The sequence below is a fragment of the Euleptes europaea genome, chromosome 16, assembly GCF_029931775.1.
Source record: "Euleptes europaea isolate rEulEur1 chromosome 16, rEulEur1.hap1, whole genome shotgun sequence".
NCBI lineage: Eukaryota > Metazoa > Chordata > Lepidosauria > Squamata > Sphaerodactylidae > Euleptes > Euleptes europaea.
In genome coordinates, this window is record NC_079327.1 from 11,734,254 (window position 1) to 11,795,201 (window position 60,948).

General features: G+C 45.8%; 1 protein-coding gene across 1 annotated transcript; it reads right to left on the bottom strand.

Moving 5' to 3' along the window:
* Positions 1–25,316: 25,316 nt before the first annotated feature.
* Positions 25,317–46,629, bottom strand: RAP2A (RAP2A, member of RAS oncogene family). Its single transcript, XM_056862129.1, is given in 3 exon segments — positions 25,317–26,152; positions 45,960–46,416; positions 46,419–46,629. Coding segments are annotated over 3 exon segments (906 nt in total). The 3' UTR covers positions 25,317–25,914.
* Between the last annotated feature and the right edge of the window lie 14,319 nt (positions 46,630–60,948).

A 60,948-nucleotide genomic window follows, 5' to 3' on the forward strand; every position in this document is an offset into this window, starting at 1 on the left:
ATGCTTGGATTCACAACACATGCATTTGAACAGCACTGAAATAATCAGCGAAGTAGCATATAGGCTAATAGTCCCAGCTGGTGACATTTGCAGGGCTGGTTCGGCAATCAAGGCACACAATTGCCAGCCCCGTTAGGGGCAACCTACGAGGTCCCAATGCAGAACAGAGGGCAACAGGTGGCAGCTAATGGTGTCATCCAATGGAGGCGAAGTTTATGACCGTTTATGAGTTAAAATAACACGAGAAGCTTGGAACTCAGGACTCCTGCTTGGAAGAATAAGCGGCTCCACATAGGAGACTTTAGATTGTGAATGGGATGTGCCTGCGTGTGCAGCTGCCAGGAGGACAGAGGGAAAAGTGAATATAGAAACAGAGGAGAAGAAGCTTAAGTATCAGTTCAGCCTAGGGTTGCAAACCTCCAGGTACTAGCTGGAGATCTCCTGCTATTACAACTGATCTCCAGCCGATAGAGATCAGTTCCCCTGGAGAAAATGGCAATTGGCCTCTATGGCATTGAAGTCCCTCCCCTCCCCAAGCCCTGCCTTCCTCAGGCTCCGCCCCAAAAACCTCCCGCTGGTGACGAAGTGGGACCTGGCAACCCTCATTCGGCCCCATCTGACCATCAACAGCAGATTGGCATGGTTTGTAGAGTGATACCGAAACCTGCGTGGGTTAGCCACTAGGATGAATAGTCCAGCCTCGGGGCTTTACAATAGTGACCTCCAATGCTCTGGGGGTGGTCTTCCTAAGAATGCCAGGAAGACATCTATCCTCAGGTAGTTCAAGACAGAATTGTTCATTAGGATCACCAGCATGACAGGTCCCTTTCTCTTGTTCTCTTGAAGTGAGCGACTCTGCATGCCTGGACACTGGGGGTTGCTACATCACTCTACCATTTTTGCATGGTAATTAGCAGCGCTTTCCAGGCTGAATTGCCCCGCATATTTGTTTAAAAAAATTTGCATGCCGAACCGTCATTCCGGAAGTGACTGCGAAGCCGGCGCATACCTGCTTCGCATTACTAAAGAGCCCATTTAAAGCAATCTTTGGTGTTTGCCTCGAAGAATCTCCCTCAAGGAATCATGCAAAATAACAGAGGCGCGTTAGCTATGCACATGCTAATGGCTATGCAAACAGGAACAAAGGAGCAGATGAGTGGGGGGAGTGGAACTTCTCCTTGTTCGTTGGGACCATTAAAAGGCATTTTTAAAGTCGCATTTTAAAAAAGAGCTTTGAGCGAGCATCAAAATTGACCATGTGAAAATGGCCTAAGTGTGTATAAGTGTTATCTCCTTGAATGGGATGATGAAGAACAAGAGTTGGTTTTTATACACTGACTTGCTCTACCACTTAAGGAAGAATCATCAAACCAGCTTACAATCTCCTTCCCCCCACCCACAACAAACACCCTGTGAGGTAGGTGGGGCTGAGAGAGCTGTGACTAGCCCAAGGTCACCCAGATAGCCTTATGTGCAGGAGTGGGGAAACCAACCTGGTTCACCAGATTAGAGTCCGCTGCTCACGTGGAGGAGTGGGGAATCAAACCCGGTTCTCCAGATCAGAGTCCACTGCTTACCACCGCTCTTAACCATCACACCATGCTGGTTCCTTGCAACAGAAGCCCAGTTTGAATGGAGACCTCAGCTCTGGAGTGGAAAAGGAGAGGAGATGGTAGGCAGCTGCCTCTAGGGGGTATTACACTGAAATTCTTTCACAGTTAACATCTTTGTGAGTATGTGAGTGTGTGTTTAAAATAATAAAAACCTTTTGCAAAGTTGTGAATAGCTACATCAGTTCATTTCAGATATTGGCTGACTTCAGAATAACACCCATATTTCAAAATCATACATAAATTACAGCACCGAAGCCCTTTATTTTTAGGTTATTTAATCGACCTGGATGGTTCCAGAGATATTTTTATCAGGCCAGCTTGCGCTACGTTACGTCCTAGAGCTGGTTGCCATGGAATACCAATGACTTCTCTTAACCGAAAATAAACCTCCAGTAACAGTGTATTAATCAGGAGAGAAATACAACTGAAGCAGGCAACAGGCTTCTCTGCTGTATCTTTAATCCGGTCCTCAGAAGAAGGTAAGCCCATTTCAACATGAGTGCATCGGTGTAATACACCAGTTCTCCCATGCATGTCACAATTATAGCCCTAGGAATCTCCAGTCTGAGAACTCTAAGGCCATTTATTCATGGTCAGTTTTGATGCTCGCTCAAAGCTCTTTTTTTAGATGCGACTTTAAAAATGCCTATTCACGTTCCCGGAGCAAAAGGAGAAATTCCACCCCCACCACTTGTCTGCTCCTTTGTTCCTGTTTGCATAGTCATTAGCATGTGTATAGCTAACGCGCCACTGTTGTTTTGCATGGTTCCTTGAGGAGAATTCTTTCCCGCAAATGCCAAAGATCGTGTTAAGTGGGCTCTTTAGTAATGCGAAGCAGGGATGCGCTGGCTTCACATGTAAAATTCAAAAAAATATACAGAGCAATTCAGCCTGGAATGCACTACTAATTACCATGAATAAATGGCTTAACCCGACTTATTGAAGACTGGAGTCCACAGTATTGTTATGGGGGAGATGAAGGGTGACCGAGTTTTTCTCAGTACTGTGGTCCCTGCTGCATTTCATAGTATATTGCATGGATTGAGAAAGTTACAGTAATACGCCCAAACTGGATGGTGATGCAGCAGAATTAGGAAGTAAACCATACACATACCAGATAGAGATGCCAAAGCTGGATCACATGGCATATTTTTGCCAGGCTAGGAGGCTAGGAGGGTTGGCGGTGAGAAAATATAATTTGGAGAGGGGCTGTGGCTCAGTAGTAGAGCATCTGCTTGGCATGCAGAAGGTCTCAGGTTCAATCCCCGGCATCTCCAGTAAGGGACTAGGCAAGTAGGTGTTGTGAAAGACCCTCTGCCTGAGACCCTGGAGAGCTGCTGCCGGTCTGAGCAGACAATACTGACTTTGATGGACCGAGGGTCTGATTCAGTATAAGGCAGCTTCATGTGTTCAACTTTATGGGGAGAGTCCGTGGCTCAGTGGTAGAGCATCTGCTTGGCATGCAGAAGGTCCTAGGTTCAATCCCCGGCATCTCCAGTTAAAAGAGACTAGGCAAGAAGGTGATGTGAAAGACCTCTGCCTGAGACCCTGGAGAGCGGCAGCCGGTCTGAGTAGACAATACTGACTTTGATGGACCAAGGGTCTGATTCAGTATAAGGCAGCTTCATGTGTTCATATATCAGTGGTTTTTATGTCACTTCCAGGAAAAACCTGGAAGGGATGTAGGGTAGCTGTAGGAATGACCAGAAATTCTATGGTGAAAACAGTGTTTCTGGCGATTCCTAGAACTACTCACCATCACATCTGGGTTTTCTTTGCAAGTGACATAAAAACACAGCTGATGTTGGGATTTCCCCCCCTCCTGGGCAACTAAGGCAGCCAGTGGGAGGCCGACAGCCTGACATGTTTTTCTTGCAGTTTGAAGCATGCATCACTTGCTACTGTATTTTACAGCATGTCATTTGTACACTTTGGGCTGGTATGTGAACCCTCCTTCAAATAAACCTGCTTTTTGTAAAACGTTACCACGTTACTCTGGTGAACTCCTGGTGGTGGAAAATGCCGTCAAGTCTCAGCTGACTTATGGCGACCCAGTAGGGTTGTCGAGGCAAGAGACATTGGGAGGTGGTTTGCCATTGCCTGCCTCCAATCGGGCTGAGAGAGTTCTAAGAGAACTGTGACTGGCCCAAGGTCACCCAGCAGGCTTCATGTGGAGAAGAGGGGAATCGAAACTGGTTCTCCCGATGAGAGTCCGCCGCTCTTAACCACTACACCACACTGGCTCCCCCCCTCCAAATATTGGGCTCTAATGATTCTATAGAGAAAAGAGCATATATATAACACTATGCCCAATCTGCCTCCCCCACCCAATATCCTGTAAAAGATGGCATTTTTGGCAACCTTCAGGAGTTCCCTTTCGAGAAGATTTTTGTTGTCCTTCTTTTCTCATTCTTGACACTGCAAAGTCAATGACACCGTGCACGGAGGTGACTTTCCGACAGAAACATAGCTCCCTTGACAAATTACTATGCCATTCAAAACAGGTCTGGGAATTTTAATTCCATTTCTGGGCACAAACGAAATGCAAGTAACACCTGCTGGACCCCAAACGCACTGTCTTTGCCTAGCAAGAAACTGTCTGAGTGACCCTGTGCTCTGTAGAGTAAGGATTGTCGACCCAAGCAGCAACCAGCTTTCCAAGAACCAGGCAAGTACCGCAGGGGGTGGTCTCTCTCTCTTGCTCTCTCTTGGTCTCTCCCTCTCCCACGATCCTTCTTGTTCCTAGGGAAGGGATGCCAAAGATAGCCTTCTCCTCCTCCTCCTCCTCACAGGTGTTTGAATGGCTGGCATGGCATATGCTGGGCCCAGAAACCCCACTGGGAAGCTGCAGCAAGCTTTGAAATCAGTTGCACTAAACAGCTAATTGGCTGGGTCTTTCAAGATTACCCGAGAAGAGATATGGGAATTAATTGGCAGGAAACTATTACTGGCTTGACATTAATCGTGGCCTGAACTGAGGTAGCACTGCAGGATCGATGTTTTGTTTTCGGGTTTTTGTTTTTGAATTTTCACGAGTCCTTGCGGAAGAGGGAGCTTAACCCTGTCCTCATAAACCTTTTGTCTAGGTTGATTCCTCACCCCAAAGCTTTGACTTCTCAATGGGGGGAAATTAGGGTTGCCAACATCCAGGCATTCACTTTGTGTATCCCTTGTGGAACTGTTACATTTGCAATGACTTCTGTTTATTCCAACTATATCCTCTATAGATTTTAAGTCATATGGACTATTACATTTGCCAATGGATATAGTTATAAGATTTATCCCTAAGGGGAAGAAATGAATTTTTGAACCTTGTATACCTTTTGAACTGCATGAATTGAATGGAACTGATGAAGAATGAAACGATCGTCTTCCTTTCATAATAGTCTTTTACACATCTGCTGAGGTCTTGTGACCAACTATTGGAATCTTCTTGGATCTATGTACCCTTATGGACTATTGAAAAAAAACACATTTATACATACCTTTGTGGACTATTGAAATACCATTGTATATAGTTGTATATATGTTTGTCCCTTTCCACTATTGTATGCATTGATTACACTTTGATGTTTCACTCATTTGTGTTGTAGTAACTATAGCCTAAGATTCCAACATCCAGGTAGTAGCTGGAGATCTCCTGCTATTACAACTGATCTCCAGCCGATAGAGATCAGTTCCCCTGGAGAAAATGGCCGCTTTGGCAATTGGACTCTATGGCATTGAAGTCCCTCCCCTCCCCAAACCATGCCCTTCTCAGTCTCCACCCCAAAAACATCCCACCAGAGGCAAAGAGGGACCTGGCAACCCTATCTGCAGAAAATGGCCACTCTGGAAACTGGACCCTATGGTATTGTACCCCATTGAAGTCCCTCCCCTCCCCAAACACCGCCATTCTCAGGCTCTGCCCCAAAAACCTCCCGCTGGTAGCAAAGAGGGACCTGGCAACCCTAGTCACAAAATATACCATTGGCTAATATTTTTGTTTGTAGAGTTGCCAAGAATGTTGGGATTACAGCAAATAATAGCCTGTCCAGTTATCTACCATGTGACACCCGTGGAATTATTTGTCCTTAATTACAGCACTCCTACATTTGTCTTTGCTGAATTTCACTTTAACTCTTTCTAGCTTATTACAGTTTTTCAACATAGCAAATCCTTTGTATTGTTCACAGTCCCTCTAGTTTTTATATCATCCATAAAGTTGCTAAGCATATTTCGCCCGCTATAAACAGGCTACTTTAGGAGAGAAGGAAACTAGGTTAATCGGCTGTGGTTTCTTAATGTGAAATGTTCACTTTCTCACCCCCCCCCCTTCCTTCATTAACAATTTGAGCAACTCAGATGAAGGCCTCATAACAGAGCCGGCTTTTGTAGCTCTAATGACACAGATCATATTGTTCTTGAGGGCTTGAAACACCCAGCTATTAAAGCTTGAATACATTGGGCTTGGCAAATCTTTTCACAACCAAAGCAGATGTTTCTACTCTCTTCTGCGCCTATTTGCTTGGCTTGAATGATATACAGATAACTCTGATGAAGATGACTGAATCCAGCTAAAGGGTGTTTGGACTCGAGAGCATTAAATTTCACCTTTAACTACACAGCAATAAATTGGCTGAGCGGCTAAGGCTGAACTCTCAGTAAAGTGGGCCAGAAATCAAACTTCATTTCTCAACAGCACGTTTGAAACTGACATCCAAAACCCTATATATTAAGAGCTTCAATCAGACACCCGGTGTGTATAAACTGGGACAAAACAGCACAGGGTCCAGGAGAAGATTGTTCTCTTCTTTGGTCGCTTATGTATGGGAGTTTTACCTGAGGTTTGTTGCTCACTGGACCCACTTCCCTGTTGGGAGTCTATGCACCAGCAGCCTCCAAGCTCAAACCAAGTCCCCACCCCTTTAAATGCTGCTTTGTGACTGGCTTACTTTGTAGAGCAGGGGTGGGGAATGTCAGGCCCGGGGGCCATAAAAGGCCCATGAAATCATTTGGTCTGGCCCTTCATTGGTCCCGGCAGATCTCTAGCTCAGAAGGATCTAAAACTGGCGATCCACCCCCTCCTGCAGACAGGAATAGCCTCTATTCAAGGCGGATGTGAGTTTGTTTTGCCGAGAAAAGGAACCTTTTCCCCCCTTGCAGAAGAGTCGTTAGCTATGGAGCTGCTAGGACTGCCCAATTAACTGTGTTAATCCTTTCCCACCCAGTCCGTGGAGAAACGCATTCCCTCTGGATGGCTACGCCCGGCTGGTGCAACAGACCACCCTGTGCCACCAGTTGGGCGAGTGCGCCACTGGTTGGATGCCTGCCTGCTTGCCAGCACCTGGGGGGGGGGCAGCTGGGGCAGCTGCCTGCTTGGGGCTCGGTCGGCTAATATTTAAGTTGATAATTTTGTATGGCCCGCAAATGATGTTATAAATATCCAAATGGCCCTTTGCGGAAAAAAGGTTCCCCACCCCTGTTGTAGAGCTTACTGTGAGAGAAAATCCCCCCTCCATAAAACCTAATTGCTGCACAAAAAAGGATTTTAAGAACAAAAAACAAAAAACGGAGCAATCTGAAAGGGGGGGGGGAAGAAATCCAAGCCTCTGTTTTAAAAAGCCTTTCTTCTGCTCAGAAAGAGCTCAGAGGAAGCAGGAAGCAGTTGAATCCCCGCCTCTTTAGACGCTGCTTTGTAATTGGCTGTGAGAGAAACCAAGCTTGCATGTCCCACGCTTTGCCTTATGCATGGGGATTTCACCCGGGAAGAGCTCAGGGGAGAGGGAAGAATTGAGTTAACAAAGGAACAGGAAATCCCGGGATTTGTGAGGACTGGCAGCGAGGTCATCTCTAATAGACGAAAAACTCATGCATAACTCCAAGGAACAACCAAGACAGACTGGGGGTGAACATGAGTGAAAGTACCCATGCATAAAAGAACATTGTTGCCTTTTAAAGCAGGTGTGGGTAGGGCTACCAGGTCCCCCAGCCACCGGTGGGGGATGTGAGGTAGGGTTGCCAGATCCAGAATGGGAAATTCCTGGAGATTTGGGGGTGGAGCCTGGAGAGGACAAGGACCTCAGTGGGCTACAATGCCAGAGTCAACCATCCAAAGCATCAATTTTCTCCAGAGGAACTGACCTCTGTAGATGTGCTGTAAATCCGGGGGATCCCCAGGCCCCCACCTGAAGGCTGGCATCTCTAGGTGCAGATCCATCATTCCCCCCGCCCCGCCCAACCATTCCCTGTTCCTATGCTTTTAATGGCAGCTTGATCTGCAGCTGCTAAGAGGTGATAGTTGAACTCTGTTCCATTATTTTCCCTACTGGTTTTGTATGTCGAACTGGAATCCAGCACAGAGCAGCCTAATTGTTTTTCCTAGTTAAAAGAGAATCGTAAAAATGGAGATATTTGACGTTGGGAAAGCTGCATTGGCAAGCCGCATTTGACTCTTGGGGGTGCCCCCCGCCCATATTTTTACTGGCTGCTGAGACAATATGGTGGCAGCCCCGCCCATCCCCATCCTCAATCTGTCTTCCTGTGCTACAGAGAAGGGAGAAGGAAGGGAACGGGAGGAGGATGAGCCATGGACTCTGATCTGGAGAACCAGGTTTGATTCCCCCACTCCTCCACATGAGTGGCGGATGCTAATCTGGTGAACTGGATTTGTTTCCCCACTCCTACACATGAAGCCAGCGGGGTGACCTTGGGCTAGTCACGCTCTCTCAGCCCCACCTACCTCACAGGGTGTCTGTTGGCTGGAGATCAGCTGCAATAGTAGGAGATCTCCAGCTAGCCCTGGAGGTTGGCCACTGTATCTGCAGAGGAACTTCAGCATGGTGTAGTGGTTAAGAGCAGTGGTTTGGAGAACCAGGTTTGATTCCCCACTCCTCCGCATGAGTGGTGGAGGCTAATCTGGTGAACCGGGTTGGTTTCCCCACTCCTCCACATGAGGCTAGTTGGGTGACCTTGGGCAAGGCACACTCTCTCAGCCTCACCCACCTCACAGGGTGTCTGTTGTGGGGCGGGGAAGGGAAGGTGATCGTAAGCCAGTTTACATAAGAACATAAGAAAGGCCCTGCTGGATCAGACCAAGGCCCATCAAGTCCAGCAGTCTGTTCACACAGTGGCCAACCAGGTGCCTCTAGGAAGCCCCCAAACAAGACGAGTTTGTTTGATTCTTCCCTATTTGCTAGTGTATCCTTAAGGTGGGCTGAAGCAATTTCATAATCCTCTGTATCTGTTGCGTTGCGCTTTAAGCGCAAGAACTGCCCATATGGCAAGTTCTTTTTTTTTTCCTCTTTTTTTTTTAAGTGTCCTGGATGGTAGGAATCATAGTGTAGCAAAGCTCCCCGATCTGTTGTTTTTCTATAAGGGCGCACTGCTAATGTATGAGTGTTCTCCTTTAAATAGACCGTGATGTCTAAAAAGTTAATACTAACAGAACTGATATTAGAAGTAAACTTGATGTGTGGGTCTCTGTCATTGAGCCAAGACAAAAATAGAGAAAATTGGTCAGCTGGGTGAAAAATACAGAAAATGTCATCTATGAAACGTTTAAATAGAGTGATACATGGTAAGAAAGGATTATTATTGAAAATGAAATTGTACTCAAAGTTAACCATATAAATATTAGCCAATGATTTGGCTTAAAAAGAACTTTTTCCCTACGAGACAAACTTGTAAAATCGGACTGTCTCCCTCCACAGCAGTATAGTCATCCAGTCGGCCATTTTAAGTGTGGCAGTTGCAGCGTTTGCGCACAAGCGCTCCCAGTGAAAGAATTTCGAGACACCAGAACGGGCTTTACATTTACACTTAGGCACTTTAGTAACTGCAATAGTAAACTGGTTATTTATTTAATTCGCTGTCCATGTGGTCTACTTTACGTAGGCAAAACGAAAAGAGAGATCAAGCTTCGTATAGGGGAGCATAGGTCCCGGATTAGGAACTCTAATTTAGAAGCCCCACTCACAGCACACTACAAAGAGTTAAAACATTCAGATACTGATATACAATTTTTTGTTATTTGGCAGTTTCATGGTCGAGCATTTTATTATCAAAATATAGATAGAATTTTAGCACAACAAGAATCACGCTTCATCTTCCTTTTTGACACTTTAATGCCTAATGGATTAAATTCATTTTTGGATCTCTCCAGTTTCCTTTAACTTTTCTAATTAGTAGATTCGCTTCTTCCACACTACTTACGGTAACATGAGTTTGTACTATTGAGTAGATTGCTTGCACCTGTGGGATCAAGAAAACCTTAAGAAAGATTGCATTGAGTTTAACTTCAGACTCTCAGCTAGCCTCTTAAACAGAATGGCAGAATAGATGTCTCTCCAAACTTTGGTATGTAAGATATAATAGATTAATAAGATATATATTTTTGTAAGCTAAAATATTTTTGTATATACGAAATATTTTAAGAACCATGAATTATTTATTATAGTACAAACCTGTGATTTTTTGAGATATTATGTAGGTATGCATTTTATTACAGGTGATACTTGCACGTGATACTCCTTGAAGCTTGACGAAAGCTCTGAAATGGGGATTTTACCGGAAGCCCATTGCGTTTGAAATCTGTTCCGTGCTTCATTTGGACATTACCATTCTGGATTGTCAATTTTTGTGCACCTGATTTTGTTGTGTATATACACTTACCTGATGTAAATTTATCGCATTATAACAAGTTCTTGCTCTGTATTTATATCCTTGGGATATTGTTTTGGTGAGGCTCCACCTCACAATATAACTGCTTGCAAAGTGCTTTGTATGTGCTTTATTGAGCTTTATACAAGTGCAGACTTTTGATTTCCTACCACCTGGAGGTTGGCAACCCTATATAAAAGGCTGTCGTTAATGGGAACGTCCTCTCCCAAGATTCAGAAGTGGCAACATGTTTTCATTTGGCGTTGGATCATTCCAAATCCCGGGTTCTGTTTCAGGCGCCACATTCCAAGAAGGACTGTCACACTGGAAACCATTAAAAGGAACTCACACAGGACAATAAAAGGTCTCCAAGGGAAGACATAGCAGGAAAAGCTGGAGGAAGGCTGCATGTCTGGAATGCATCCAGATGACATTTTGTCGCCTTTTGTTTCGTTGGGTCTTTTCCTGTCCCACTACTAATCATGGTCTCTGTGTATATTTACAGTGCATTTGCTCTCTCTTGGCTCAGGCGCATGAACATCTCCTGGGCATCTCACAGAACAGGACTTTTGCGAAAGCACATTCATGCACTCCTCGCCCAGAATTAAAGCAGTGCAAACAAAAAACTGAAAAAACTCCTTGGGTCAGACCATTTTGAGTATGGTTACGAAGGAAATATGGGACAATATGAGCAGCCAATGCAATGCAGCGACAAAAAAAAAAGCTAATGCAATCTTGGGGTATACTAACAGAACCATAACATCCAAATCGCAAGATGTCATAGTTCCACTGTACACACTGCATTGGTCAGGCACAGTACTGGAGTATTGTGTGCAGTTCTGGAGGCCTCACTTCAAAAGGGATGTGGACAGAATGGAGCGGGTGCAGAGGAGAGCAATGAGGATGATCAGGGGCCTGGAGACCAAGCCCTACGAGGAAAGGCTGAGAAAGTTGGGAATGTTCAATCTGGAGAAGAGGAGGTTGAGGGGGGACATGATGGCTCTCTTTAAGTACTTGAAGGGCTGTCACTTAGAGGAGGGCAGGGAGCTGTTCCTGTTGGCAGCAGAGGACAGGACTCGCAATAATGGGTTTAAATTGCAGGCGGAGAGGTATGGGCTGGATATTAGGAAAAGGTTTTTTACAGTAAGAGTTGTGAGGTAGATAGGGCTAAGAGAGTGTGACTAGCCCCAGGTCATCCAGCAGGCTTCATGTGTAGGAATGGGGAAACCAGCCCGGTTCTCCAGATTAGAGTCCACCAAACCACCGCACTACACCACACTGGCTCTCTGGCAGTAGGAGAAATTTGCCTTGCATCAGTGCCAGAGTAGCTACATGAACTATCCTAGGAGAACCATCACTGGGGGTGTGTGCATCCATCACTCCATGGACACAAGGATCTTGGCTATTTCCTGCATTTGCTGGAGTAATGAGACCCATGTGGACTAATAGCCAAGTGGGCCAAGAAGCAGCAGTGGAGAAAGAATGAACTGAGGGAAGAGAGCGAAGACAGCCATTCCACCCCCTCCCCCCGCCCACAGCTCCCTTCCCACAAGTCTATTGGTGCAAAGCAATAGTTTCCCAGGTTCAGAAAGGACACCGAAAAGTTCTGTAAGTGCTGATTCCTTCTGAACTACTGTGTCAACGAAGGTCCAAGAGACCCCACGTTCACATCCCCACTGTGCCGTGCAAACTTGCTGGGTGATCCTGGGACAGTCAGTCTCGCTCAGCCTTGCCTACCTCACAGGGTTGTTCTGAGGATAAAGGGGAAGGGAAGAATCACATACACCAGCATGAGCTCCTTTGAAGAAAGGCAGGGTAAAAAGGCACTAGCTGGACAGGCGGATGCTCTGCCTCAGCAGGCACTTCTAAAGGCTTAGGCCTTTTATGCATGGCTGTTTCCCCGCGCTCACCCCTCCAACGACTTTAGGTCTTTGTGTCGATTATGCATGCTCTTTCCGACCATCAGAGGTCACCTCGCTCTCCCCTTGCGTTTCCCCACATTTTGCCCATGTTTTCAAATTCAAGATAAAACAGGCCCCTGAAAACGCGGGGGAAATGCGGGAAAATGCAGGGGGAGAGCGAGGAGACCTCTGACGGTCGGAAATGGCATGCATAATCAAACAAAGACCCGAAATCGTTGGAGGGGTGCCAGTGAGGGGAACAGCCATGCATTAAAGGCCTTAGAGTACAAATCTGACCCTGACCAGAACAGGAGTGGGGGGAAGTTAGGGGAGGGGCTATGGCTCAGTGGTAGAGCATCTACTTGGCGTGCAGAAGGTCCCAGGTTCAATCCCTGTCATCTCCAGTTAAAGGGACTAGGCAAGTAGGTGATGTGAAAGACCTCTACCTGAGACCCTGGAGAGCCGCTGCCAGTCTGGGTAGACAATACTGACGGACCAAGGGTCTGATTCAGTAGAAGGCAGCTTCATGCGTTCATAGTCTGGTCTAGTCCCGTGAATATAGCCTTAACCGCAGTGAATTAGTTTCTAGCTTTGGATCAGAATGTACCCACAGGCAGTAGCCGTGTTATTGATTTTATCCATAGCAAAGCATTCAGGGTGTCATTTGCAAATGAAGTTTAGAGCCCACACAACTTCAGAGGTGCTATGGATATGTTTTTAAAACTCTCTGCACTACATCCCAGCTGTTTAACCCCACTTGATCTCTCTTGCAGTACAGTGCTTGAAAATGCTGACCTTGAAAGAGGTGGGGGATGCTGAGGCTGCAACTGGGGGCTTGCTGGATACTGATGAGTTGGCCGGTTTTAAATTGCGCCTTCTCGGTCTTTCAACTGTCACCTGCAGTCCTAAAACTGCAGCTGGTAGAGCAGGCAGCAGAAGTTAGAGTTTCTCTTCTAACCCCTTTAAGCTGAAAAGGTAGAGCCTTGTTTGTTAACATTTCTGGGGCGTTGGTATATTTCAGCAGCGTAATGAATCATGGCATTTTAGACAAGTGGTTGTCACAGAAGGGGGTCTCCGACCCACCACATCTTTGTAAGGATGATTTGATTCTCGTGTCCTCAAACCTGGGACCTTGGAATAAATCTCCTTCTGATAGTTTGACCAAAACTGGGTTTGGAGTCTCACACACGCAGCAGAACACACCAATAAAAGCAACAGGCTTTATTGAAAAGATTAAAGAAAAGGTTCAGGCTTAAGCATAAAAGGTGCAATAAAATAACAATAAAATGACACAATCTAGCTTCCTAACACATACGAGAAGGCAACCAGGTTATAATATTTTCAAATCCGCACCAGTAGCGAAACAGCAGGCAGGAGATGCAGTAAGATGGTTCCTGACCCATTATTGGTCCTGACGGTGTTACTGGGCCATGCTTGGAAACACTTGTGCCAGATGGCTATAGGCTAACTTTATTGGAAACTGGACCACTGACCCCCTGACCACTATAAGCCAATCAAGAACATGATCCAAATGCTGATTCTCAAAGAGGAGCAAGATTCTTCCCCTCACACTTATCTGACATCGCTGAGAGCAGGTAAGTCTGATCACTTTGAAATGCAAAGGTGTGATCTCCAGCTTTTCATCTTATGGGACCAGTGGAAGAGTTTGTAAGCCTTTGATATGGAACTCTCCCTGTGTTATTCTTTAACCCTCGGATGACACATTGGGAAACAGGCTATCGCTTTAAATTTATGACCTGGCCGAACGCTGTTTACAAACTGTCAGGTCGATTGGTACAGAGGTGACCATTTCTCTTGACAGAGATGGTCTGTTATAAAACATAGATTTTGCTAAAGGGGGTGTGCAGGGGGGCGGGTTGGTGGCTTTTGATTTGTGCTGCCTGCCTGAACAGCAATGTCTGTTTATAGGGGTCAAAAAGGGCAAGAGTCCAGTAGCACCTTAAAGACGAACAAAAATATTTTTTGGTAGGGTATGAGCTTTCGTGAGCTACAGCTCACTTCTTCAGATACAGCTAGAATGTGAATCCATCGGTCTTTAAGTAGAGGAAGAGTATGTAAATGTGAATAGCAGGCTTGATGGGATTAGGTGTGATATGCAGAAGAGTCTGTGATGTCCAGGGGGTTGTTTTAAAAAGCCAGGTTCTGTGACCACCAGAGCAATTAAATTAGACTCAATTGCTAGCATAAGCCTCGTTCAGTTCATGGATGTTTATAGCTGTAGCAAGCACTGCAACTTTATTTTCATAAACAAGCTAATAAAGATCTGTCTCTTCTTGCCTTATGGTAGCTAACCTAATAGTCAGCAATATGTACACTGGCCTGAGATTTGTGCTAAAGGATGCTAGCCGCTGCTTAACAGCAAACTGCTATTGCATGGCCCAACAAACTGATAGAAAAAGAAGAAGAAGAGACACCCTGTGTGGTAGGTGGGGCTGAGAAAGTGTGACTAGCCCAAGGTCACCCAGCTGGCTTTGTGGTTGGAGTGGGGAAACAAATCCGGTTCACCAGATTAGCCTCCACTGCTCATGTGGAAGAGTGGGGAATCAAACCCGGTTCTCCAGATCAGAGTCCCCCATGCCAAACCACTGCTCTTAACCACTACACCACGCTGGCTCTCAGAAGGGACGGCTAGAACATCTGCAATCGAGCAGTTAACAAAAGGTCTACTCAGAGACAGTGTGATGTAATGGTTTCTGTCATACTAAGATCTGGAGATGTGAATCTAACCTAACTTACAGGAGAAAAGAGCAAGAGTCCAGTAACACCTTAAAGACTTTAAGACTGTTATGGCGCATTCCTAAGGAGAGTTACTCCAGTCTAAGCCCATTGAAATGAATGATTGACCTCACAGGGTGCAGGAGGTTCTTGTGAGGATAACATGAAAGAGGGGAGAATGATATAATCTGTTTCGGGTCCCCTTTTGGGAGAAAAGTAGGTCAAAATAAATAAATATTAGGCATTTAGGCAGGGCTGATGCGATCAAAATAATAAGATGGAAATTTTCAAGGGAGTGATATGGGCTGTGGGAATCTGGTGTGTGTGTGAGGGGGGGCGTTGTGTCAACAGCCAAATAAATTGGTGTAATGATGTAACACAAGGGAAAGTAAGGTGAAGTCCCGCAGGGTAAAACACAGGCTGTTTCTCACAAATGTTCCCTCACTTTAAAAAAAAGTGTCACACAAAGTACAGGACTTGCAAGATGTATCAAGCCCAGTCTTCAGTTTTCACGGGGGGGGGGGGGAAGCACTCTGACAAATGTTGACAGCGCTTTAACGGACGTCCATTTACAGGAACCTAACAGAATTTAAAGTATTTTTTTTTTTTTTGCAATCTCAAGGATATACATATTCTCCACAGTATTTCTATTTTCAGCTGCCAGTTGCAAGTCGTAACAGAGAGACGCCACAAGAAAAAACTCGGTAGCAAAATGGATCATGTCTGCAAAAGGGTACAAAAAACCCTGGAATAAATCAGGGGTTGTTTTTTCCCCTTAAAATCCAGTTTCTAAACACGTTTACATACCAAGTAATTGCAGAGGCAGTTATATTCCAGGATTGTTTAGGAATGCGGCCTGCGGCAGGCAATTCCACCGTGAGCGCAAACAGATAACTTGTCCATTCCTATCTCCTTGGCTACACAACCCATCCGAAGCAAAGGTTGAAATTTTTGCGCCCGCGGACTTCTCCTTCCCCGAGTGGAGAAGTTAGCCTGCAAGGGGTCCTTTTTTGTGGTAGAACAGACAAAGGACGAGCCACAGTCTTAAACAAAATGCTAAGACCCATTTGTCTTAAAGAACCTCATTGAAACCATGCTGTTCGCTATTTGCAAGAGGCCTTTAAGATTAAAGGTTCCCTGGGCAAGCACCGGTCATTCCTGACCCATGGCGTGACGTCACATCCCAACGTTTACTAGGCAGACTATGTTTACGGGGTAATTTGCCAGTGCCTTCCCCAGTCGTCTTCCCTTTACCCCCCAGCAAGCTGACCTTGGAGGGATGGAAGGCTGAGTCAACCTTGAGCCGGCTACCTGAAACCAACTTCCTTGGGATCGAACTCAGGTTGTGAGCAGAGCTTGGACTGCAGTACTGCAGCTTGCCACTTTATGCCACGGGGCTCTTTAAGACTAGAATAGTAGAAAGGAGCCAGCCTGCCTGACTTCCAGGATTTTAACATGCAGCTTTTATCAACCCAATGCAATTAGCCATGGATGCAGAAACACTTGAAGGCAATTTGTGGCAGTTCTTTGTGTCTCTGAATGGCATAGGTGTGCACAATTTGTTATGGTCTATCTGAGCACACAACCAGGCTTCCTTCAGCCAGCTTGGTGTAGTGGTTAAGAGCAGTGGTTTGGAGCGGTGGAGTCTGATCTGGACAACCGGGCTTGATTCCCCACTCCTCCACATGAGCAGCGGACGCTAATCTGGTGATCTGGGTTGGTTTCCCCATTCCTACACATGAAGGCAGATGGGTGACCTTGGGCTAGTCACAGCTCTCTCAGCCCCACCTACCTCACAGGGTGTCTGTTGTGGGGAGGGGAGGGGAAGGTGATTATAAACTGGTTTGAGTCTCCCTTAAGTGGCAGAGAAAGTCAGCATATAAAAACCAACTCTTCTTCAGCCCAGTTTACACACAGTCTGGATACTGGGTGTTATCCTCCTTTGGCCTAAACAGCCTCCAATTTAGGTTTATGTAGGAGGAAGGCACTTTTAGCTAAAGAAAAATTTCAAGTTAAAAGGTAGATCCAGGCCAGTGTATTGAAGCTAACGAAAACTGAAGCATACGAATTTTGAGTAATTACTCGATTGGGTATGTATTTGAAAATAAAACAAATTCTGAAGAGAAACCTAGAACTGTCTGAAGAGAAAACAAGCACTCTGTTTTCGCTTAATACTTGGAAGAGGTATTCTGCTGTTTGTGAGATAGGGTTACCAGGTCCCTCTTTGCCACTGGCGGGAGGTTTCTGGGGCAGAGCCTGAGGAGGGCGGGGTTTGGGGAGGGACTTTAATGCCATAGAGTCCAATGGCCAAAGCGGCCATTTTCTCTAAGTGAACTGATCTCTATCGGCTGGAGATCAGTTGTAATAGCAGGAGATCTCCAGCTAGTACCTGGAGGTTGGCAACCCTATTGTGAGAGGCCTACCACTTTTAAACCAGCACCAACCATCTATGATTATATCGAAAAGTAGGTGCGCTAAAAATGGCTTAAATAAATGTAAATAAACAAAGCGTAAGGATGCCGCTTAAAACGTGTTACTGTGTTGTTCAGGGGCGCCTTTTGGATTCAAAGGTTTTGAGTGATCGATCCAACCGATTAACTAAATGCTACACCTCTGTCTGAAGGAGATCTGCCCACTTGGTATAAGAAGCTGTATTAGATTTAGGAGCGGAGAGCATTTTGGCTCTGGAACAGTGTGAGTTAAAGCCTTGATCCACTGACGCCTGACAGCTCCACCTTCACAAAACAGGTTTCTCAGCCAAGGGCCACAAAACGTCTACTTGTTTAACTAGTTGAATGACACCAGCATACATTTATGTGAAGGCAAATAACTAATTAAAAAATTAATTTTGAGAGCTCATTTCCCAGAAACATTTATTAAATCATCTAGACCAGGGGTGTCGAACTCATTTGTTACGAGGGCCTAGGGTTGCCAACCGCCAGGTATTACCTGGAGATCTCCTGCTATTACAACTGATCTCCAGCCGATAGAGATCAGTTCACCTGGAGAAAAATGGCTGCTTTGGCAATTGGACGCTATGGCACTGAAGTCCCTCCTCTCCCCAAACCCCACCCTCCTCAGGCTCCACCCCAAAAACCTCCTGCCGGTGGTGAGGACGGACCTGGCAACCCTACGAGGGCTGGACATGACATGTCACTTTGTAGGGGCTGGGCCACGCCTCGCCAGCCCCGATTGAGAATGGGCGGTGATGGTGCCTCCCTTGGCTGGCCTGCGGGTTGGATAAGAGCTCTCAAGGGGTCAGATCTGGCCTGCGGCCCTTATGTTTGACACCCCTGATCTAGACCTTGTAAGGCCATGATCCATACTATGAAAATCAAAATGGCAGCCATTCTGCCTCTTCAGCTACCTTCTCCAGACATAGGGAGCTACAGTTTCTGACAAAAGCATGACAAATGTGGCCTAGTTCTCAATGAGGTGGTAAATTGGCGCTTGGGGTTCGAGTTCCCGCAATTTAATCCTCTTCTATACACCTGCTCCTTCTACATTAGGGTTAGATATCCTCTTTTTCAAAAGATAAGTCTTCTATTTTTGAGGCATGTTCTCTTAGGATTGCCAACCTCCAGGTGGTGGCTGGAGAGCTCCCACTATTAAAACTGATCTCCAGGTGATAGAAATCAGTTCCCCTGGAGAAAATGGCCACTTTGGCAATTGGACTGTATGGCATTGGAGTCCCTCCCATCTCCAAACCCTGCCCTCCTCATACGCCACCCACAAAATCTCCAGGTATTTCCCAACCCGGAGCTGGCAACCCTATGTTCTCTGAATGTCCTGGATATGCGTCAGTCTTTTGAAATCAGCTGAAGTGCGGAGGGTTGATTCTTGAGGAGCCAGAGGGTACCTACAGTAACCTGCAGCTGGAAACCAGGCTGCTTGAGCTAACCAGGCCAAGTGGGGTAAATTAAAGTGGATGAGACATCAGGAGGGCCTTGCCAAGTTCCCCATCAAGAGTTAGTATCTGGATAGCACAAAGAGCTGGCACCATGAAGCTGCCTTATACTGAATCAGACCATAGGGCCATCAAAGTCAGTACTGTCAGACAGGCAATGGCCTTCCAGGCAGCGGCAGAGGTCTTTCACATCACCTATTTGCCTGGACCCTTTAACTAGAGATGCCGGGGATTGAACCTGGGACCTTTTGCCTGCCAAGCAGATGCTCTACCACTGAGCCACGGCCCCTCCTCAAAACCAGAGTGGATGTCCCATTTATGGGCATTTTCACCAAATGAAACACATGAAGCTGCCTTATAATGAATCAGACCTTCAGTCCATCACAGTCAGTACTGTCTACTCAGACCGGCAGCGGCTCTCCAGGGTCTCAGGCAGAGGTCTTTCACCTACCTGCCTAGTCCCTTTAACTGGAGATGCCGGGCCTTGAACCTGGGACCTTCTGCATGCCAAGCAGAGGCTCTTCCACTGAGCCACGACCCTTTCCCCCATGGTGAGTTGTATTTCTATTTAGATTATAGTAACCATCAATTTGCATCTATGAATATAAACGCGCTATGGAAATATACTTTTCTTTCCTTCTTTGTCCGGTTTGGGGGCAAAATGTCCCCTGAGAGCCAGCATATGTAGTGGTTAAGAGCAGCAGACTCCAGTCTGGAGAACTGGGTTGGTTTCCCCACTCCTACACATGAAGCCAGCTGGGTGACCCTAGGCTAGTCACAGTTCTCTCAGAACTCTCTCAGCCCCACCTACCTCACAAGGTGTCTGTTGTGGGGAGAGGAAGGGAAGGAGAATGTAAGCCGGTTTGAGTCTCCTTAAAAGGAAGAGAAAATCAGGGTATAAAAACCAACTCTTCTTCTTTTGTCATGAGTGAATGGTGACGGTACTCTGTACAGTAGTAGAGAGAAGGGTTCCAATTTGGGCCTCTATAACACCTACACATTTACCCCATCTTGGTGAGATTTTTCCTTATTTCTGATTCTCCTCTACTTTCAGCCCACACCATTAACAGCAGTTTCTGGCTTCTACCGTGTATCAATTCTGAAGCATGGCAAGATGTTATTTTTCTATAAGCTGCTTCACATGACAGATTTCCTACATGGATATCACATTCATGTAGGGGAAAAAATTTCCTGGGTGTACTCATGTTATTTCTATTTGAGCACAAATAATGAGCTTTATCTGAGCAAGCCAAAGACATTCTGGCATGTCATCATATAGGCCTTGTATTCTGAAAAGTTTGGGCGGAGTAACAGCCCAGGCCGGAATTCTCTTAAAATGGCCATGTAATTACTTACGTTTTAAGGCATCACACAAAGTTCTAGGGCTTAAAGCAACCGAAGAATGTAACTCAAAGCCAAGCGTGGAAGCAAAATTCTGCACATAAACACTTTGATTCAGAGCAGTGACACCTTATGGGGTATTTCCACATGACATTATGCAGGCCAGTAAAGCAAGTTGTAGAAACTGAAAAAATGCACAGGAGCACCTTATTTATTAAAACAAATAATCGTGTGTGGGTAAAGTGCCATCAAGTCACAGCCGACTTGTGGAAACCCAGTAGGTTTTTCAAGGCAAGAGACTAATAGAAGTGGTTTGCTCTTGCCTTCCTCTGCAGAACAACCCCCGTGTTCCTTAGCGGTCTCCCTTTGAAATTCTAACCAGGGGCAGGGCCAACCCTGCTTAGCTTCTGAGATCTGATAATAGCAGGATATCCTGGGCCATTCAGATCAGGGCAAACAAATAAATAGATTAAACTAATGCCTGCAACCCTTATTTAATTTTATATTGTTGTAAGCTTCTTTTAGCACAGGCAGACTATGTTTATGGGGTGGTTGCCATTGCCTTCCTCAGTCATCTACACTTTACCCCCAGCAACATGGGTACTTTTTACCGACCTCAGAAGGATGGAAGGCTGAGTCAACCTTGAGCCGGCGATCTGAAACTGACTTCCGTCGGGATCGAACTCAGGTCTTGAGCAGAGCCTTTGACTGCAGAACTGCAGCTTACCACTCTGTGTCACGATGCTCTGTTGTTTTGGGGTAATCCCAAATATATTCTTAGCAATCTCTGTGCATGTGCAGGTTTGCAAAAGAAAATAAAAAGCCACCGTTTGGCAGAATTTTGTTAGCCACAGCAACCTAAAGTCGCCTGCAAACAATGGTGGAAACAGATGGGAGGTAAGCAGAGGTGGCTCAATCCAGTAGCAACGAGAGCCTGGCGTGGTGGGAAAATGTAGCTGGTGGAAATGGGGGAGGGGGGAAAGGGATCCCCCCAATAATATGCTTTGGAGACCTTCATTACTATAAATCCTTCCCAAATGGAATGTGTTGAATTTTTGTTTTCAGCACTGCAACCCAAGCAAGTACTCTGAAAGGCAAGCATTATATGAACGCTTATAGAAATGTAAATTGGGGGAAGGGAGTGGGGAGAAAAAGAGACAAAAGAATTCAGAGTCCAAGCTATATATGCTCACTCTTCCTTGGCAAAAGTAGCGCATTTACACAGAGATATTACTAAATGGGTGGGATTGCTACCAAAGGCCTTTAGAGGGAGCCGGGCCAAACTGCCGTGGAAATCTGCCTATGGGATGAATGGGCCAGTTATCAGCCACAAGGCCAGCTGACGGCCACGTACAATTAGCAGCATTTGTCGATCTTCACCGGGCTAACCATGGAATACATAAGTTCTTACAGTGTGCCAGCCTCCAGTGTTTGGCACCCGAGGACCCACATGGCACAGGAACAAAAACCACCCAATGCACCATTTCTGTCGTCAACAATGGAGTATTTTATCCACACTGGCAGGACGACAATACGACCACTAATCGCTGTCAGTTGGCTGGAACAATCATGTTAACATGAGCGACGGCGCTATCAAATTCAAGAGAATGGACATCTTACCAAGCAATAGATGTCCAAAGGCGATGAGTAGTGGATCTGATGTGTAATGTTTTATACCCAATGCATATTAGGTCAATGTCGGATTGCTATTAATAGCTGCAATTAGCTTTATTACATAGTTAATCTGTAGTTTTAGTCTACTTCACAGGTGTTTAATTCAACCAGTGGTATTGCTTGGAAACGGGATGCTTTAAGAAAACACCACCTATTAGCTGAATACGCACGGATGGGGATTTAAGAGTTTCTCACCAAGAGTACATGACAAAAGTGTTCATTTACAGAACCATGGGGCCCACTAAATTTTCACCGAGCAATTAAAAATATGGCAGATTCGGTTCTGTTTTTGAGCAAGAGGGTAAGGAGGGGATGGGAAAAGGAAACCCAAGAGACATTTCATTAAATAAATTTATTTGTTAAAATAATTTAACTCCAAATACAACTGCTGAGTTTGCATTGAGTTCTATGTACAACTTGATTTCTTTTTGAAACATCGTGATTTTAAACGATTGATCCCTTATAAAACTCGCTGTGTTGTTGTTGTTTTTCAGTTATCGGTTGCAATCGAGCTCAACAATAAACTGTTAAATATCTTTATTCGACTCTTCTTCAGATTCCAAATTGTCAACGGGTAAGCCTCATCTCAAAAAAACCACACTGCAATCATTTGAAACCCTGATCAAGAACTGACAAGAGGAAAAACGCACATGAAAATTCCTGCCAAACGTACTCCCTCACAGAGTCTTGCCATTACTGCTGAGCTGGTGCTTACAGCACATGCTGAGATAAACCGTACATCTCCCTGACCTAAACAGAGGATGCCTGTTACATATAAAAAGCAAATACCAGCGAGTTTACCCACAGGAAGTTAATGGCATCTTTAGAAATGGAGTGCATGAAGAGGAGCAAAGGTATTGTTGGTCCTGCCAGAAGCTCTAAAAGCTGCTATCGATACAGAAAGAAAGGGGAAAAAATCCTTACCTTGAAAGCTTTTAGAGTTGGTGATGGCTTGATTAACTCTTGTGAAAAGGAAAAGGGGTGATTAACGCATTTCCAGGAGGAGTTGCAACATTTTACAATATAAACGTTAAAAAAAAAATTGCCACCTGCAGAAAAAATACAAAGCTCTACCAGAACAGCTAAAGAAGAGCAGGTCTTTGGATCAAATGATAATATTTTAAGGCATGTTACACCAAACTGAAAATACTATCATTGGAGTTTGATCAGGATACAAAGTAATGCACTGATCCTTGATTAAGTCATTCCCGGGACATGTCGTGGCGTCGACGGATGCCAGCGTGCCGCTCCCGCACACCGAATGTGAGAGTACCACCGTGGCTAGTTACGAACATGGCTGGGCATACCCCTCCCCCCCGGGGAGATGGGGTTGCCAAGTGGATGGCTTAGAACAGGCCGCTGCCCATTTCTTGAAATCCATCTCCAGCCAACAGAAAAACATCTTACACAACAGAGCCACGGGCCACAAGATAAACCACCATCACCACTGGTGGGAAGGCGGGAGGGAACAACCAACCACAGGAGCCCTGGCACCTTTGAAATTGGCACTAGACAACTGAGCATAGCCTATTCCTCCCCCACCCCCCGTAGTTCCCCTTGCTGGCCTAAACACATTACATGGAGGCAAATTCAATTTCTTTCAGGGGAGCAGGGGGAATCCACATAAATGCGGCTAGATTGCAGCTGGATTGTCCCTCTTGCTGATTTAAAAAAATTAGGCCAACCCACCCCTCGCTGCCCCACTAGTAACGTTTGCAGAATCCAAACGGCACACAAAACTACCTCCTTAGAATTACACATCACATAAAACCATTACACCTTTTGCAACAACACACAGTGCTTTGTCTCCAAAACCATAGTATGCATTATCTAGGAAGTATTTTTTCCCCAGTTCAGAATATGGCATTGCAATGACTTCCACACTCGTTTTTTTCATAAATGCTCTTTCTTACTCTTCATTCATGTTATCCATGTCCCTGTTATGGGTGCATGAACAATTTGCCATGCAAGAGAGAGAGGAACTATTTTTGGAATCACCCAGATCAGTATTGAAAATTAACGGTATGTCGTGGGTGGGGGGGAGAGAGCAAATTATTTCAATTCTGCAGCGAGTTTATTTTCCAAAGAGACAATGCTACTTCTGCAGTGGCATTCCTACTAAAACATTTTAGGTTTTGTGGAACTCATGACAATCTCCCCCTTCCCCTCCCAATACATGCAGGTTGTCAACAGCAGGTACCACAGCTTGGTTGCATTTCCAGAGTAGGACACCGTGTTTTGCATGACGCTCTTTGCTTCCTCGGTTACGGGAAAACATGCAAGGGCTAAGGCAACGGTGGCCTCTGCTCATCCGCCATCTTTAAACTGTGAACTTAAATTAAATACGTTCTGTTGTGTAAGAAATAAAGTGGCCGAGTATTGTCGAAGTTCAAACACGCATTTTCGAATGCCGTTTCTTTATAGACACAATTCAGATTGCAAGGTGTATTTCTGCTGATAGAGGCAAAATGCCTCAGAACTCAACTACAATACAGCATTTGTAGAAAGTCACACACACACAGTCCCACCAACAGGCACACAAGATACACACACGCCTCTCCACGCGTCGACACAAAGGACGGCTATTTCACAAGACTGAGAAGCCAAACTCCAGGGCAGTGGCATTTGGACCACAGGCTCAATGGTATTGCGTTTAAAGGCCAAACGTTTCCATAAAGGTCCAGCATTTTCAACCCTAGACAATTCTGATTGGAAACTTCCTTGATTGTAAGACATCAGAATAGATATAACCGGTGCTGCTAAGTCATGCAAATGATAAATATTTCAACGGCTAGGAAAAGTTAAAACCAGAGGTTGCGCACCGTCGCAAAGACAATGTTTTCACGCACTTTTGTCACGGCAATAACCAGGGTAACAGAATCACCGAATGGCAGCATCTGACTAGCATGTTAGGCAATTGAAGGGGGAGGGGGGAAAACAACAACCTTTTCCCTCCCTCACCTGTGGAACAACACTGTGTATTCAACTTCTGAGCCAAAGTAACTTCAACGTAGCTAATTCAATCAACCAAGTTGCCGACATTAAAGCTATAAAATGGCAAATTTGACTTTCAAAGGTTAATCGGGGTACCACGCCAAAGACATAGCCCTTAAAAGGCAAGAAAGAAACTGGTACCCTTAAAACTTTAAAATGCAAAATGCTCAAGACTGTCCCCCATAAGATTTTTGCAAAAAAGGAACATCTGGATGCAACATGGCTTCATTTTCCTTACAAGATGGTATTTGTTAATGTGCTAAAATTTTCCTCGTCAATAAGGCTAAGCGATATTTCCCCCCCCATCACAGTTCCTTCCCTCCTGGTTCAGGAAAAGATATGAACACGTTTCCTGCTTCGTAAACAGAGGGTTTGTTTGGTTTCTTGACCGAACAGCATCTGAAGCAATCCATACCACATCTGAGCAGCAAAGCAGAGAATTTAACACATTCCGACGTCTCACTTGTTTTCCTTACAAGCCGCTGATTAAATTTTTTCAGAGCTCCTCTCTTTACTTTCAAGTACTGGTGGGATATTTTCCTCTTCGCGTGATGGGATAATGGAAAAGAATCAAATTAAGGGGGAAGGGGGGAACAGAACCACATCTATTTGCCAATAATCCTAGTAACACTTGTGTCAAAAGTAAAGATGAACTTAGCATATTTGACTGAGTAAACTTGGCCGCAAGTGAACAAGTCCTGAAATTCAATATGCAGACACTTAAAAGTTGGTTAAATTTTATTTATCAGCAGAGAATATGCAGAGTGCAAAGGGTCTTTGCTGGTGCTCTCCTTTTTCACCACCATCAAGGACTCTCAACTGAAAGGGGTAACTGCTGCCGCATGACTAGGCCAACGAACATCGTTTGTGCTCACCCTGTAAATCTGTTGGCTACGCTACAGAGTTGCAGGCGTAGAAGATGTGCTCCAGGTAAGTGACTCATAGAAGCTCACGCCCATCAACATCAACGTTCTGCTTGGAGTTACTGCTGCTACTTCGCTTTGGATTTATCCGAGGGACCCAACTTAAATCACAAAGTGAAGCAGTCAGTTAGGTTACCTTACCAAAAATACAGCAAAATTAAGGTCCAGTTCCATCATTCATAATGCTATTGTATATTACATGCAGAACAACAAGGGTCATCTTTATCTGGCTGGGAAGCATAGTTCATCTGTCTGACGATTTCTGCAAACAGCTCATCCACCATTGTTTTACTTTTTGCAGAAGTCTCCATAAACGGACAACCCCATTCTTCGGCCAGAGCTCTGCCTTCACTGGATGATACTTCTCTCTCACTCTCCAGGTCCACTTTATTCCCAACCAAGATCACAGGGACCTTCTCGTACCTGCAATTAAAACCAAAAACATAAGTTTGAAAACCTTTGCTGATAAATCAATCCCCAAAACATCTTAAGATGTGCAGTGTTGACTTGGGAGAATTTTGTTTAGCCATTTGGTGTGTGTGAGGGGGGTATGCTTAAGAATAGATGTCTTGCAACTGTAAAAGTGCTTCACAAGCTTCAAAATGGAGACTAGAAAACATGCTTCAAATGAATTCTAAGGATGCAACCAGGTGCCATTTTGAACCAGCATCAAGCCAGAACATCAACCATTTGTGCATACATCTTGGTTCTCCCTCCTCCCCCCTCTTTTCTGGTACAGAGAATTCCAATCAGAGGCTAACACCGATTACCCCAAGACATGAACGCAGGAATACAAATTAACCAGATTTAGTTTCTATCCACAAACCGAAATTCTTAACTAATCCTTGTTTCTAACTGGAAAAGAAAGGCATGCAGGTGAGCACGCCAACCAACCTGTGATCACGCCTGATGCAAACAAACCTCCAACTAGTTTCAGAGGGTAGCCAACTTGGTCTGCAGTCTAGTAGTGCCTTAGAGATTAACAAGAGTTTCATTGTGTAAGCTTTCACGAGTCAAAGGTCCCTTCATCAGATATGAGTAGGAGACTTGAGTGTTTATATCCAAGTCAGAAGATGGGTGTTATAAAGAATGCTTGTAAAGGATGCAGAGATACAACACATATTGTAATCAGCTTGATCAGAGAAGAGGGGAAATACTAGGAGGCAGAAAATTAGCATCTGTAGTGAGATAAGAATCCTATATCCCTACTCAGCAACCATCTGATATTCTAATAGTGAAGTTGGTCAAATCTGAGCGTCCTTAAATCCGGTGATTGGAGCTGTGAATGGGCAAGACAGATCTTTCTACAAAAAAACATGAAAAACAACCCAGGTTTTCAGAAAATCCTGAAGACTTAAAAAAAAAAACAACTTTGAGGGGTTTTAAAAACCCCAAAATGATAAAAGACCTGTAGCTTTAACAAACAGATTCCCTCAGTGGCTGTTGCTAGGCAACTACAGCATTCCAGGCAGGGTTTCAGTGAGTAAAAGGCAGGAGGAGGGGGGCAGGGACCTTTTCGGGGCTGTTTTGGTCTTCGAGGGAGGACTTCATTGGGCCTAGGCCTGGCCAAGTCCAGGTTGGGAAATTCCTGGAGATTTCTGGGCGGAGTCTGAGGAGGGCAGAGTTTGGGGAGGAGAGGGGACTCAGCTGGATATACCATAGAGCTCACCCTCCAAAGCAGCCATTTTCTCCAGGTCCCATCTAGAGGTTGGCAACCCTAGGCCTAGCTGCAACCACTGGATGACTTCCTACCAGACGATTTGCATGACTCAACTAGGCCTAGCTACTTGGTACTGTTCAACAGCAGCCACCCCATGAAAGCCAGTGTGGTGGAGCAGTTACAGCGTGAGAGTAGGGTCTAGGAGACCCAGGTTTGAATCCCCATCTTCCGGTGGAAGCTAACTGGATGATTTTAGGTTAACTACATACTTTCAGGGTTGATGTGAGGACAAAAAGGAGGCAAAGAGAATGACATAAGCTGCTTCGGTCTCCACTGTGGAAAAGGGCAGGGTATAAATGAAGTCAATAAATAACAAATGAAGCTGAAAATGGGAGGCAAATAAAAGTAGGCTGGGAGAGAAAGAGGAAGGGAAAAAGGAAGAGGATATGGGGTTGCCAGAAGGAGGGAAAGGGAAAATAATATGGGAAGGGGGATACAGTGGAAAGCGATTCCACCCCACAAGTTCTTGAGGGTTCCCTACCATGCAAGTTGGCCTGGCCCAGCAGCCAGCACCATAAAACTGTGCCATAGTTTTCCTAGGTAGAAGCTGCTGGTGGGAGGGGGGAAGCTGAAGACACAGGGGCAGGTGAAGGTAGGCTGAATGCTGGATGGGAAGGAGAGAAGGAAGCAGGAAAAGGGGAGAGGCTATGGGGGCTTTCAGGGAAGGGAAAGAGGACATGGGGGGGAAAGAGAAATGGAATGCCCCCCACAAGTCCTTGCAGGTTTCCAATTCTACCTTTCTAACATGGATGCAGGCTGGTTAGTCTGCTCCTACAGGAAGACTCCCCGGGAAAAGGAATACATCTGCCCATCTCGAACTGCAGTCTGTTTCGGTCTTGGACAAATTAAGACAGAATGTATTTTTACATTTTATATTAGACATCTGGCTCTAGCTATCAGCATTTCACTGCTCAGAATGAGTTGGGTCCAGACATTTTCTTCCTCTACCTTTCAGCTACAATCCACTGCTCCAGGAGTTGGGCAAGATTTCTTAGAGAGGCAAGATAGAACTATTCTACGTAATGAATGCCATGTTAGTATTGAGCATTCCACAAACAGCAAAATTAAATCATCGACATATGGCGCTGGGTATAAGAAAAGAACTGAAGCCAACACTTCTACGCCTATTTTATTTTTGTCTTGTATCAGTGGTTCTAGCAACAGGCATTGGGGCCTTTTGCACCAAGAAATCCAGACGTTTTATTAAATACATGTGAATGAGTGAACTCGGCATTGACCACTGCTAAGAAATCAGAAGTGGCCGGAAAGAAGACTTATGGTCCTTTCCTTGGGATGCCACAATTGCTCCATGTCTTGCTTCTCAACCCCCCAGAGCCACAAACTTGATAATGCAACTGTTTCAGCACTTATGATGGAGGGGGAGCTAAAAGAAGCTCCTAATGTCCCCCCTCCCCATATTCGCTCCAAAAAACAAGGACACATTGCCCAGAAATTTAGCGAGTGCATGGTGTTCTTGCAGCATGTCGAAAAGCAGGCATGTCAGAGGCATTTTACATCTGCAGTCAATCTATGATTCATACTAGAGAAATATTTTTATTTTAGTATAATGCTGTAGTGCGGGGGGGGGAGGGGGGAGAGGAACCACTCCAACCTTGACAAAAGGAGCCCAGCCATATGTTCCCTTACAGCTAAGCCATTCTATGGAGCGTTTACACGTTTCACTAGAGTTTCCTACTTCTCTGTGACGCAATAATTTGACACAGGCAGTATTTTATTATTCCCAATAAGTACAGACATGCTTTGCAGGCGTGCACATGTTTGGGATTTGCAGATGGCAGGAAAGCTGTACTTTTGGGAAAAGTTATACTTTTCTTTTAGAGCAGGGCCTGCTAATCCTGAATGTACAACTGCTTGGTTTCAACCATTTCCAGTGGGGACTCAACCTGTTTTGCTCCATTCCCCCCTTTCACCATTGTTCAGAATATAATTCTCCCCTTCCCAAAATAATCATACACTTTATTGAATGTCGCAGATTAAATTAAAAACAAACTACAATTTTACAGATTGTACATAATCTACAGGACATCACACTTTGCTGTATAGTGGTCCCAATTCCCCACCTGGAACCCTAAAATTCCCCCCTGGGGGGGAATTCCCCCCTTGTTGAGAACCCATGATTTACACACTAGACTTTGGCTTAAAGCACTAATTCATTTTTCACATTTTAGCAGTCATGATGACGGCAATTTGAACATAATCCTCCTTTTTATTTCAAAAACAAGGCATCCTTCCTCAGCTGAAAACTGCGAGCCTCAGCTAGAAAATTATTTCTATCACGATTCCTCCAACTCCTACACTTTGCTGAAAGAGAATGTAAGGAACACAATCTGTTTACAGCGTCTTGGAAGAGAAGTAAGGCTGCGTTGCAAGACAGATGTCCTGCAAGATGAGCATGATTCTGCTATACTTATATAAAAAAAGCCCATATCTACTGTATGACACTTCAAGGTCCTTTAGAAAGCATCCACGGATTAAGGTTTTATTTGACACCACCTGCTTTCTCCGGATCTCCAAATCAGTTAGGAAAGACAAGGCGAATAATCTTTTCTATCAGTCCTTTTCTTACCTAAAATTTGGAGAAGATGGCACTGGTCCTTAAAAACGTTGGTTCCAATGCAAAGGATGCACATGAATACATGAAGCTGCCTTATACTGAACCAGACCCCTGGGCCATCTAAGTCAGTACTGTCTACTCAGACCAGCAGCGGCTCTCCAGGGTCTCAGGCAGGGGTCTTTCACATCACCTACCAGCCTAGTCCCTTTAACTGGAGATGCCGGGGATTGAACCTGGGACCTTCTGCATGCCAAGCAGATGCTCTGCCACTGAGCCACGGCCCCTCCCCTCATTCGCACTGCAATAAACTCTGTCAATTGTTAAGAAACAGCATTATTGCCCTCCTTCCTCAAAATATGTTCCATAAATGATTTGTAAACCTCTTAAAAACAGCAACTGCACTTTTTTCTTTCTTTTTAAAAACACACTAGGTTTCCTTTCGACCCTTTACCAAGTTTTTACTTACACTGCAGATAACCCAAGCAAAATGGGGTTTCCATGGGTTAGATCCAGTTAGCTTTTTCACTCAAACGCATCTAATTCTCCCCGACCCTTTTGTCTGCGCAGGTCCCATGACACCCCCCCACCAGCACAGAGACTTTTTTGGTGGTCAAACGTCCCCCCCCCCCCGCTCTCTTTTTCACCAATGGCAAAGCTGGTTGGATCCAACCCCGTGCCTGGATTTGCAACTCAGACCGGTTACACTTCTGACCATTTCTGTTCATGTGCCATGCGTGTAGCACAAAAATATTAAGGCTACAAAGAGCTAAATATTTGCTGCCTGTACATGCAAAGCCAATTTAAGAATTATAGTTAAGCCTCAGATGACAAACAGCACTTACGGAACACCAACCAGACTGCGGCCCGAAAGAATGAGCGATCTTCTGTTTATCAAATGCTAAAATTGAGATTCTGACAACAGCACAGGTGCTGACTGATGACCCTTCTCTATTTTTTTTATTTCAGATGTGTTTACTGCAAAGGCCTGTGTCAAATCCTCTCAGGCAAGAGAAGAAGGAACAAGCCTATTCATTTTCAGTGCTTTAATATACTAAGGACTGCTTGATGACAGACTCCTCCCTTCGATATCTGAACTCGCATCTATACAAATATTAATATCGATTTAAATTGCCACAAGGTAACCAGTAGTTGTGTGGGTGGGACGCCCTGGAGATCATCAGACATTTGCAATATACAACAATACCATGTAATGGTAAAACAGTTTTTATCACATCAGCACAGAGAGGGGGAATAGTTTTGGAGGTTTGAACCTGCCCTGACCTGGATGGCCAAGGCTAGCCCGATCTCGTCAGATCTCAGGAGCTAAGCAGGGTTGACCCAGGGTTAGTACTTTGGATGGGAGACCACCATGGACTACAAGGGCTGTTACGCAGAGGAAAGCAATGGCAAACCACCTCTGTTTGTCTCTTGCCCTGAAAACCCTACTGGGTTGGTTTATTGACTGGTTGATTGATTGATACCCCACTCTGCCCTGGCCAGAGCTGGCCTGACTGCGACTTAAGGGCGCTTTACACATACCACTTGCCTTGAGGGCCAAGCGGAAGGACAGAGGTGGAAATAAATAAACTGCACGGCTAGGAGAGTAAATTCACACAAAAACAGAATTCCACACCATCTGGTCTCGCTGCCGCTTGCAGAGCACATGAAAACAGGAAGGCCTGCAGTCACAGGAGAGCTCTCATGCTGGGGGACCGATCACCAACAGCTGGATGGCAGCCCCTCAAGCCTAAAGAAGCATCCCCTTCTCTTACTGGGGACAGCACGGTTTGAACACACATGAAGCTGCCTTATACTGAACCAGACCCTTGGTTCATCAAAGTCAGTATTGTCTACTCAGGCCGGCAGTGGCTCTCGGGGGTCTCAGGCGGAGAGGTCTTTCACATCGCCTACTTGCCCAGTCCCTTTTAACTGGAGATGCTGAGGTTTGGACCTGGGACCTTCTACATGCCAAGCAGATGCTCTACCACTGAGCCATGGCCCCTCCCTGCTCATTATTCCTAGTTCCCACGGTAAAAGAGAGATACTGGTTTTTAACACGTGCTTTTAAAAAGCCTTGGGAAGCCTTCCAAGGAACACGCATGCTGCGAAATCACAGATCCTGCCAGTTTTAAACACACTAGAGCAATGTCTCTCTAACAGTGACGCAGACGCAAGAGACCTTTGAGGTGACGGAAAAGGGCTGTTCGCTTGACCATCAGGAACCACAGCTTGCCTCACCTGAGTTGCTACAGACAGGGGGATGCCGGCTTTTCCAAGCAGGGCAACCATGAACACATGAAGCTGCCTTACACTGAACCAGATCCTTGGTCCATCAATGTCAGTATTGTCTACTCAGACCGGCAGCGGCTCTCCAGGGTCCCAGGCCAGGGGTTTTTCATATCACCTACTTGCCTAGTCCCTTTAACTGGAGATGCTGGGGATTGAACCTGGGACCTTCTGCATGCCAAGCAGATGCTCCACCACTGAGCCACAGCCCCTCCCCAACGACAGGGGTGAGGCAAAACGCCCAGACCACCTCAAACCTTCCACCGCCGTGAGGCTGCCTTTCTTTACTCTGCGCCCCTCCGAGTCAATAAAATCATCTGGATGGGACATTCATAGGATCACAGAATCAAAGAGTTGGAAGGGACCACCAGGTTCATCTAGTCCAACGCCCTGCACAATGCATTCAGTGAACAATGAAGTAGGATTTGGGTTGTAGAACCAACCAGAAATATAAAAACAGAACCGAAGCAAAGCAAACTGTGAGCATGACACATTAAAGGAAGCAAAATTACATGGCAAGATCCAACTTAACAGCAAACTATACACAGTAGTATAGAGCACAGTCACTAATAATTTGTCCAAGTAACTTTGTGGATCATTTTGTACAATGCTACTCTTTTATCTGTGTAGAGAAGCCCTCCTGAATAATTCAGTCTGCAAGAATCATTCGCTGAGCCCCACCCGGGCGATCTCTCACTACCATTTCGTGTCTACTGCCCAACTGCCAAAATGTGCTCCGTGACTCGATTATCAATGTCTGTAGTTCTACTTAGTGAACAAGGATGGTTACTTTCCAACTCACATTCACCCCAGTAACTACCAGCTCTTAGTTTTGTAAAGTTCTGATGCACAGCCATCAAGGAAGAAGAAGAGTTGGTTTTTATACCTCGCTTTTCTCTACCTTTAAGGAGTCTCAAATCAGCTTACAATAGCCTTCCGTTCCCCTCCACTCTCTACAACAGACACCTTGTGAGGTAAGTGGGTAGGGTTTCCAGGTCCCTCTTCGCCACTGGCAAGAGGTTTTTTGGGCGGAGCCTGAGGAGGGGGGGTTTGAGGAGGGGAGGGACATCAATGCCATAGAGTCCAATTGCCAAAGTGGCTATTTTCTTCAGGTGAACTGATCTCTTATTGGCTGGAGATCAGTTGTAATAGCAGGAGATCTCCAGCCAGTATCTGGAGGCTGGGAACCCTATATGTGGGGCTGAGAGAGCTCTAAGAGGACTGTGATTAGGTCACCCAGAAGGCTTCAAGTGGAGGAGTGTGGAATCAAACCTGGTTCTCCAGATTAGAGTCTGCTGCTCCTAACCACTACACCACGTTGGCTCCTCCGCACTTCATCATGTGCAAGACCTCTGCTTCCACTCCGGGGGCTTCTCAGGCTTCCTTTCCTACTGCAGTCTATTACAACTCCTGAAGCATAGCATCTACCATAGCGCAGAAAGCAGAAGTGGGAAAATATTCCTTTGTGCAGCCTTAGGGACCAGGGTCTTGGCATCTCATCCACAGAACACTGCAGAGTGCAGGACTTTCCGAGCTGAAGTTTTGGAACCTCCCCCAAACTGCTATAAAAGTACATATTTACGTACCGGAGTTCATGAAGAGTTCTGGATATTCAAGAGTTTAACAGATTGGAGTTAGTTGCTGGTGACAGGAGCCGGATGAATGAATTAACCTGCAACAGTGTTGTTTGTAATCTTGAATAAAATTGTCGTTTATTAATTTAGCTTTCTTTGCAGAAATATCCAAGGGCAGTAGTACAGCACCAGGCAACATAAAGGCTCTGTTTAGCTGTAAATCAGCTTGTTTAATGATACCAATTAGCATGCACCAGTCTCTAGAATAATATCTGAGCTACAAACAGGAAATGTTATTTAAAGCAATCCCTCTAGGTTGCTACAGACACATACCCTACCCGTGCCCTATCCCCATCTTAGATTCTCTTGAATATTCCTCCTCTTTTTTAGAGTCCTCCTAATATTTCTCTCATAGCTGCACAACCCACATCCCAGCTAAGGCCACATTTATTTAATTTTATTTCCTTGCTGCCTCTCCAGAAAAAGCTGCCTTACACAACAATTTTTAAAAAGTTAAAACCAACAGCATTCAAAAGCAACAGCGCCAGAAAAGAAGCAATATACCATAAACCAACATCAAATAAATAATTCGTGGAAAAACAGCAGTAAACCACGTTTAAACTATCAGCAAAAAATGTAAAATTCCCCATGTAACAGCTGCAGCAATAACCAAATTGAAAACCAGCATATGCCCTAACAAGGCCAGATCAATAATGGATACAGATGAAATAGCAGGGTAGGTAAATAAAAAGTTAGTTTACAAAACCTGAAAAGACTGATTTTTTCTGACATCATCTTGGCTTGGATTCACTGGTATTCACTGGTAATTACTTCAAGTGGAAGAGGCTTCCATCTACAGGGTGCAAATTTCTTGCCTCCACACCCTTGTTATATCCCAGAATGCTGTTCCTGGGGGACAGAACACCCCCCCAGGAACAGTATGAGGGGAGAGTCAGATCTGCAGTAAAAACCTCTCCCCCCCCCCCCATCTGTCTGCGGAAATTCTCTAAATGGAATCCAAGTTCTACTTAATCCAAAGCCCAGGTAAATAGAATTCTCTCCACCTGGCAGTTCAAAGTTGCCAGGCAAAACTTTGGGGACAGGACGTTTCACAAATAGATGCTACCACTAAGAAAGCCCTGTTCCTGGGTGTCATCTACCTCTCCTCTCCAGGTGGAGAAACACAGAGAGAGCAGAGCCTAAGAAGTATGCACAACAGGCATACATTTCCAATGCACGTCAAACCTCTGCCTCAAATATGCCTTGGGCTTCCAGAACTAATGACGTTTTGAACACACACACATACACGTTTTGTCACCTACGCCAACAGACTCAACATTTTCAAGACTGGTAGCGTGCGCACACAAACACTTTCCCTGGCATGCAACACAGATACCTAATTTACTCATAATTCATGGATTTACAAATGCTTAATGACAGAAAAATCTATTAATTTTCTTCTAGACTTTATTTCAGTTAATGGTGTATTATCCCACCAGATACTGATGCACAGAACATTTCAATTACATCAGTTTTATCCACAACAGTTTGGCCGTGCATGATGGAAACTCACACTGCTATTTTACTAAAAGTGTAGCTCAGCTAGGAAACTTCCTAGCTTCAAGGTACCGGCACCCAACATTTAGGCATGCACAATTTTACCAGCACGGCCTTACCCTTGGACTACTAATAGTCCATACTAATCAGATAATCACATTATGATTTTGTCCAATATTGACAGCCCAATTTCTCTGCTCTCCCAAGACACAGTGAATTAGTACATCACAGATACAGATCAAGTCTAAGACCTACGCTAATCCAGGCAACCTAGACCTCAAGTTTCAGACTACCAATTACTTATGTGTACATTATCCAGGTAGATATTCCTTGAAGCACTGTATAATGTATGTACACTAAGTGGAAGTGTCTGTTCCTTTAGTTGAAGCAAGTGGCACTAATTTATTCTCTACCTATAATTCAAAGTCTATCTGCATAATCCAGTTTCCCCAAAAGCAATGTCTAGATTTGCATTCCATTAACTGTTATTTCAACGTGTGTTCCAGTAAAAACTAAAAATTCTAGTTTTCTACATCCCTGTTTGCTATTAATTATTGTGCTATGTTTGGCAAGGATTGGTTATCAGGATCTTTCCCAAAGAATGCTCTACATTCCAGGCAATAATCCGGGGACCAGAAGTATACTTTGCAACACAAACCATCTCCCTTTTAATCAACAATAATTACTGCCTAGTTGGAAGGGACCACCAGGGTCATCTAGTCCAACCCCCTGCACAATGCAGGAATTTCACAACTACCCCACACACACCCAGCAACCCCTACTCCATGCCCAAAAGATGGCCACGATGCCCTCCCTCCCTCTCATGAACTGCCTAAGGTCACAGAATCAGCACTGCTGACAGAGAATCAGCCTTGCTTCCTAGTAATTGACAGCATGCTCTTCAATATATTGCTGTGTACAAACACACATTTCTACATATTATATCCCAGTTGCACAGATCGCCAAAAATTAGACACACAAAATTAAAGTGGCAAAACTCTATTTCTTAGAACTTGGAAATGTTTATTTTCCTTAAGAGTTAAATTATGGTACCCCTTTTGAAGATGCACTATCTTCACCTGTTACTTAGAAAAATCTCTGAAACTTTACTAGCAAAAGGCGGGGGGAGTTCTTGGCCCACTTCATTATATGGAGGATTTTAATCTGCTCTTGTCAAAAAGCCTCACGTTGATTTGGAACCAATGATTGGAGAACCATTACCAACATAATTTCTGGACAAGTGGGAGAAATAGAATTTTAAAACCCAGTTTCACAGCAAATACTTCCCAGCCTGCAAATAATGCGCCAAACTTTACTCGACTCCAGTGATAACGTATATCAAATGCCTCTCAACACAAGAAACTTTTTTAAAACTGTGACTTTGCAACCAGACAGCCTACTTTTAATTCTTGAAAGTACATGGAAGTATCCTTCTCTGCCGTTGTTAAACTGGCAACAGGCTGTTTCTGACCCCCACCCCACCCCCAGTCTTAGCATTAGCGGGTTAACAACACTTGTACCAAGTTTTTAAGAGGCAGAACCCTCCTTTTAAAAATCTCCTTTTAATCCTCTTGTGGGCAAGTTCTGGCAAAAAACCCCGCTGACTCACGTTTCCATGATGTTTTTAATTTTTTCCCCTCCAACTCTATAGTTTAAACCTGCAACAATACTGAAGAAAAGCTATTCTGAAGATATATATTTTTGCCATCAAGTTGAAATTGACTTACATAACCCATACAGGCGGCCCTGTATGGTTTTCAAGGCAAGAGACATTCAGAGGTGGTTTGCCATTGCCTGCTTCTGCAGAGCGACCCTGGACTTCCTTGGTGGTTTTTCCATCCAAATACTGACCAGGGCTGACCCTGCTTAGTTTTTGAGATCTGATAAGGTTGGGCTAGAACAGCTTATACCCCCCTCCCCAAAATATACATGTAAAATTTCAGAAAAATGGAAGAATGTAACAAAATACATTTCGCATTATGAAAAAATACTGAGCGCTATATCAGTTCTTCTTTTCAAATCTTGGAATTAGGGGGTAGAAGGATTTTAGGGACAACTCTATAAATACAGCTGATCTATGCCTTATGCTAGAGTCCCAAGGTGGAATTTCCTGGCATTTTCATTATTTACTTGAAAAGCAGCTGTGAGGTGCCGCTAACCTGGTAAGTGGGGATGGGCGTAAGGGCTTCAGTGATACACCGTCCCCCCCCAGAACCATTTTCCTGAATATGCCCCGCCCCTGGCCAATGAGATGAGCCTTTGATTCATGTGATACAACAGCAGTAAAGCTGTTGCTGAAAGACATGTAGAAGGCATAGTGTGCCATCCACATACCATCCCTTTATCCGTTTTATTCCAGGACAACTCTCCATTCGAACACAGGTGCGGAAAGACAGGCCCACCTCCAAGAAAAGGTAAGTAATTGCACAGATCTACATAGGAAGCAGGGAGGGGGAAGAAAGACGTTGCTACCGCAATACATAAACAAGAGTCGGTTTTTATATGCTGACTTTCTCTGCCACTTAAGGAAGAATCAAACTGGCTTACAATCACCTTCCCCTCCTCACAACAGACATCCTGTGAGGTAGTTGGGGCTGAGAGAGCTCTAAGAGCTGTGACTAGCCCAAGGTCACCCAGCTAGCTTCAGGTGGAGGGGTGGGGAATCAAAGCCGGTTCTCCAGATCAGAGATTTGGTCACCAGGCCCCTGATCATCCTCATCGCTCTCCTCTGCACCCTCTCCATTCTGTCCACATCCTTTTTAAAGTGAGGCCTCCAGAACTGCACAATACTCCAGGTGCAGCCTGACCAATGCAGTGTACAGTGGGACTATGACATCTTGCGATTTGGATACACCTCATAGGGCTTGGTCTCCAGGCCCCCGATCATCCTCCTCGCTCTCCTCTGCAGAGTGACGCTAATAGTTTTGATACACCAGAACAGGAGCTACAGAATTCCACAACAGATTGCAGAACTGACCAATTAAAAAGCAATTTCACAGTCTGGTACATTTGTTCTCTTGCAACACAGCAGAAATTACAAAAGCAACACTGGCCATTGGGTTGGAGGATCCAGGATCAGATTCTGGCAGTGGAACGTGGGGGCAATTTTCACTGGTTTCCCCCTCTCATCACAGATGCCCAGTTCAACCCTTGCGCTGTTTCTGTCGGTCCCCTGCTCCCCCTCCCCTGGAGCAGCATTTTGAAAAGCTCAGTAGGCTGCTGTGGGGGGGGGGGTGTAGAACAAAAAACACAGAATTAACTTCAATACAATCATCCCTGTCATACTGTTGTAACAAGAGACAAACAGACCAGCATTTGCTTTGAATGCAAAATTCAGAAGAAGAGTTGGCTTTTTACATGCCGACTTTCTCTACCACTTAAGGGACACTCAAACCAGTATACAATCCCTTTTCCCTCCCCACAATAGACACCCTGTGAGGTAGGTGGGGTTGAGAGCTTTAAGAGAGTTGTGACTAGCCCAAGGTCACCCAGCTGGCTTCGTGTGGAGGAGTGGGGAGACAAATCCAGTTCACCAAATTAGCCTCTGCAGCTCATGTGGAGGGGTGGGGAATCAAACCCAGTTCTCCAGATCAGAGTCCACCCCACAAGTAGCATTTTATAGAAAACCAAAGTGATATGCACACACAAAAATCGGCACCGGCACGGATTTTTTACATATGAGTAGAGAATACTGACTTCACTCTTCCAGCTGCGGAAGGCGGTCTCCACTGCAAAGTTTGCTTCCTCTGCCACTAGTACTTCCGCTCGCGGAAGGCCAGTGTTTTTCAAGGAACCTTTGCACAAGCAGATGTTCTACGGCAGCAGAAATAAGTACCACACTGGAGGACAATGGAGAGAAGCGTGGGAGGAACAAAGTCATAGGAGCCAAGCCATTATGATTAGATTCAACAGTGGTAATACTGCCATAATCTAGCTTTCCAGTTCTTAGGTAATCGGGGCCACAGATGGGGGAGGAAGCCCTGGTTGTCTAAAAAAAATGATGTTGGTGCATACCAATCCAGTTAGTTATCTGGCCAAACAGGGATCAAAGTGTACTAGATACCATTTTTGCTCAATGTTCTATATAACAGGGTGTTTTTTTCCGGCTTTATGAGGCACCCCCAAAACCTAGCTTATTTTTCAACTTTCAGATTTTTATATTTCAATGATCACACTTTCTAATTATTGCCACTGCAAAAACCTAACCTTAAACTCTTCACAATTTCTTGCCATTTTGAAAAAGCTATAACAAAAGCATTACAGCGTGTGTTTAAGAAAATATTTATTACGGTCCTATACCAGAATGCTATTAAAAATAGAATTAAAAGTGTAACATAGGTTATAAATATAATTATATATAATTATAAAATCTTCAATCAGACTCCATATGACTGATAATCATTCGTCACCACTAAAATATAAGATAAAATAATACTAAAACTAATGAAAATGAGTAAAAGAAGATATATAATAACTGCTTATGATCCTCCCTGTACCAGAGATTAAGATTTCCTGATCTTTAAGACCAGCCAGCCAAATTTTACCACCTTAAAAGTCATCTTCTGATTCTTTTCTGATAACACAGTATAAAAGTAAAACATTCTATTGTTCCCTGGACAGCCCTTCATTATAGGAATAGGGTGGTACAGTGGTTAACAGCGGTGCACTGTAATCTGGAGAACCGGGTTTGATTCCTCACTCTTCCACATGAGTGGCGGACACTAATCAGGTGATCTGGGTTGGTTTTCCCACTCCTACCCATAAGGCCAGCTGGGTGACCTTGGGCTAGTCACAGCTCTCCCAGCTCCACCTACCTCACAGGGTGATTGTTGGGGGGAGGGGAAGGGAAGGTGATTGTAAGCCAGTTTGATTCTCCCTTAAGTGGTAGAGAAAGTCGGCATATAAAAACCAACTCTTCTTCTATATACACACACACACACATATGGGGTAACTTTGGATGCCCTCACAACAAAAAGCCAACCTCTATCCCTCACCTAAATAAGTTTTCTGTTTCTACTGAGAATCACTGGCACCCTGGCTTTGCTGAAGTCTGCTCTATATGGTGTGCAACCAAGAAAATTAGGCACTACACTTCTAATGTTTGGCTACCAATTCTCTATAGAGTTCCATAATGAGGTAGAGGCATAGATATTTTCTCTCACTCTGCACTGTTATTCTTGTCTCTTCTTGCGAACACCTTTGGATTTGAAATATTTTCTGTCCCTGATAATGGGGATGCTTCCAATCAAGACTGCGTAGCTCATTAGAGAACGCTGAGAACAAAGCCTGAAGGGAAATGTGCATCTCATATTTGGGTCCTTGACAGGATAGAGAAAGATCTGTTAATAATTTATTTGTTATTTGTGATGTTTTTATTATACCCTGAATCTCTCAGCCCCGCCCCCAAAGGTACTCTGAGGTACCATACTGCACAATATTACCAATAATAAACTTAAATATCCCAAACTATTAGAAGCTAGAGTGTATGATGGTTAGGTCTGCTCTAAACACCATCAGCATTTCCATCAACTGAACTCCAGTGGTGATAAAACAAAACAAATAAAGGGAAACAGTACAGTAAGCAAAACTCAAAGGACCAGAACCCACAAAGCATTCTGGGGTTAAGACTAGTCAATTCCAGAACTGCATTACTAGAGTTACAGGAGCAGAGAAGCTTGTTACTTTTCAATGTGGGCTGGCATAATGGCTGACTTGAATCAAGAAGAAATTTTATATCATAATTGAGTTCTTCTACACTAACAGCCGTAGATGGTCACCAAAGGACATAACATTCTAAGCAAGGCAATCACTGACCAGTGATTAAATCAGATTATTTTTTTGCCCTTGTAACTACTGTAGCTGAATAATCATAAGTATTCCACTGGAAAAAAAGACCCTGGGTTTTCAGTATTCTATATCCAACTGTTCATGCCAACTATGGAGCTAAAAGTGTTTTTTCTTTTAAGGAAGCTTAGATAGGTAACCACTCCGTAAAACATATTCTGCCTAGTAAATGTCATGATGTGACATCACCCCATGGGTCAGTAATGACCGGGTATTGGCACAGGGGGACTACCTTTACATATTATTGTTATTATTATTAATTGGATTTATATCCCGCCCCTCTATCCTGGCCAAGGGTGGTCTCAGGGCGGGTAACAACATACACAACAGAATACAATAAAAACATCCAATTCCAAATGGGGAGGGGCTGTGGCTCAGTGGTAGAGCATCTGCTTGGCATGCAGAAGGTCCCGGGTTCAATCCCCAGCATCTCCAGTTAAAGGGACTAGGCAGGTAGGTGATGTGAAAGACCCCTGCTTGAGACTCTGGAGAGCCGCTGCTTGTCTGAGTAGACAATACTGACTTCGATGGACCTTGATGGTCTGATTCAGTATAAGGCAGCTTCATGTGTTCATGCAATATAGTTAAATCCAACAATTCTCAATTGAAAACAGTTAAAATCAAGGACAGATGGCACCCAACTTTGCTGCGTAGGGTCTTGGGCCAACTTGGAAAAAGCAGCCAGGCTCCCCACCACTTAAATTATAGAGATGTTGGAAGGGCTTTTAGATAGGTAGAAGTTCTGCAAACTGAAATCCTAGTTCTCCACTGTGTTTAATTTTAGAAAACTATTCCTAACAAATATTTTTTTCATAATTACTCAGTGGGATGGCAAACAGGTTACCTGACTCACTCGAGTACGAATGAGAGAATAGCCAAAGCTTTTGTAACACTGTCTGTATTAAACCTTGCAAGACAAGTTCTTACTCATACTTAATGGGATGGGCAACACCTGGAGGATCTGAAATTCACAATCAGCAGAGAAAAGAATCAAGAGTATATCTCAACAGGGGAGAAAACAACATCCTACCAAACTGTTTGCTCCAACACTGCAGTGAAGACAACATTTATAAGGGAATGCAATTCATTCTCAGGTAAGCTGCCCTTTACATGCACAAATGGAAACATCCAAAACAGCCTGTCCCACACAAACCTAGGGCACGTGGATGAGGCATATGATAATGCCAATAACGGTGTGCAGAATGCTGGACACATCTAAAGGGAGAGGAAAATGGCACTGTAAAGAAAGCATAATAAGAGATGAAATGGTAAGGCTGGGATGTTAACAAATGGTATATAGGACAGAGATCAGCCAGGTGAATTGAGAGAAGCGCAAGCTTATGTATGTTGAGAAGCAAAGCGCAGGAAGTTGAAGATGAACAGGGCAGGGGGCCCAAAGTCAGAAATGTTGCACGGGCTGATGGAGGCGCACCACAGCACACCAGAAGCAGAGGAAAACTGAGGGTGCAAAAAAACACCATGCAAAGGAACCAAGGACGGCCAGATCTGAGTGGAAGGGACTGCATCTGGGTTCCCTTAGGATGGCCACAAGGCTTGTCACAGGGTCACCAAGTTCCTGGTAAGGCCCAGATTCAGGGCAACAACAGGCAGGGAACTCATTTGGGGAGCAGGCATGGCTACAATCAGGCTAGGCGCGAAAGGCCCGTCAGATGCAAGAAGGCAGACAAGTCTCTCTGCAGCAGTCAGAGAGGGCAGCCTGCAGAAAAAGGAACAGGAGCCAGGCAGCAGGGCTTGGCAAAGGCATGGTGCGCGTGCAACCGGTTTTTCATCTACAGCAGAAAGAGGAAAGCGTGTAGTAGGACCGGCAATGTAGGATGGACCTGAGGGTGATTGGGCTCTTTGTCTAACCCGGTGCCAGCCCCCACCACCCCGGAACGTATTTCTGTGGCAACCGGGTGCCCTGAAAACCAGCCCCTGCCCACAAACCTGGTTGGCCTGCTGACAAGCCTGGTGAGCACCCTTGTCCACCCACTCTCCCTCACCACAGGGCCTTGCATCTGGTGCAGCAAGGCTGGCTTTCCTGGGGGAAGGAGAGGGAAAGGAGGCGGCTCTCTGGCGGGGGGATGGTTGAGGCTCAGTGGCAGAGCATATGCTTGGCATGCAGAAGGGTCCCAGGTTCAGACCCTGGCATCTCCAGTTAAAGGGAATAGGCAAGCAGGTAAGCTGCCTTATACTGAATCAGACCCTTGGTCCATCAAAGTCAGTATTGTCTACTCAAACTGGCAGCGGCTCTCCAGGGTCTCAGGCTGAGGCCTTTCACATCACCTACTTGCCTAGTCCCTTGAACTGGAGATATCGGGGATTGAACCTGGGACCTTCTGCATGCCAAGTAGATGCTCTACCACTGAGCCATAGCCCCTCTGCCTGAGACCCCGGAGAGTCACTGCCGGCCTGAGTAGACAATACTGATTTTGACAGACCAAGGGTCTGATTCAGTATAAGGCAGCTTCATGTGTCTCCCCCCCCACCGCCGCCTTTCCTCTTTGGGGAGGGGCCGTGGCTCAGTGGCAGAGCCTCTGCTTGGCATGCAGCAGGCCCCAGGTTCCATCCCCGACATCTCCAGTTAAAGAGACTAGACTAGTAGGTGATGTGCAAGACCCTCTGCCTGAGACCCAGGAGAACCGCTGCCGGTCTGAGTAGACAATACTGACTTTGATGGACCAAGGGTCTGGTTCAGTATAAGGCAGCATCATGTGTGTGAGGAGAGTCTTAAGATTTGGGGTGGGAGTGGAGAGCTTAAGGTTTGGGGTGGGAGGGGAAGGCTTGAAGGTTTTAGGTGGGGGGGAGGGCTTGAGGTTTGGGGCGGGAGGGGAAGGCTTAAAGGTTTGGGGTGGGAGGGAAGAGCTTAAAGGTTTGGGGTGAGGGGAGGGCTTGAGGTTTGGGGAGGGCTTGAGGTTTGGGGTGGGAGGGGAGAGCTTAAGGTTTGGGGTGGGAGGGGAGGGCTTGAGGTTTGGGGTGAGGGCTTGAGGTTTGGGGTGGGAGGGGAGGGAGGGCTTGAGGTTTGGGGTGGAGGGGAGGGCTTGAGGTTTGGTGTGAGAGCTTAAGGTTTGGGGTGGAGGGCAAGGCTTAAATGTTTGGGGTGGGAGGGGAGGGCTTGAGGTTTGGGGTGAGGGGAGGGCAAGGCTTAAATGTTTGGGGTGAGGGGAGGGCTTGAGGTTTGGGGGGAGGGCTTGAGGTTTGGGGGGAGGGCTTGAGGTTTGGGGTGGGAGGGGAGGGCTTGAGGTTTGGGGTGAGGGGAGGGCAAGGCTTAAATGTTTGGGGTGGGAGGGGAGGGCTTGAGGTTTGGGGTGAGGGCAAGGCTTAAATGTTTGGGGTGAGGGGAGAGCTTGAGGTTTGGGGTGGGAGGGGAGGGCTTGAGGTTTGGTGGGAGGGGAGGGCAAGGTTTAAATGTTTGGGGTGAGGGGAGGGCTTGAGGTTTGGGGTGGGACGGGACGGCTTGAGGTTTGGGGTGGGAGGGGAGGGCTTGAGGTTTGGGGTGAGGGGAGGGCAAGGCTTAAATGTTTGGGGTGAGGGGAGAGCTTGAGGTTTGGGGTGGGAGGGGAGGGCTTGAGGTTTGGTGGGAGGGGAGGGCAAGGTTTAAATGTTTGGGGTGAGGGGAGGGCTTGAGGTTTGGGGTGGGAGGGGAGGGCTTGAGGTTTGGGGTGGGAGGGGAGGGCTTGAGGTTTGGGGTGAGGGGAGGGCAAGGCTTAAATGTTTGGGGTGGGAGGGGAGGGCTTGAGGTTTGGGGTGAGGGGAGGGCAAGGCTTAAATGTTTGGGGTGAGGGGAGAGCTTGAGGTTTGGGGTGGGAGGGGAGGGCTTGAGGTTTGGTGGGAGGGGAGGGCAAGGTTTAAATGTTTGGGGTGAGGGGAGGGCTTGAGGTTTGGGGTGGGAGGGGAGGGCTTGAGGTTTGGGGTGAGGGGAGGGCAAGGCTTAAATGTTTGGGGTGGGAGGGGAGGGCTTGAGGTTTGGGGTGAGGGGAGGGCAAGGCTTAAATGTTTGGGGTGAGGGGAGAGCTTGAGGTTTGGGGTGGGAGGGGAGGGCAAGGCTTAAATGTTTGGGGTGGGAGGGGAGGGCTTGAGGTTTGGGGTGAGGGGAGGGCAAGGCTTAAATGTTTGGGGTGGGAGGGGAGGGCTTGAGGTTTGGGGTGAGGGGAGGGCAAGACTTAAATGTTTGGGGTGAGGGGAGAGCTTGAGGTTTGGGGTGGGAGGGGAGGGCAAGGCTTAAATGTTTGGGGTGGGAGGGGAGGGCTTGAGGTTTGGGGTGAGGGGAGGGCAAGGCTTAAATGTTTGGGGTGAGGGGAGAGCTTGAGGTTTGGGGTGGGAGGGGAGGGCTTGAGGTTTGGTGGGAGGGGAGGGCAAGGTTTAAATATTTGGGGTGAGGGGAGGGCTTGAGGTTTGGGGTGGGGGGGGGAAGGCTTAAATGTTTGGGGTGGGAGGGGAGGGCTTGAGATTTGGGGTGGGAGGGGAGGGCAAGGTTTAAATGTTTGGGGTGAGGGGAGGGCTTGAGGTTTGGGGTGGGAGGGGAGGGCTTGAGGTTTGGGGTGAGGGGAGGGCAAGGTTTAAATGTTTGGGGTGGGAGGGGAGGGCTTGAGGTTTGGGGTGGGGGGGGAAGGCTTAAAGGTTTGGGGTGGGAGGGGAGGGCTTGACGTTTGTGGGGGGGGGGGGGCGCGTCACCTCTTGACGCGGATGATCTGGTCGCGCATGGGCCGGATGTCCTGGAAGCTCTGCTGGTTGACGAGGCTGTAGACGAGGATGAAGCCCTGCCCGTTCTTGATGTAGAGGTCCCGCATGGAGGCGAACTGCTCGGTGCCGGCCGTGTCGAGGATCTCCAGGACGGAGGGGGAGGCGTCCACCTCGATCTCCTTGCGGTAGAAGTCCTCGATGGTGGGGTCGTACTTCTCGATGAAGGTGCCGGTGACGAACTGGACGGTGAGCGCGGACTTGCCCACCCCGCCCGAGCCCAGCACCACCACCTTGTACTCGCGCATCCTCCCCGGCCGCCGGACGCGCCCCACGGCCGCCGCCGCCGCCTCCTCCGCCTCGGGCGGGCGGGCGGTCACCCCCCTGGCGCCGCCGCAGAAGCCGCCTCCGCCGCCATGGCTCCGGCAGCGAGGAGAGAGGCAGGGATGGGCCGCGGCGCCGCGGGGCGGAGCTGCCGGTCGCCGGCGCCGCCTCCACGGGCCGCGACTGAGGCGGCGGCGGCGGCTGAGGCGAGGCCCCGCCCCTTCATTCCGCGTAACCAAGGGAACCGCCAACCGGGATCCGTCACGTGCCGCGGGCGGGGCGCGGCCCCGCCAATCGCCGCCGCCGCAGGGGCTTGAGTGACGCGCACGGTCAGCTTCATCTCTCCCTCCCTCCCGCCTCCGCCGCCCCTGCTCCACGTGACAGCTCTTCGTGACCGTTCCCCACTGTCGCCTAGGAAACACCGTCGGGCCCGCCTTTTCTTTACTCCCCTCCGCCGAACCTGAAGGAGGGTCACGTGGCCGGAACGGCCCAACCGGCTTCGGGTTCTTGGCCACGCGCGGCCCTCCGGTGGCCAATCAGCGGGCGGAGGGGCGCCGTTGCTGGTTCTGAGGGAGGGAAGGCGGGAGGCGCCCTTTCCCCCCCCCCAACCGTCGCTGTTCAGTCAGGCCCAGGGAGGCGCCGTGTGAGGGCCCGGGCGGGGAAGGCCTCGGGGCGGCCTGGCTGCGGTAGAGGGAGCGGTTCTCCTGGGGCGTGCTCGGGATGGGTTCGGATCCAAGGCAGCACACCTCATGGAGGCCTGCCTGCCTGCCACGGCGGGATCGTCTGGGCTCAAGGCCCTGCTCTCTGGGAGGCCTCAGCGCTCCCCTTGCACCAGGCCTCGTCGTGGTCAGAGTGTTGGCCTCAGACTGGCCTTGTCAGCAGGCCTTGGAGAAAAAACAACGTCCTTTTCATGTAGGGTTGCCAACCATCAAGTGCTGGGAAAGAAACAGCAACAGCTCAAATATCAATCCAGTTATATATATTGGGTGCAAAAATATATATACAGTGACTACATAAATAACAAACAGTACATAAAAAGACAAAATTCACTTAAAGGTAAGTACTAGACGTTATAACTATCACTGATAGATCAATTTTCTTTTACAGAGTTCAAGCATCCAGGTAAGTGCAAATGTCCCAAAGTATATTGCAGGCAAGTAAACAGCTGGAAAGAAGATGAAGATGGACGTGTTGTCTCGATTGTTGTCCACGTTTCGCCAAGGCTTCATCAGCTGATCGCTCAGTTAGAATTCCTATACATATACATGACCATAATAGGTACAATTCCAGCTGCCAAAGGGCTTCATGATGTGAAAATGTATGAATCTGTGTGATTAGTATGGGAGATTGCCTGCTGTTTCAACTGATTTCCAGCCGGTGGAGATCAGTTCACCTGGAGAAGAATGGCCACTTCAGCAATTGGACTCTATGGCATTGCAGTCCCTCCCCAAACCCCGCTCTGCTCAGGCTCCGCCCCAAAAACCGACCCTCGGTAGTGAAGAGGGACCCGGCAACCCTAGTCGTGTGGTGTTGGACGACATGTTCATGGAGGAGAGGGCTATCTATGGCTGCTAGTCAAAATGGATGCTAGTCACGATGCATAGCTATTTGCTCCTGCATCAGGGGAGCATGCCTATGATTTTAGGTGCTGTGGAACACAGGCAGGTGAATGTTGCTGCAGGTGTCTTGCTTATGGGCTTCCCAGAGGCACCTGGTTGGTATGGCTTTTCTTATGTTCTTATGAGAGGTTTATGGACACTGCCTTGCCCAAAAATCACATCAAGCTGTTGGCAGAAGCAGCTTTAAAACCAACAGGATCGTTCCCTTGGTGTCCCTACCCAATAAGCACACCAAGGAGGCGAAGGTTTAAAGATTTATTATTCAGCTGAATAACAGGCTTTAGTCCAAAGGCAAAAGCATCTATTTCCCACAAAGCCTGGACTTTCCGTAAAAGTTAAGATGGCTGAACTGAGGCTGTCATACTTTAGTCACATCATGAAAAGACAAGAGTCACTGGAAAAGACAATAATGCTAGGAAAAATCGAAGGCAGCGGGAAAAGAGGAAGACCTAACATGAGATGGATTGACTAGAAAAGAAACCACAACCCTCACTTTGCAAGACATGAGCAAGGCTGTCAACGATAGGACATTTTACAAGTGGACCAATGATTCAGAGGGTTTCCATAAGTTGGAAACCACCTTAAGGCACTTAACACAAAAATGTTTGTATGGCATGGGGGTCAATAACATCCCTCAGTAAATGTCATCCTTTTAAGCATCTGTTAGAGAGGATATTTTTTTCTCTTGAAGCAGTGGACAACCTGCCTGGGAGAACCAGGTTCAAATACACTGCCATGAATCTTACTAGGTGATCTTGGCTCAGTCACACAAACTCGGTCTCATCTGCCTTGCAGGATTCTTGTGAGAATATAATGGCCAGGAAGGTGAAAAATGTACACCATCGTGAGCTCCCTGGAAGAGGGCAGGACAAAAAAAATTATTTAAATAAAAGAAGGGGGAGTACCACACCTTCCACCAGAGTATGTGGATGCGCAACTGACTCCAACCCCTGTGAAGAGTAACAAGACTTTATTCCAGCATAGGCTTTCATGGACTAGAGAGCACTTCTTCAGTTGCAACAAACGGCATCTTCCCTCGGCAGTCATTTATGATCAAAAGTTTTGTATGATTGGTACAGCATGCATTTTCATGGGCTAGACCCATCAGATGTAATCAGAGGATTCTCACTTGGCTGTAATTTAACATAGAAGGCCTGAGAGAAACAACCAGCAGGGTCAGGGGCCCCAGAAATGCAGGATGTACATAAATAGAAATCTAATCAAGAAAAATGGAGGCCATCCAATTGTTATGCTAATTAAAACCTCTAATGGATGGGAGTCCTAGAGTTTGCTGGGACCATTTATCTATTGCACTTTTATCCTACCCTTCTTCCAAGGAGATCAGAGCAGTTCACAATTCTTTCTCCATTTTAGCCTCACAACAATCATGCGAGGTAGTTTGGGATGAAAAATTGAGACTGGCCCATGGTCACCCAGACAGCTAGCTGGCAGAATGACGATTTGAATCCTAGTCTGACGCAAACAGATCCACAGCCTTTTCTCTATCCATTAACTCCTTCCTTGAGCCCCTTACACTTTTCTCGGCTTCATAATTTGTGGATTTAAATCTATATTGCCCCAACAATCAAGCGCAACACTGGTGAATGTTGAGAAGATGGACTCAAGTTCCTGATTTATCATAAAACTCACATATTAGAGACCACCGCTCATGTGGAGGAGTGGGGACTCAAACCCAGTTCACTACATTAGAGTCTGCCGCTCTTTAACCACTACACCATGCTGTGAGGGTAATTCTTATGAGGTTAATTTGAAGAAATACTTTTAACATGCCTTAGAACTGGGACACAGGAGCAGAAAGCTGGTGTGTGCGTATAAAAACCACTTAGCTCAACAGGTATGCCTGAGTGTTGACTATAGTAATATTCTTTATTGAGTGACTGAATACTAGGTGCTGTAGAGAAAAGATCAGACTCTGCCCAAAATGATTACAGTCTAATAATAATTACAATCTGGTAGCACAGAGCAATGTAGTTAAAACCATGGCAACTTAGTCATAGATTAGCTGAAAAAGATGAGTCTCCAGATTCCTTGTTTTTTAATAGGGAAAGAGAATTAGCATGCTGTGCCAGTGAGGATAGTTGCGGACTCCATTATGTGTGTGTGTAAAGTGCGGTCAAGTCGCAGCCGACTTACGGCGATCCCTTTTGGGGTTTTCATGGCAAGAGACTAATAGAGGTGGTTTGCCAGTGCCTTCCTCTTTTCAGCAGCCCTGGTATTCCTTGGTGGTCTCCCATCCAAATACTAACCAGGGCTGACCCTGCTTAGCTTCTGAGATCTGACGAGATCAGGCTAGCCTGGGCCATCCAGGTCAGGACTCCATTATACCATTGCTTATATGTAAATTGATTGCATATCTAATTTGAGGGGCCTCATTTGCCATATATATATATAGTAAATGAGGGCCTCAGATGGGCAATACCATATACATATGGTAATGGCGGTATAAGTGGTTCTTTTGTTGCTGTTGAAGGGGCAGGACTGCTGAAGGAGTGCTTTTTTACCCAAAGACAGGAATGAAAATCCAGTGCCATACCTGTGCAGGTGTTAATGTCACAGCTGATACAGGCTTTCCAAATATTTGAAAACAGCTTCTTCCAGCTGTGTGAGCGACAAAGTTTGTGGGCAATACAATTCCAAGAATACTAAAAGTAGCAATTGGATTACATTTACAGCTTTCAGGAGGTCTCTTGATGTTTTCCACCATAATCTGGCCACTTTCCACATTGTAGGTATATTTGTTAAATTCTTGTCCTAGAAGAAGAAGAGTTGGTTTTTATACCCTGCTTTTCTCTGCCTTTAAGGAGTCTCAAAGCGGCTTACAATTGCCTTCTCTTCCCACAACAGACACTTTGTGAGGTCGGTCGGAGAGAGTTCTGAGAGAACAGTGACTGGCCCAAGGTCACCCACCAGGCTTCGTGTGGAGGAGCAGAGAATCACCCGGTTCTCCAGATTAGAGTCCACCTCTCTTAACCAATACATGATGCTGGCTCTACATGTGTATATGCACACAACAAGGCTGAACGCAGGATAATGTTCCACATTCTCCACTTGTCAGGTCCGGCAGTCTAGAGGCAGGTGGAAGGCAAGCCAGTGGCTCAGTAAAGTTTAGGGCAGGCTGCTCAGAGCAAGAATGTTTGGACTGAGGAGCCGAGCCAGATGTTCTGTAAGGCCAAAGGGGGCCTGGTTGCTTACTCGTGCCACCGAATACCCTGTTGGTTTGAAAGATTCAAACACTCCAAGGACATGGGTGTGGTGATGCTGAAGAATTCAGGCCCACACTTCTCTGCTCTAAAGGCCAAACTGCACACAACGGTGGGAGATCCGTGAGTGGCTCCAACACTATTTACATTTTAAATTGCAGCTTCAGATTGGAGCTGCTCCATGGGGTGGGGCATTTAAAATGTGTTTTCATAATCTGAATAGGCTTCTTTGGGAATATTATTTCTCCTCCACGGGGCGGGGGAGATATTTAGATGCCATATCTAGATATTTTCCTCTGCAGGGCAAACAACCACCCAGGGTGGGAAGATTCAGATTGTGGCATGGGGCTGGGGGAATGACGTTCAGCCCTGTTCTCCTGCTTTGTGCTCCTGATCAGAATTGGGCCCTGCACAACTCCATTTAAAGATGTTGCTTGTTTGTTTTTTAGTGTCCAGCCTCTCTTTGTCACACTGAGCTCAGCTTCCTGGTGATACTGATAATCAGGCAGCTGGGCTTTATGGCTAGACAACCCAGTTTAATACCCACTACGACTGGCATAAGTTCTCCTGTCAGCAGGAAGTTCCAGGACTGTGCTTATTAATGTCAGTTTCCTTGTGAAGAGAGAATCCTGGAGACTTGGGATTCTTTTCGTAACAAACTTTATTTATACAGGTACAAACTAAAAAAAAAAAGGAAGCAAGCTTGTATGGTATATTGTAGAGACCCTAAGGTAAAATTTGGTTTGTTAAGTATGATAGTCTTTGCCTCTTTCTTTACAGCACAATCCTAAAGAGAGTTACTCTAGTCTAATGCCATTCATTTCAATGGGCGTAAACTGGAGCAACTCTGCATAGGATTGCACTGTTATTTAATGTGTTCCAGTAGCCAAATAAGCCCATCTTTTTCGGTCTCTTTTGCTATGACTTGTTATTGTGTATAATTTCCTCCATTCCCTCCTTTCTCCCTTGCCCTGTTTATCCTAGGTAGTAATAGTGTTGTCCTGCTATGTCCATGACCCGTAAAACGTTTAACTAAAATGTATAGTTGGCAGTTAATTGGCAGTACTTGCACGGTCAGGGCTTCATACAAATACAGCGCACATGTACAAGCAAAGCCATGGGAAACTGCAGTCTGCAGTGCCCGCGAGGATTGTTACAAGTTTCAGACAACTTGTTGGAACAAGTTTTGTTGATTAGTTTGGAAGGTTTTTAATATCTTCAGATAATTTGCAGATAGCTTTCTGCTCCCTTAAGCAAAATGACACGCGGAAAAGGGAAACTTCCAGTCAATTTGACTGTCTCGTGGCAGTCCCGTTTATAATTAAGGAAATGGTTCTCGGGAGGTTATTCGGCATACTTTGTGGTGCACAACTAATTTGAAACTGTTCTAGTGGAGACCCTTATTAGAATCTCATTGGCAGTGAAATGCAGTTTAAATTAAGCCTGGCACCATGTAAGCAGAGCCACACCCAAAGCGCACGCCTTCCTCCAGCGCCTTAGTAAGAGAAGTAGAAAGGCTGGTTAGGGCTGCTTCCATGTGGAGGTGATTTGCCACTCTGTTCTCATTGCCACTGCAAATGTACAGGCAACGGAGCCTTCACATAAGGGTATCTTATATATACTACATATGTTTTAAAAGGCCAAATGCCTACTGGTGGGGGGGGGGAGATTGTAGGTGGGAGGCAATTGGGGAGGAAACGGCACCAGATGTGTACAGGGAAGCACAGAAATCTGCCCACGTGGATCCCAAATCTGCTTTGAGTACGATCTTTCAAAAAGACCTTACCAAGCAAGTTTGAGGGGAAATGCAGTGAATCAGAAGAAAACCTGGAACACACGAAGCTGCCTTATACTGAATCAGACCCTTGGTCCGTCAGAGTCAGTATTGTCTACTCAGACTGGCAGTGGCTCTCCAGGGTCTCAGGTGGAGGTCTTTCACATCACCTACTTGCCTAGTTCTTTTAAATGGAGATGCCAAGGATTGAACCTGGGACCTTCTGCATGCCAAGCAGATGCTCTAACACAGCCCCTCCCCTACATGGTGGATGAATTAACAATGAAGTTATATAGGAACCCCCCCCCAAAAAAAAAAACACCTGCTGGAAACAGCAAAACCTCGGTGTGGAAGCTACCGAGGAAAGGTTTGCCCACATCAGACAATGAATAGCATTCTTGTGGCTAGAAAGAAACGCAATTGAAAGAAAAATACAAGATACTTTATCTGGCTTATGTAAGCAAATGGGATGAAATCACATGTTCTGGTCACTAGTTTTTCTAACATCACTATATATTTTCTTCAAAATAACTGATTTCAAAATATCTTCTGGGAAAGGTGGTGTAGATCCACAATCTTCCCAGCATCAGATTAATATCACCCAACTGTCAAGCAGTGTTCAGTGGGAAAGGAGAGAAGAAAAACGGGAAGTTCAGCCACCCAGGACTGAAAGAGAAACAGTTTATAACATCAGGAGTAATTTTAAAGGTTTGTTACACTGTGAAGGGAGCGCAAGATGCAAAGAAAATACCTTGTGATTAAGTAATAATTTCCAGGGTGGGCGTTGCTTAGCTAAAAGCACATCTCTGTAAGCTAAAGCTGTCAGTAGCTGGAGCAGAGACATTTTCTTTCCATCTGAAAGTGTCATGATTTTTATCCACCTCCCTTGATGTGGGTGAGGGTATTCTGCAGACTGACACCATGCCATGGAGCCTCTTCTGGTATTGCGGAATAATGTAGGGAACAATCTTGGTTTACATGGCATTTGGAGGTTGAGGTTGTGTTTATTGGTGGTTTCCATACCTGGCTGACATGTGGTGCCCTCAACCTGCTCTGTGATTGGTGGGTGTTGGTAATGTTGCTTGTGTCTCCAGTGCAGTTGCTGTGCCTTTGGCTCCTGGGAGTTGCATCCTTTCAGCGTGGTGTAGTGGTTAAGCCAGCGTGGTGTAGAGAGCCAGCATAGTGTAGTGGTTTACAGTGGTAGTTTGGAGCAGTGGACTCTGATCTGGAGAACGAGGGTTGATTCCCCACTCCTCCACATGAGCAGCGAATGCTAGTCTGGTGGACCGGGTTTGTTTCCCCACTCCTACACATAAGGCCAGTTGGGTGACGCTTTCTCAGCCCCACCAACCTCACAAGGTGTCTGTTGTGGGGAGGGGAAAGGAAGGTGATTGCAAGCCAGTTTGATTCTCCCTTAAGTGGTAGAGAAGGTCGGCATATAAAAACCAACTCTTCTTCTTTGGGCATTTCTTTACCAAAAGAGCATAGGACACCGATCGGCTACTGTGGCACCAGCGGTGTGCTGGGGTCCAGGGACTGAGCTGTCTGTGTTGCAAAATGTCTGTTAAAACCGTTCCCTTTTTATTGCAGACAATGGGAGTTTAACACAGCAGCCGCACGGACAATACGTATTTAGATCCCACCCTCCTTTATCTCCTGCTGGATGAACGGGATGCAGTGTTTTGTCAGCAAGAGGATTTCTACAGGCATTCTGTTCAGCAAGGAGTCAGCGTTTTCAGTTCAAGTGGATTGTTCGGGTTCAGAATCAGCCTCTCAACCCTGTTATTGCAGCAGCAGAATATGCTAAAATTGACCGTACAATGTTCCTTCTTGTTAAGTGCTGTAGATTTAACACCCCCACCCCACATACTGTACGCTTCCAGTAATTTGGGAGTGTATAGTACGCTCTTTAGGATGCCATGAATCATATTTTTCATCTTTCTTTGAAATCCCACTTAGAGTTTTTGCTCCTTGACAACAGCATAGTTTAAAACATTTGCACTGAAAGAAAATCTAAGGTTATTTTTTCCCCCAAAAGGCTTTTTAGAAGTATTGCATAAGGAAAAAACTGAAGAAGTTAGCCCACAAAAAATTCATCTTACGCACAACACTTAGCAAGTTAAGTGCTTTGTTGTTTTTGTTTGTTATACCCACAACCTTGCTTTTTCAATACCTTTATTTCCTTTTTTTGCTCTGTCCTTCCTGATTTCCTCCCCGAAATCACCCTGTGTTTGCACCCCATGACTAAACTAAGGCTATTGTACTTTGGTCACATTATGAGAAGACAAGAGTCACTGGAAAAGGCAGTCATGCTAGGAAAAGTTGAGGGCAGCAGGAAAAGAGGAAGACCCAACAAGAGATGGATTGACTCAATAAAGGAAGCCACAGTCCTCAATTTGCAAGATCTGATGAAGGCTGTCAAAGAGGACATTTTGGAGGACGTTGATTCATAGGGTCGCCATGAATCGGAAGTCACTTGACGGCACTTACACACACATCCACTAGATTGTCACAATGGAGGTTACTCGAGAAGCAGAAAGCTAAAAAAGCTAGAGAAAAGGCTACCTGTTATTCTGACATTCGATTACTAGCCAGGCCATACAATGGGTACAAACAACACCTTCGTCAGGCACCAAACGAGACCCAGGCGGCTTCATTTAACAGTAAGGAAACACAGGATCAGAACGGGCTTCGCTTCCTAGCAGATCTGCAATGGCTGCCTAAATATGTATAAAAAAATTTTTTAAGCTAGCCAAATAAATTTCATCATGATATTTTCAAAAGTTTCCCTGCCCATAAAATGATAATTGATTTTAGAACTGCAGTTGCCTTGTGCTTGGCACAAGAAAGGAGAGTAATTTTCTCAGACATCTGGGTGGTGTGTGGTATTTCGAAGGAAACAGATGAATAGCTCTCCCGGGCGCTTGTATTTTAAGGAGCTATAATTATAATTCCAGAGGAAATTTGGATTTTTGAAAGTAGCTCAGATGATAATTAACCTGAAACGAACACAGTCAGTAGCTTTGCCAAAGCTTTTAGGCTGGTCAAAATCTTACTAATGTTTTCTTCTGTTATTTGGTCTTCATCCCAAACGAGACAGGCCAATGTGCGTGTCAGCAAGCTATGTTACTAGGGTGTTCCAGGAACAGTTTCCAAGGCTGCGTTTCCATACCTCCAGAGAGAAAAGTTAGATATTGTTTATATTCTCTCTTATTAGGAAATGGAAAAAATGGAGATAAAGGGTAAAGCTATGCTGCTTTTTTAGGTATTTATCTAGATAAATAGTTCACACCATTTGTATTGGCTTGCCTTGAATTGTATGACTTTCTCTATGCCACCACAAATGTGTTAATTATTGTTTTATTTAACTGGTAATTTTTTTCTTCCTCCCTTCCAGCTAAATTTGGCTCCCAAAGAATTTTTTTTTAAAAACATGCAAATTGCATTAAAATTAGGATCAAAGTACTATTGGGGATGAAATTCTTGTCTGGATGGGGATCCAGGCACGACGGAGAGAAGGTTTCTGGTTTTAGGCTTGTGGTAGCTTGGAGAAAATCCTCTTGTCCAAGTGTTAAGTCACTGTCCATATGTAATTAACATATATACGCCACTGGTTGACACATTGTTAACACCATTAACTGACTGGCGACTGAAGAAGATCATGAAAGCAGGAAAAATACGAGCACCCTGTTTTCGCCTACAACACAGCGTTGTTTATTACAGTTTGGACAATTGGCCTGTTTGGATAATTATTGCATTTGTGCTATATGATTGTTATGCTTATTGTGTTTATACTATTTCAGCGTCTTCAGCTGTAGTAGGTGCACTTAGATGTTTCTCATTGGGCGCTTTCGCACATGCCAAATAGTGCACTTTCAATCCACTTTCAATGCACTTTAACAATTGTTTGCAAGTGGATCTTGCCACTTCGCGCAGCGAAATCCATCTGCAAAGTGCATTGGAAGTGGATTGAAAGCGCATTATTTGGCATGTGTGAAAGCGCCCATTGTGGTATTTGGGGAATGGAAGTGATTCTAATATATGAGTCTAACACACTTGCTGCATTGCAATATTAATTAATTCATTTTTTACTACTTACTTTTCTGGTTTGGCCATAGCAGCTGTGAGTTTCTTATATTACATATATAATTGGCAGCACGGACCAGCTGCCACTGGAAGCCCCTTAAAACATCCTCCATGTAATGGATGTTTTATGTTGTCCAGCCTAAAAAGAGATTCAGTGGTTCTAGCCAATAAATTAAGTTGGAATCAGAATCTGGGGGGGGGGGGGGAGGCAACCAATGCCAATATATGGAGGAGCATTTAATTAGAAGGAAAACCTCAACTTGGGCTATAAACAGCCAAAGCCAGGTTAGGTGCTGTGGAACACAGGCGGGATAAGTCTGCTGCAGTTGTCTTGTTTGTGGGCTTCCTAGAGGCACCTGGTTGGCCATTGTGTGAACAGACTGCTGGACCTGATGGCCTTGGTCTGATCCAGTGTGGCATTTCTTATGCTCTTAAAACTGTTCCAGACTGCAGGACCAGGGGCCATGGGACCAAGATCAAAGATATAAAAAAGTATTGCACAAAAGCATTCCAAAATCGCGTTGTTCGCTGCCCATGTATCCTTCAGAGGGAAGTGGGACCCACAGGGGTAGAAACTGGGCAATACGGAGGCAGACACAAGAAGCAGCTAGCTAGGCCAAGCCTAGCAGTAGCCCAGGCCATTCCTAAAAGGATTTACACCCAAATCAGCTTAGAGAGAACCAACAGTTGTCTGGAGGTGGGGCTGTGCTGGAGACCACCCTTGTATCCTCCACTCAAGGGGGTCACCATGACAGGCACCCATTTATGAATCAGAAGGATCTCAGTTCATGTTCCCGATGCCTCTAACAGCGTGTTTATAGGGGTAAGTGGGAACGCTACACTGCGTTAATTATTAGGATCCTGAGACCAGGTCTCATAAAGTCTCATAATTCCAGTGATTCTGGATGAATTAACACGAATAAGATTTTCTCTGTGTTGGAAAAAACACATCAATTCAGTTATTTCTATCTATGTATTTTGGCAGAGCTTAGTACTGCATATCCCTTCCTGGAACAGAGGTACATACAGTTAAAGCAGGAGTGAAATAAAATCAAGAGCAGAATATCCACAATTAGTTAATTAACTTAGTAAATTTGTACGACAGCTCCCTGGCGACCTGCCTGAGGCTGCTGGCCATAAATTAAAAAACAAACCCAAGACAACAATCAATAAAACCAACACAATAAAATTAACCCCAGCAATAAAAACCACCCCATACTTAGCAGTGTAAAACAATCTGAAAGGCAGGTTGTAAAAACATCAATTTCAGCAGGTGGGAAATACACCATAAAATACTAAAACTGATGGGATATGGCTTCAGTTAAAAGCCTGAATAAGCAGGACAGGCCGGCTCTTAATTCCCCAAATGGATTTATCATTGACCAGCAGTAAACTCTCAGTCTTGTTTAGATTAAGCTTCGGTTTACTGGCCCTCAACCATCCTATTATCTTATTCTCGCATTTGGTCAAGATTCCACCTGTTAGGGGGTAGTAGAGCTGGATGCCATCCACATAATTGGTGGTACTTCCCTCTTCTAGTGGTTTCATAGAATCATAGTTGGAAGGGGCCATACAGGCCATCTAGTCCAACCCCCTGCTTAATGCAGGATCAGCCCAGAGCATCCCTGACAAGTGCCTGTCCAGCCTCTGCTTAAAGACTGCCAGCGAGGGGGAGCTCCCTACCTCCCTAGGTAGCTGATTCCACTGTCGAACAATGCTTACTGTAAAACATTTTTCCTAATATCCAGCTGGTACCTTTCCACCTGCAATTTAAACCCGTTATTTACATTTACATGTAAATGTTTGCATGAAAAAGGAGATGGGTCTTTCTTGGGGGGGACGCCATAGCATAGATGCCATGGGGTGAGCCGTTCTGGGAATGGCTGGACAGGTAGGAACCACAAAAGCATAGTGTACCCCACTACAGGTAGAGTATCCTTTATCTGGACTGCTTGGGACCAGAAGTGGTCCGTATTTGGGGTCTTTCCATATATTGGAATATTTTGGAATTTTTGCATATACGTAATGAGATATCTTGGGAATGAGACCCAATTTCATTTTATGTTTTATATACACTTTATACACATAGCCTGAATGTAATTTAAAAATATATGTTTAATAATTTTGGGTACATTGAACCATCAGAAAGCAAAGGTGTAACTATCTCACCAGAATACCTGTTAAACAAGAACAACAAAAACCAACGTAACAATGGCAGGCTTTCAGTCTCCATCTACAATAGAGCATAAACTGTATTTTATTTTATTTTCTGGTGAGAGGAAACATTGAAAGCGGGCAGCACAGATCTGCCTGCATGCCGGCTCGAAGGGTCCGGTTTTCGGATCAGTCCGGATACGGGATGTCCGGATAAGGCAGGGGTGGGGAACCTTTTCCCTGCCAAGGGCCATTTGCACATTTATAAGATCATTTGGGGGCCATAACCAGGTGTAGATCTCCCGGCGGGGGGGGGGGGAAGGCTAGGGTTGCCAGGTCTCCAGCCACCACCTGGAGGTTGGCAACCCCAGGGGAGGCCACACAGAGAAGGCCTGGAGGGCACCCCTGCTCCCCCCTTCCTCCTCCCCCCCTAGGCGGGAGGGCATCCAGCAGTGGGCTTGAGCAAACGAGGTGCCAGGGGGGCACAGCCCGCAGCCGATCCGCAGGGAAGGGAGGGAGGGAGGGAGGAAAGAAAACAGAGAAAGAGGAAAAGGGAGGAAGGGGAAAAGAGAAAGGGAAAAAGAAATGGAGGGAGGGGGAGAAAGAAAAGGACGGAGGGAGACAGACAAAGAGACAGAAAAAGGGAGAGAAAGGAGAGTGACAGAAAAAAAAGAAAAGCCTTTCCCCCCCCCACACACACACACCCGCGCACACCGGCCCCACGCAACCAGGCCCCAGCCTCCACGCCTCCCACACACACACATACACGGCCCCGGAGCTCCCGAGGGCCACAGAAAGTGTCCTTGGGGGCCGCATACGGCCCCCGGGCCTGAGGTTCCCCATCCCTGGGATAAGGGATACTCTACCTGTACCAACTCAGCCAGCCTGCTCAAAAGGATATTACGGTCGGTGGTATTGAAAGCCACTGGAGAATCAACAGAAATGTACTACTCCCACCTCTCTCCCAGTGAAGTTCACCAGAGGGACCAAGGCCGTTTCAGTCTCAAACCTAAGTCTGAATCTGGATTGAAAAAGCCTAGATAATCCATTTCATCCAAGACCACCTGAAGTTGCGTGACTACCATCCACTCAAGTACCTTACTCGAGAACAGACCCCTGGTCACCAGACAGGGTCTAGGGATGTCTTCTGCATTCCTTCAAATGAAGAAGTAGCCCCCGAGGGATCAAAACACCAGCTGCCTAGGCTGGAAACAAAAACTCAAGTCACGCCACACTGTCTGTTTTATCTGAGAACAGACTATGTACGCTGCTTGCCAAAGGAGGGTGGTGGAGAGGGCACATAACAGGACTAGGAAGGAAATGGGTGAGGGGGCAGGGGGCAGTTGAGAGTTAAGAATTGTCTTTGCACAGTACACTTCAACACATTTTTGGACAGTCACTTAAACAACTCTAAAAAATTCATTCAGTACCTCATAGGGAGGTGATCTGGAGAAGGACGTTGTTGACAAATTCTCTTGTAGCTTTCTGTGAGAGAGATTAAGGTTTTTAAAAAATAATAATAATAATTGAATAGCAAATGAAAACCCTAATCTAAAAAGAACACCAAAAATGTACAGTTGAAAATACAGATCAGTGTGCCATAATGAATACGTACCATGTTTTGTTACCACTGTCTTAAAATTCGAGATTTAACATGCATTCATCCATCCGTTTCAAAAAGCTCGATGCCCCACAGAATCACCACAAGGTGGCAGTGTAGCAAAATATTTATCATGTCCCCCTCCCCCTTAAAACGTTTCCTTTCTTGGTAGGACAAGGAAATATTAATACTAGTATCTGGCAAT